The following is a 72,089-nucleotide window of genomic DNA, read 5'->3' on the forward strand; positions in this document are numbered from 1 at the left end:
AACAAAGCATAGGATAGCAAAACAAAACATAGCATAGCATAACAAAACATAGCATAACAAAACATAGCATAACAAAACACAACACATAGCATAACAAAACAGCAAAACACATAACAAAACACAACAAAACATAGCACAGCAAAACAAAACATATAATAGCATAGCAAAACAAAGCATATCAAACACAACAAAGCATAGCATAGCATAACAAAACACAGCATAGCAAAACAAAGCATAAAATAATAAAACACAACAAAATATAGTATAGCATAACAAAACATAGCATAGCATAACAAAGCACAGCATAGCAAAACATAGCATAGCATAGCAAAACATAGCATAGCATAACAAATCACAGCATAGCATAGCATAACAAATCAAAGCATAGGATAGCAAAATATAGCATAGCATAACAAAACAAAACATAGGATAGCAAAACAAAACATAGCATAGCATACAGCATCTCTCCGCACCACCACAGTATCACTCAGGGGCACCACAACATCACTATGCGCTACCACAGCAACACTAAACGCCACAGCATCACTCGTTCGCCATCACAACATCACTCAGCGCCACCACAGCATCAATCTGTGCAACCATTCAACAACATCTGGTTCAAATATGTCCTCTCAATGTTTCAAGCTTTATTACAAATGTAACAAAAAGATGTTAATATTTCACTCCTGTTCTCGGATTATCGTCACAATAAAATACACTGAACATAATCTTCACAAGTTATTTACAAATCTTTAAGCTATTGCCATTATAAATTACAATAACTTTTATTTAAGTATTAATTATTGAAAAAAAATTAAAAGCCATTGATATTTGTAATATCAATACATGTAAGTCACGTTAATACAACACATATTGCATTACAAATGCTATAGGTGTCACATTTGCGAAAGTTAGAACTATTGGCATTGTAAATGACAAAGCTATTAATTTCGCTATTTTCAAAAACAAAATATGAATAAAAAATGTGTCATTTACAATACCAATAGCTCAAACTTTCTTAATGCGAGACCTATAGCATTGCAAATGCTTGTTTTGCCTTCTGATCTCCCCATTTATGTTACTCTTGTTGTCCCTTTGTGCCTCTTATATTTAGTTGCCTTTAAATCTCCAAAACATGTTTTCGTGTTTCTGATCTTGTTTTTATATTGCATACTTTCAGTGTGATATCTTACATCTGTTTTGTACTCCTTTTTCATTTTTCATCCTGCCAGTCTTTGATTTAATTGCAACCCTAGCCATCAAGTCTAGCTGCCTTTCATTATCATCTGCTGTTAATATTGGCTTTGTGGGCAAGCTACTCTTTGACAGTGTCGAGTCTTTAGGTCGAGCCTAGGCAGCGCACATGCACTATCTGGAAGACCTGCTGTAATCCCTGTACGGAGTGGAGTCCTGCCTGCTGCTTGCCATTGGTTCCCTCCTGCATTGCTCTTCTTTCCTCACTCCTTCTTGGTGGGTGCTCCCAATACATAATTTCCATTTTATGCCGAGCGGCACATGCCAACTACAGTTTACTTACGCAGTGGGTAGTTAAATGTTCCTTTAGGGACAACTTCTTTTATTTCCTGTCAATAATTCACTGTAGCTCCTCCTTCACGGGCTGCCGCATGCATACGTTTTTTGTACCCATACACCTCATTTTGTTATAGCAGAGCACCCACTTTCATGTGGGCTGCCATGCACATAACTTTTATATAGATTGACGCTGTGCTTTATTTCAGCATTGCGCCCGCTTTCATGTTTGCAACACAGGCCGCGCTTTGTTTCAGCATGGTGCCCACTTTAAGTTTACAATCCCAATAACTCTAAGTCTCACAAATGCGAGAGATATTGCATTGCAAATGCTTGTTGCTTTTTATGTGGGGAAAGAGCTTACTGAATCTGGCTCTGAGTAACATTTCACTGTAAATGTTCAACAGTGAAATAATGAGTGTGTTAAAGTGTTTTTCTACCTTTTCTTTTGTTCAGAACCTGATGAAAATATGTTAACATAAAAACATGCTACTACTAATGCTGTACAGAAACTTAGCAATGATCAATGTGTTATTTTTTCAGGATCACGAAGGTCAAAATGATATAATAGCTTCTGAAGGTTGTATCTGTTTTCCTATCCACAAACCTCTTTTGATATATTAAAAATTATTTGCAGAATGTCAAGCAGGGCGCTCTTAAAAGTTATGAACATCAAAGGCTGAAACATCTTTTTTTTAAAAAAAATATTTGTAGTCCTCATGCATGCCACCAGAACAGATAATCTCTAGATGGGGTCCCTATGCACCTTCCACACAAACATATTCAATAGCCACCCCGTATATCTGTGCCGGGCAGACAGAGTTCGCCCAGAGGTAAGGCTGTCGCCTGGTCCCACTCCCGTTCACCAGACCACAAGTTACTAGGGAGGACCGGACAACAATCCTCTGGCATAATCATAGGACCGGTGTTAGTTCTTCGTCCAGGTCTCTAAAGCTGTCCAGATCTTATTGACACTAGATTCATCGCAGGCCATATCTGACTGGCTAGTCATAATGATGTTTTTAAGACAATTGCAAATGTGGGTTGAGCCTCAAATTTCCATGCCCTATAAATTTCCCTTCTGGCAATAACTGTTACGTAAAATATAAATTTTGAAGCAGGGGTACTCATACAGTAGTCCGACAGTAGACCAAAGAAAACTAATTGAGTGCTAACTTCAATTGATCTTAATAGAACCTCCTCCAAGAAGCCACATACCTCAGACCAATATGGAGCAATCTTTGGGCAACCCATGAACATATGTTGGTCGTCTGCAGCCTTGTGCTTATATCTGGGGCAGTAGTATATCCTTGTGGTCACCTAGGATAGTTTACCCGGAGTCCAGTACACGCTATAAGCAGTATAGAGATGGTTCCTCCTAAGATTCGCTGGTTTTACCACTGTCTGGGACGTAATAAAGGAGTCACACCAGATTTTCCGTACCTCTTCTCGGTTGTCTGAAAGAGCATTACCCCAAAGATTCTCCAACTCGGAGTCCAAGAAGTCCACTGCTCCAATGAGGCCCCTGTACCTGAAAGAAACCTCACGTTTCTATAGGCCCGCTCTGGAAATAGAATCAACCAACATACTATCTTCTTCATTACCCCAGGATTGTGCTGCGCACCAAGCCAAGAGCTGGTAAAACTTAAATCTTGTTAGAGTCCCATTTGTCAGATTAGAGAGGGACTCCCAGTTCATGAGCTGTGAGTTTTGACAGAGGTCACCCCACACAGCAATACCAGCTAATTTGAGCGGCTGACACAATTGATCCAGGAAGCAGTCAGGAGTGCCAGCGGAGTCCCAAATTGGAGCCTGTGAAGTGTAACACGATATCCCCAGAACTCTCCTGATATATCCCCAGTTCTTAAGAGCAGCCAGCAAGATCTTAAGGCGGACTTTTCTGTAAAATTTGGGGTCACCAAAAAGGAAGAATTCCTGTCCCTGCGGCACATCGTGTAGCATTGCCCGAAATAAGAGACCCTGCGAGGAAGAATCTAATTTATTGGCTAATATTCTAAAATTCTTAAAATGGAAGGCATGACAGTAAGAAAGTAAATCAGGTAAGGCCAAACCTCCAATCTTCAACCCTCTCCTTAATTTCTTCCAGGCTATTCTGGGGTTTTTTGTAGCCCATATGAAGGAACCGATCTTCCCTTGGAGACTAGCAATATCCTTAGAATTAAAAGGTAGTGGGATTGTATTGAACAGAAAGGTTATTTTGGGCAAAATCGTAATTTTTACGAGATTAACTCTCCCATAAATATTCAGCGGTAGACTCCCCCATCTCAGTAATAACTTGCAGACCTCCTTATATACCTTCTCCCAGCTGATCTTAGGCATATCTATCAATTTCTGGATTAAATGAATCCCTAGGTATCTCATCTGCTCCCTTGCCCCCTGTATAGGGCCTGAACTGTTCCACCCGATTAATTCGTTTTTTTCTCTGTTGATCTTTTAAGCAGAGATTTTACCAAATTCCTCAGCCAGTTCGAATAACCGGGGAATTGCATCAATATGATTTGAGGTGTATAGAAGAAGGTCATCTGCATATAGAGTGGTCTTAAGCTCCAAATCCGCAATTTTAAAGGGTATGATGATATGATGCATTCTAAGTGCACATACAAAGGGTTCAATATATACATTAAATAATAGGGGGGACAGGGGACAACCCTACCTGGTGTCTCTGAGAATACTAAACCACTCCGTTAGGGCACCATTAACTAGAACTTTTGCCCTAGGATTCAAATATAGAGATCTAACAGCTCCAGTGAAATTAAGTGGGAAACCAAACTTATTCATAGTCTCCCAAAGATACTCCCAGTTAACCTGATCAAACGCCTTAGCGGCATCAATTGCGACGATGGTAAGTGGCAACTTTTTTTCCTCCGCAAAGTCGATTGCTCCAATTACCTGAAAAGTAAGCTCATTGAGCTGCCTCCCTGGTATAAACCCTCTCTGATCATGTTGTATGGTTGTTTTAATAATTCTGGCCATCCTGGTGGCCAATATCCCTGAGAAAATCTTTAAATCAGAGTTTAATAACGAAATTGGTCTGTACGTTTCGATTTTTTGAAGATCTTTATTTTGTTTAGGAATCAATGATACAGTCGCTTCAGAACAAGATGGGGGATACATTCACCGTGTATGAATATTTTATTAAAAAGTACTTTTAATACCGCCACAACCCTCTCTAGAAGGCCTAAATAGACTTCAATTGGTAATCCGTCGGGGCCAGCGGCTTTGCCCCGACTCATTTTCCTCATTTGTTCTCTAATTTCCCCCTACGAGATGCCAGTAGCTAGATATTCCTTATCAGATTCAGACAATTGAGGTAGATCCCTAAGGTCCAACCAAGCCCTAACTTCGTCTGGTCCGTAAGTAATATCCTCTTGATATAGGCCCTGCATTAATGACCTAGCCTCCTCTCTGATTTTTTTCATCATCTTCTAGTAACAGGACCCCTGACCCCCTTTGTATCAAACTCTTAATATTGTTTCTCACCCTTTCTGTTCTTTATTTCCACGCCAGGAGGGAGCCACATTTTTCGCCATAGGCGAAGTTCTGTAGTTTGCTGGCATCCCACCTATCCTTCATAATTTTATCCATTCTAGCATTAAAATCAGCTTGTAGACTCACCAATTCCTTCTCCAACTGAGGGATAAGTCCCCTAGCCGTCAGGGCTGCTTGTTGCAACTCCAACTCTTTCTCCTTAATACTCTTAAGGCCCGCTATTTCTCTTTCTTTACTAGTTTTCCTCTTATGGGTTATAAGAGAACTCAGAAGCCCCCTCAGATATGCTTTAAGGGTCTGATTTCTTTCCTAGTTGCAGTGTCCAGGTATCATAAGCATAGAACCTGAGCAAGAGAAGCGGCTTTAACTTGTAAAGAAATTACACAGGCTGGGAGAAGTTTCATGATTTCATCAACGCGGCTTGTGCAGGTAAGAGTGGTAGGGTGGGGAGGATGGGTGGTGGGGGATTTCGACGGTCGTCTGTCGAATCCCCCCCGCCCCCAACTCGGTACCACCGCTCTTACCTGCACGTGCCACGGCTATCAAAGAAAGGTGGTGGGTCAGAGAGGACATTCCAGGATTTGACAAGATTTGTTGCAACTGGTGTATGTCTAAATGAGGAGGCAATGATTGAAAAAAAAGTTGACCTTTGGCAGGCAATTTCAACTGTATATCTTATTAGTTGTCAGTTCTGCAGACAGATATAGTGCTTCAACTATAAGAGACCTAGGGCCATATGTACAATAAGACTGGCTAGAAATTGTGAAGTGACTTTGTATGCCCGTTCTTGAATTTTGTGAAGTGTCTTTTGTGCTGATTGGTCATCAAAATCTGTCTTGGTAGGGGATCCCACAGTGACCTGCTTAATGATTATTAATGAGGAAGCAGGTCGCTATTTGTGACCCTTCGTCATTAGCAGCAAACACAGAGATGGTGGTCTGCAAGAAACAGAAGACCGATACCATCCCCAACAAGCATTTGCAATGCAATCGGTCTCGCATTTGTCAAAGTATGAGCTATTGGTGTTGTAAATAATATTGGATTTTTTTTTGGAGTGCTTTATACTGAGAGTCCAAGTCATTTACAAACTTTCACTATGACTACAAATTATTCCAGGCGTATGCCTCACATTTTAGGTTTATGTGTCATATGAATACAAAATAAAAGCTGCAGACCAGTTTAGTTAAGGTTTGAACTCCGACCGTATACGTAGGGGCTTAACCCCTTCCATGCTCATGACGAGGTCAGCTCATCATGCAGCACAGTGCTTGTGTGCTTATGACGAGCTGAGCTCGTCATGAACAAGGGGATTCAAGGGGGTTCAGCATCCAGGGAGAATTGCTGTAGCATTGAAGGTGTTAAGACCAGGAGTCCGGTTGAATGGAAAAGAATAGTCCTCTGAAAGTGATGGCATCGGAGCAGTGACATATTCAAAGCTAGAGTACTGTCCGGGTGGCTGAAGTCAGTTTTATGCACCAAACACTATTCAACTGTTTGCTAGAGCCAGGTTGAAAGCACCCGGCCTGAAATCTAGAATAAATCTGGTGCTGCGCCACGCTGAACATCTCTGAAATGCTTAAAAAATAAATGTAACCACGCAAAGTGTGTGAAAGTTTAAATAAAGAAAAATAACAGTGTACAATGCTTGTGCAGAACACACAATGACTACTGAGCTTCCCCAAAATGTTTTAAAACTTTTTTAATGTGTCCCTCTCTAAAGAACTACACAGTGTCCCTCACTTAAGCACTGCATGGAGAGGGTCTCACTAAAGCACTGCACAGTGTCCCCCACTGAACCACTGCACACTGTTGCAAGGTGTCCCTTAGTAAAGCACCACGCAGTGACCCTCACTAAAGTTCTGCTCACTGTCCCTAGTTAAAGCACTGCACGCTAAATCACTGCACGGACTGTCTCTCATTAAAGTACTGCATAAGAGGCTCTCACTAAAGCACAAGCACTTCACAGAGTCCCCTTACTAAAGCACTGCACAACGTCCCTCACTAAATGACTACACGGTGTCCTCAATAACTTGATAAGTCAGTTTCATGCACCAAACACTGTTCAATAGAAGGGTGGCTCGCTAGAGCCCCATTCAAAGCACCCGCCTGGAACCTGGAATAAATTTGGTATGCACTAAGCATCTCCAAAATTAAAAAAATAAACTAAAAGTAACATTGCTTGTAGTGTGGAAAAGTGTCAGTAGGGAAAAATTACATCTCGCGACGCGTGCGCAGAACCCGCGTCAGCCGTGAAGTGCAAGCACTGGTAAATGATTTGGCCGGGAACCTTTTAGCCTGAGTGAAATTAAAATAACACGCAGAGGCAGGACAACAGAAAGAAAAGAGTGCTCCCAAAGTATCATAAATGAATATGAAGAGTAAGAGCACATGTAATAGGGCAGTCCTCTTGGGAGGTTACAAAAGTAGAAAAGGAGGGGCTACTACGCATATAAACCAATGAAAAACAGGCATTTAGGAAGGACAGTAATATGAGCCAATTAAAAAAAATTGATGGTGCTTAAAGCCCATACTGTAGATACAGGATGTCTCAAAGAGACAGCGCGTGTGCTGCCTAGGCAAGTCATAAAGAGAAACCTTTTTAAAAAAATGTTTTTTAAAAAAAGCAGAAGAGTTTTTTAAAGGAATGGGTGCTGCTTTAAAAGACATATTCTTGCTTGGAGAGCAACAGACAGATATGTGTGTCCTCGACTACTGCATACTCCCCTGAGTGCTGACATAATTCCTAAAGGGATCCCAAAAGTGTCAGTAACTAATCAATGATTTGCAACCACAATTGCGCTCACAATCCATTGATACATAGAAGGCTGGACCTGAATTAGGAAAGAATGTCTTCTTCATGCCCCTTCCTAACTGCGATTCGGTAAAGATAGCTAAACTCATTTTGCGAAATGTGGATTTAGAACATTGTAAAAGGCCATTTGCATTTGGAAACCCTGTGAATTTGAGAATTGAAGGGTTTGCTAACAAAAATGGTTTGGAGCATCTGACCCCTAGCATGGTAATAAGGCACAGTGATGTAGCTCAAGATTGCTCACTCCAGAACTTGTTAATGCACAATATTTTGTGCTGTGCTATACCATGACATGGCATCTTATGCAGCAGTATGGTATTATATGCTGGCATGGAAAGTGTAATATAGGATGATATGGTTTGGTATGTTAAGCTATATTATACTATGTTATGCTGTGCTTTGCTATACAATGCTATGTGTTAGATTATGCTCTGTTAGCCTATACTGCTATGTTATGTAATGGCAGGTGACACATCTCACTTTCCCGTCCGTTTTTTAACAGCAATGTTTGTTAACAGTGTGAGTAAAAGTACTAGCAAAATTACTTGTTGCTGTTCTTGGCTACTCACTCATTGAAGAAACAAGAACTGAAGACTCACAGAGCAACCATTTAATGAGGACAATTGCCTTAGGATCTTACTGTTTGCATTTTTGACTGGATTTAGAATGATAAACCACATATAATGGTGTAATATTTGGAAAATAATTTTGGAATTATGCAAAAAAAATCTGTAAATTCTATTATTTAATTGCAAAACATCATAGAACACAGTCACCTCGAAAAGATGAGCACGGCTCAATGCATGGTGTCTCCCTTTACTTCCGCATTGTCCTTTGGCATACCAAAAACAGGCATCAGATGGGGAAGCATATTCCGTCTTTAAATGAGCTTGTATTTTTATCTATTTATTTAATTTTATGCGTTTTTATATAGCGCAGACTTTACCCGAAGGTGTCAGAGCGCTTTACAATAGGAACAGTAGTGAAACATGAGGAGAAAATTGCAAGTGAGCACGTTACAAAAGCAAACGTTCCGTTGAATGAGGCGATAGTGACAATTGTGCATGTATCAAGAGCATGCAGAGTCTGTGGAATCAGGGAGCTCGTGGCCCCTGAGTGGGCTTGCTAAAGATATCACCTGTCCACGTTCTGCGGCCTCACATCTGGGCTGCCGTCTCCCTTCGCTTTAGAGGTCAATTGATGGGGTCAGAATACTTCAATCTGGGAGGACTCAGACTCTCCCTAATTAACCTCCCGACGTAAACAAGTGTGAAGTCCCTCCTACGCTCCAGCTGCTTCTTTGATAGCACCATTTGCATTATTTTTTGTTATTCATCTGTATTGTTTCGCATTAGATTGGAGCCTAACCTATGCGGTGAAGTGATCTGCATTGATTGAGTTCTTGAGATCCCATAGTATCATTTCCTTCCCCTTCTTGTATACATATATCCTTGGGACATCTTAACCCTCCCCCGCCGGGTCGGGTTTCTCAATGGTAAACCGGAAGCACTTGATTGAAGTGTTCCTGTGTGTCAGTGGGGTCGTATTACCACATGAATGGTTTCCTAATGTCGAAAGAGTCTGTGGCTACGTTTCTCCTCAATTTCCTTCCTTGTGTTGTTCACCCTGCTCCCTTTCTTCCTTCGTTCTTTGGCTCCATCCTTTCTTCCTTCTTCCTTGTCCTTAGATAATTCGCTGAGCCAGCGCCATACTGGTTATTTAAATCAGTATGTATAACCACACATGTATTTCCACACTCTTTTCGGGTCTCTTGCACCACCTATCACTTTTGAGAATCCAATTATTGTATTAAAAGCATAATCAAGTTGGCTACATAATGGAGTACACGCCCACAGTTACTTCCAACACTTTGCACTGGCACTTCTTGGGCTGCCTTGTCCTACAGCTAATTTCGAACTGTCCTGAACTAGAGTCTCATAATTTTCACAATTTTGCAGTAAAACGATCAAAGAGGTACTAACTTAATTTCGACATCATTGTTGAAGTGCAGCTTATCTTGTACCTCGTACATCTCTCCAGAGATGTGGCCTAACGACCAGAGCTGCCAATTTAGGAACTTGGGAAGCAGGTTTAGATCCCGGCATCAGCTCAACATCCTGTGATTAATTAATCTTTCTGTGGCTTATTTTTTTTCCCCTTTTTGTCAAGTAATCTACTGCTTTTGTAAAGCACTTTAATGCTCTTGGGCCATGTTTGCACTATATAAAAAATGTAACAAAGAAACCCCATGCACTAGATTAGTAAGAAGGCAGCCCGTCTGCTTCTTTGTCGCCTCACATCTCTGAGCACCTGAATTCTCCTCACCGATTACTGGTGCATAAGCATATAATCTTCAAACTGTATGTACATTGTACAAAGATTTGGACAACAGCGTCATAGTACCTGTTTTTAGGTCTCGCCTGTCGATGCGCATGCGCATCGAGCAAGGCGAGAGTATTGCGAGTTATCCACTCTTTATCCACACTGCAAGGAATCGTGGCGATTCCTTGCAGTGCCCGTGACTTTTAAGGTCAATGCGCATGCGCATTAAGCTTATGCGCATGCGCATTGACCTTAAAAGTCACGGGCGCGTGCATGTCCGTCTTTGTTTACCCGCTCCGCCCCCTCCCGCCGTGTCGCCTTGCCTACTCTCTTCCACAGCCTCCCCCAGCTCCGCCCCCTCACTACTTGATTGCACGGCCGCTAGGCCGTGCCTCCCCTACTCTCCTCCCCCCTCCTCCTCTCCTCCCTTGTTGACTTTCCTGGATGAGAAACCGAGCCGCAGTCTCCACGCCTATGTCTTGTGCTTTTCAACTTCCTGTTCTCATTGTTATCGCACAATGAGGCACCCTGAGCCGTGAGCACCGCTTCTACATCAGAACCCTTACACGCTGCTCCAAACTTCGCTCTCTTGAACATAAGCCACAACCCCGAATGTTAATAAGGATGTATGACTGTGAGACACGCAGCCTCCCCCAGCTCCGCCCCCTCACTACTTGATTGCACGGCCGCTAGGCCGTGCCTCCCCTACTCTCCTCCCCCCTCCTCCTCTCCTCCCTTGTTGACTTTCCTGTATGAGAAACCGAGCCGCAGTCTCCACGCCTATGTCTTGTGCTTTTCAACTTCCTGTTCTCATTGTTATCGCACAATGAGGCACCCTGAGCCGTGAGCACCGCTTCTACATCAGAACCCTTACACGCTGCTCCAAACTTCGCTCTCTTGAACATAAGCCACAACCCCGAATGTTAATAAGGATGTATGACTGTGAGACACGCAGCCTCCCCCAGCTCCGCCCCCTCACTACTTGATTGCACGGCCGCTAGGCCGTGCCTCCCCTACTCTCCTCCCCCCTCCTCCTCTCCTCCCTTGTTGACTTTCCTGTATGAGAAACCGAGCCGCAGTCTCCACGCCTATGTCTTGTGCTTTTCAACTTCCTGTTCTCATTGTTATCGCACAATGAGGCACCCTGAGCCGTGAGCACCGCTTCTACATCAGAACCCTTACACGCTGCTCCAAACTTCGCTCTCTTGAACATAAGCCACAACCCCGAATGTTAATAAGGATGTATGACTGTGAGACACGTCAATAATAAAACACAGATAAACGCCACAGAACAAACGCATACAAATAGGGTAGACCATCTGTGCCTCCTTAACTGTGTAGCATGCTTCCCTCTCCTGGTTACAAATATTGCTTTTATCCTCCCCCTACTCTGGCCATTTGTGTCTTCTATTCCATGTGTGCCAAGTGAAAGTGCTCCAAAGCTGCCATCTGGCTACATTTCTGGTACTATGTACATTTCCTAAAAATAAGCGGTGGGCATAGGATCCTTCTACACTCTCCACCCCTTTCGAATTCTGGAGCTTGGCATTCAACACTTCTGTCTTTACAGTATGTTTAGCATACTGTAAAGACAGATTTGTAATGCCAAGGATTAAGGTATTGTATAGTGTAAAGATGTGACTGGTGGTCTGGTCTGCCTCCTGTTGTTGAGTGTCCTTTGTCTCTGTCAGTGGCGGCCATGACGCTGCTCTTGGAATGTGTGTTGCTCCCAGTGTTCTGTGCCACCATGTTGGACCAGTCCGTGTAACTCTTGCTGAGCTCTGAAGACACCTTTGTTCCTGGTGAAGTGTCACTGGGTCTTTTCCATGTGTCTGTACCTTGAAAATACATTAGTATATTAAGCTGACAGGACAAGATTCGCCAATTGTGTTTATCACCTTAATTATTTCCGAACACAGTTTTGACTAGTTCTGGCTATATGGACTAAGCCGTGATTGAGTATGGCTCAACCCAAAAAAAGCAGTTAAATTGATTACTAGTGAATGGTTCTACAATCGTATATATTTGTTGAGGAAAAAGGTATTCTGTTATAGCTACTAGTAGGACAGCCATATTGTTTCACAGGTTATTTGGAATCAGTCAAGTAATGTCGCTGCAAAAAAGAGTAATGTCCAAAACTTGTCAATAAAATGTAGACTGTGCCTTAAAACTTCTTCCCATTAACTTATTATTTTACTGTAATGTATTAATAGATATAGGAATATATGTTATTATCATTGGAAGACCTACATAGTGAAATTAGGAACAATTTAGGAATTGTGTATTGGGATCTACATCTTATATGGTTTACAAAAATCGTTTTCCTGTATTTAGAAATAGATAATGTAACGCTGTGGTTACTCGTAGGTCAGGTATCACAGTGCAGCTCTCTAGAGGCCTATTGTTACCAATTTTTTTTACATAGGCACTTAAAGGCCTTTTGCTCACCTCAGAGCAGCATTACCCACTCACCCTCAACCCCTCACCCTCACCCTCACTCACCCTCACTCACCCTCACCCACCCTCACTCACCCTCAACCCCTCACCCTCACCCTCACTCACCCTCACTCACCCTCACTCACCCTCACTCACCCTCACTCACCCTCACTCACCCTCACTCACCCTCAACCCCTCACTCACCCTCACTCTCACTCATCCTCACTCACCCTCAACCCCTCACCCTCACTCACCCTCAACCCCTCACCCTAACTCACCCTCACCCTCACTCACCCTCAACCCCTCACTCACCCTCTCACCCTCAACCCCTCAACATCAACCCCTCACCCTCACTCACCCTCACCCTCACTCACCCTCACTCACCCTCACCCTCACCCACCCTCACTCACCCTCACTCACCCTCACCCTCACTCACCCTCACCCACCCTCACCCTCACCCTCACTCACCCTCACTCACCCTCACCCTCACTCACCCTCACCCTCACTCACCCTCACCCTCACTCACCCTCACTCTCACTCACCCTCACTCACCCTCACTCACCCTCACTCACCCTCACTCACTCTCACTCACCCTCAACCCCTCACCCTCACTCACCCTCAACCCCTCACTCACCCTCACTCACCCTCACCCACCCTCACCCTCACTCACCCTCACTCACCCTCAACCCCTCACCCTCACACAGTGCAATAGGTCTCGGAGCATTTGAGTTAGAGCTTTTAGAAATGTTTATGGCTTTTTTTTTTAATTCTTTAGCATTGGCTACAGGAAACAAAAATGCTAAAGATTTACAAAAAAACCCATAAACAATTCTAAAAGCACTAACTCTAATGCTGCGAGACCTATTGCATTTCCAATGCTTGTTTCTCAAACTGCAGTTTACATGGCAACACATTTTCTAATATCTTTTCTACCACCCTTTCAGTGCTATATTCTATCCGTTTGGTGAGACTACAGGGGCATTATTTTTATTTACCTGCTAAACAATGGAATATGGTCCTCTCTTTCTAAAAGCCACTTTTACTCGTCTTGTCTTTCCAAGAACCATAATGGCATTTCTCTTTAGATCTTGTTTGCTCGGTATAAATGCTGGTAATGGTGAACAACACTTACAACGCAACTTTTACATCGCAGAGCCTTTACAATGCAACCATTGCAACGCAAACTATTACAACGCATTGCTCTGGGGGGCGCTCTAGGATAGGGAATAGGTTAATTTACTATCCAATAACCTTCCCTAGTGTCCACGGGGACTGGAGTTGGAATAGTAAATTAAACTATTCACTATCCAGTGCCCCAAAGCACTATGCGTTGTAATGGACTGCGTTGTAATAATTGCGTTGTAAAGGCATGCAATGTAAATGCATGCGTTGTAACGTCAGACATCCGCTGGTAATTGATTGACTCCTTCATAATTTATGGTTGTCATCTGCTGTAAAATGGCGCCACACACCCTTTTAGCACTACCCAAAAATATCAATGCCTGACACTCCATGCCTTCAGTTCTCCAGGACCTATAGGTGATCCATCTACATTTCGACCCTCTAATTTGTGTAAGAGTGAAACGAGTGGAAATGTCCTGTTAAGTAATAGTCATGTACATTTTTCAGAACTTGCGTCTATTTTAATAGGTCATTTTTGGGCTGTTTGAATAGATTACACAGTTCCCTGTGAAATATTGATGCAATATTTATTCTTCTGCTATCTGTACAATTTTCACTGATATGAGCACTACCTGGAAAATACGAAAAGTATGTTTTGCAATGAAGGGCAGTGAGTCCATATGTCTGTGTAACTTTGCCACGATGAATTCCATGTAATCTATAAATGCTGGTGCAGAATAACAACAGTGCAATCCGTTTAATGTAGCAATGATGTGTTTGTATATTTCATGGTAATTCATTTCTGCCAGTGACTCCGGTGCAGCACTAGTTTTAGTGAGTATACTTACTGGTTCATGAGTTCATAACGCATAGTCTGCTGGGCAAAGAATCTCTTTGGGGTATTTATTTATTTTAAAAGACCAATGGCCATATTTAGAGGCGCTGCCCTTCAAATGGCACAATATGCTATCAGAAAAATTCGAATTAATATAAAATCTATGTTTTGGCTTTTAGACTGATCCTTTTTATTTTAAAACTTTTTCTGTAATCCTCATGTCAGTCAGTCAGTCAAAAGTACTTCATTCGGTTAATATTAAAACCATAAAAGCATACTAAACATTACATACAATTAAGTTATAAAAGCCATAAATGACATAAAAAATGTACAAACATTGGGTACATTCAATACAAATAATCAATTCATTTTGAGTAATTTCTTAAAAACCGCGTTTCCAAATTGGAACATCATTAAATTTAGTTAATTCAAACTAGTGCATGAGAATGAGTTACACTTATCTTATTTTTCCTCTTTAGTCTGACCGCTGCGGTGAGAAAGCTAGCTATACTGAAGGTCTCCTACACAGTCAATAGTAGCTGCAAATAAAGGAGGGCTGGCTTGACTTGCAAGAAACCTTTGTTTTTTTAAAATTGGGAGAATAAAACGCTTCCGGATTTGAAGAAAGTGCTCACAAAAAAAGATAAAGTGCATTGTATCCTGGGCAGAAAAATCGTCACAGGAACATGCCCCCAAATCTTCCACCCTTTTGCAAACCTGGTGGTTCAGCGAGGAGGAAATGAAGTTGATTCAACCTGAATCTAACCAATAAAAAACAGTGTTTGGGGTTTGTGACAATATTCAGGTATGGTTCAATTGCACAAGATGTTTTTAACAATTGGTGAGCTCTTACAGTCGGCTTAACTAACTCCCTTTCTTTTCTAGCCATATCAACCATTAACAAATAGGAGTCCTTTACTCAATTTATATCCCCTTTCACCAACTTTTCATGCGAGTTATATAACTCAGGTCGGCCCAATTTCACTGTCAACTTATGGACATAACTCAGCAAGGGGATACGTGTGGTATCTCTGGTTCTGTCTTTCTACACTCTCCTCTGTCTCTATTGTTTAGAATGCCCCCTCTAGGTTCCTTGCTTAGTGTTCTACCTTTGTCAGTTACTGCCTGGTTCCTGTACAGAGCTGACGTTGCTTCGTGTCTGCTGTGAAGGTTACTGAATAAAGAACCTATACTTAACCAGCTTCATTCCTGCCTATTATTGGAATTCTGGACTTAACATTTGGCGACGTTTGGGATTTCTTCCTGAATCCTTCACATCCTCAGCACCCACTGAAGCACTGGGAGGCCTACTCGACCATCGGAAGGCGCAAGATCATCTTCATCAAGTAACGCGCTTCCTCTTCAAAAGGTCGTATGTAACTTTTAAATTTTTGGCTGTTCTTACCGGTCCTGCGCCACCTTCATTTCGTCTGCGCACCTCTTTACCCTCGAGCGAGCCTGCCTCGAGCGCCATAGACTCTACGTTCCCTTCCTCGAGCGGGCTTCAGCTTGAGGATTCCACTCGAACGTACCTGACTGAGTCTTCTACTCCGGCCATCTTCGTCCCTCCTCCCAGTCAGCCTCCGCGCACGTCACAGTTCTCCGCCTGGTCCGTGACGGAGTGACGCGCCTCACGTTGTTTCACCCTACGTGACTCCTACGTGACTCCATCTTGGTGAAGGTCACGCAAGTCTTCTTTCCTCATTTGCATGCGCAATCAGTTTCATGCGCTCGTTTCTTCAAACTCATCGCATTTTTTTGTCACGGTGAGCTACGCATTCGTCATCATATTTACAGCGTTCTTTTCATTTTTATCCTATTTTTCATTACGCTGTCCTGGATTTCAAGCAACTTATTCGATTTCAGGTTTGGTTTTCGTCTGTTCAAGTCTTTGGTTCTGCTTCTACCACAGCACATCTCCTTGATTTCTACTCGATGATGTGCACATCTTACCAAGTACTTTAACCTTAATCGACTGACACTGTTTTTCTTTCGTTTTTGTGTTTTTCTTGTTTTGGTTGTTTTATTGTGTTCTCTGCGCACATTGTTGCCTTGACATGTCTCAAAATATTGTCACACCTCCTTATTTTCTTCCTGATCCTGGTGTACCTAAAACTAAATGGAAACAATGGTTCAAGGGTTTTGGCAGTTACATTATTGCTTTAAGATGGTCAGAAAAATGAACCAGACAGGAAATTAGCCTTACTCTATAACAGTCTTGGAGCAGAAGGTCAACGCATTTTTGACCATTTACCTGTTTCGCCTCAACCTCATGAAACTGAGTGGGATTGTTTTCAAGAAGCTGTTTCTAGGTTAGCCAAATATTTCATTGACGAAACTAGTGTTGTGGTAGAGCGTCACAAATTCTATACCAGACATCAATTTGAGTATGAGTCAATTGATACTTTCTTGACAGAACTTAGAGTTTTGATAGCAACTTGTGAATTCGATGGTAATATTGATTCTTACCTCAGAGATCAGATAGTAGTTAACTGTTATAACAAAAAGGTCCAAGAGAGATTGCTTTGTTGTAGGGATCCATCTCTCAACGAAACTCTTGAACTTGCGAGAGGAATCGAGAGATCTGTCTCTTCTCAAAGGGTTTTGAACAAAAATAAAGGTGATACGATAACTGAAGCTGTCAATGCTCTAAACATCAAACCTAAACCTTCCCAATTTAAAAACAAAGATTCTAGAGAACCTAAAAAAAGCTTTGCATGTTTCAGATGTGGTTCTTCTTCACATCTTGCCAATTTCAAAGGTTGTCCAGCTCTGAGTAAAACTTGTCTCAATTGTAAACGTACTGGTCACTTTACCAGAGTATGTAACAGAAATCCTGTGAAAGTTAATGCGATTGAAAATGTTGAGTGTTCTGAACCTGAGAATGTATGTACAGTTGTTTCTTCTAAAAAGATTGTTTTGTACATTGATGCTGAGTTGGATGACGGTGGTCCCATCTGCGATATCACCATTGGTAGCACAATAATCCAAGTGACGGTGGATTCTGGTTCTCCGATCACCTTTGTCACTGACATTTTGTATAATTTACACTGGAATTCTTCCCAATTATTCCCTCCTGATATTCACACCATTTCCTTTGGTGGGCATTCCATTGACATGCTGGGATTCTTCAATGATACCATAAAATTTGAGGACAGGTCCATTGCTACAAAATATATGTTGCTAAAAATGGGTACAACATTTTGGGTTGGAAAGATCAGGGCAAATTCGGCATGGTTTTAAGACCAGGCACTTCTTGTCCCATTTCCTTAGTTGATGTTTGTTCCTCCTCCAATCTTGACCTACACCAACTTTTAGCCAAACATAGTGCTCTGTTCATGGACAAGCTGGGTCTTGTTCATGACTTTGAGCATCGCATTGTTCTCAAAAAGGATGCCATTCCTGTGGTCCATAAAGTCAGGAATGTTCCCCTATCTGTTAGGTCCCAACTCAAATTACACTTAGAGCAGCTATGCCTTGACAAAGTTATTGAGCCTATAAATTCTTCAGAATGGGTCGCCCCCATCGTTATCGCGAAGAAAAAGGGTAGCAAAGACATAAGACTATGCATCGATCTAAGGTCCTTAAACAAAAACATTTTAATAGATTGCTTTCCCCTACCCAAAATCCAAGACATGTTGGCTCAACTTGGTGATTCTAAAGTTTTTTCGTGTTTGGACTTAAGGTCTGCCTATCACCAGGTTGAACTCAGTGAAGACTCCCGTGATTTGACTTCCTTTAATACACCTTTTGGTCCCTACAGGTTCTTACGCATGCCTTTTGGGCTTGCGTCTGCTGCCTCTGTCTTCCAGAAGCTCATGTATAAAATGTTTGGCAATTGAAGCAATGTGTTGGCTTACCAAGATGACATCCTCATTTATTCTAAGTGTGATGATGACCATTTAAAGAAACTGTCTGAGGTGTTGAACATTTTGGAAACCAATGGTTTTACTGTAAAGAAAGAAAAGTGCAAGTTCATGGTTGATAGCATTGATTATCTTGGCCATCACATCTCTAGCAGTGGCATTTCTCCCAAACAAGACCTTATCAAAGCCATTGTCGACAGTCCCAGTCCGGAAAACAAAGACCAACTTAGATCTTTCCTCGGTGTTTGCGAGTATTATTCAAGATTTGTGGATTGTTTTGCCTTGCAAACTGAACCCTTAAGGAAATTGCTCAGAAAAGGTGAAAAGTTTGTTTGGGATGATTCTCTTAACAAGACTTTTGTGCACTTAAAGAACCTTATTGTTCAAGCCCCCTCTCTTCATTCTTTCAGAGATGATATTCAATCTATTGTCACGGTGGATGCAAGTGGCATTGGTTTAGGGGCTGTCTTGTCTCAGTTGGTTGACGGTGTGGAACAGACAGTTGGCTTTGCTTCCAGATCCCTTTCTCCTGCAGAGCGCAGATACAGCACCATTGAGAGGGAAGCTCTGGCCTGTCTTTGGGCAACCAAACATTTCGAGACTTACCTCTGGGGTAGTAGATTTATTTTGGTGACCGACCACAAACCCTTGGTGTTCCTTTTGTCTAACAAAGACCACAGTAATCTCAGTCCTCGTTTAGTCAGGTTACTCTCAAGGATGTACGATTTTAATTTCTCCATCTCTCATATCCCTGGTGGTAAAAATACCCGTGCTGATTTCCTCTCTAGGTGTCCCCTTAAAGATTGTGAAAACTCTTCTTCCCTTTGTGAGGACTCCGAATGTGTTGTAGGTATGGTTGATGGGTTGTTGTTCTCTGAGAATATCATCAGCAAGGATGAGTGGTTGGATTGTGTTAAATTAGACAAGGTCCAAAATGTACTCAAGGGTCATGTCATCAAGGGCTGGCCCGATGACAGGAATCTTGATTCTGGTTTACGTTTATTTGCCAAAGTCAAAGATGAACTTACTGTTGAGGATGATTTTTTGATGAGGGGCTCTTTGTTAATTCCTCCCAACAAACTCAAACTTAAATTGTTGAATTTGGCTCATCTGGGTCATCTAGGGATCACCGGCACCAAGAAAAGGCTACGACTCTACTACTGGTGGCCCAATCTTGATATTGATGTTGAAAATTTTGTGGGTAGGTGTTCCTGTTGTTTTGAAGCTGACAAGTCTCTCAAGCTGCGGAATACTCCCCTTATTCCTGTTCCTTATCCCCAGGGCCCCTGGGAGAAACTGGGCATTGATTTTATTGGTCCCATGTACAACTTGAAGCCTCATTTGAGATTCGCCTTAGTCTTGGTGGATTATTTTTCCAAGTGGGTTGAGTGCAGGTTCATGCCTGATCCTTCCACGGTTGGTGTCATTGATTTTCTGGATGACCTCTTTCACAGAGAAGGTATCCCTAAGTTTCTAGTCTCTGACAATGGTGTCCAGTTCAAGTCCCAGGTCACTCAAAAGTTCTTATCCAATCTTGACATCAAACACTTGACTGTTGCCCTTTACAGTCCACAAGGAAATGGCATGGTTGAAAGGGTTAACAAAATGCTAAAAGACACTATCCAATTAGCCTGCATGCAAAATCTGGATGTTTCCAAAGCTGTTAAAGAAAGGTTATGGAGCTATCACAACACACCCCATTCCACAACTGGAATTACCCCTTTTGTCTTATTAAAGAAACGTTTTGGCTCTTCCAAGCTTAGCCCCCCCTGGGTCCTTGACAAAACAAAGGTTGATGGCAAATTACCTAATGTTGATCAGGTTCGCAACAGGGTTGTTTCTATGCAAAACAAGATGAAAATTGCTTATGATGACAAATTCAAAACTAAAGTGATTACTTTCAATGTGGGTGATTCCGTCAAAGTCAAAAGACCTCTGAAAAACAGTAATCATTCCTCAAAATTCTATCCTGCTTCTAAAGTCGTCAGAGTCTCCAAGAATGCTGTGTTACTTTCTAATGGGAAGTGGTGGAGTAAGAGAAATGTTGTTATTGTTAATCCTTTTGTTTCCAAGGACTTAAAAGACCAGGAGGACAGCAACTTTCCTGTTTCCTCATCTTTGGATTTTCAGCCCTCCACGTCTTCTCTTCAAAGAGACTCTTCCGTCATTCCTGGTATTGATGATCTGGATCTTCCTGGTCCTTCTTCCTTGCTGTTGGACCAATGTTCTCCTTCTGACGTCATCAATGATGTTTGTGGCTCTAATGTTCATCCTGTTGGTTCTGATTCTCCCTCCAATGTCATTCCTGCTCAATTCAATCTTCCTCCTGCTCTCAGGCGGAGTTCTCGTAACACTTCTGTTCCTGCCTACCTAAAGGACTATCATCTTTAATCTGTTTCTTTTCTCTCTTTTCTTTCCTTCTTCCTTTTCTTTGTTTTTTATTTTTCCTTTGGGGAAGGGAGATGTGTGGTATCTATGGTTCTGTCTTTCTACACTCTCCTCTGTCTCTATTGTTTAGAATGCCCCCTCTAGGTTCCTTGCTTAGTGTTCTACCTTTGTCAGTTACTGCCTGGTTCCTGTACAGAGCTGACGTTGCTTCGTGTCTGCTGTGAAGGTTACTGAATAAAGAACCTATACTTAACCAGCTTCATTCCTGCCTATTATTGGAATTCTGGACTTAACAATACGATTCACATAATCAAGAGCTAGACAATCTCTTAGAATTTCACGGTTCAACTCTAATTCAGGGTTTAACCAAGTGGAAATCCACTTTAAGAGAGGTGCAATGGCTATTAAATCCTCCACAAAACCAGCTCCACACTCTTGATAGACAATATAGCCAGATGTGGATTGTGGGACAGATAAAAGGTCTGTGGAATCATCAGGGAGCACGTGGCCCCTGGGGGGGGGGCTGGCTAAGGATATCACCTGTCCACGTTCTGTGGCCTCACATCTGGACTGCCGTCTCCTTTAGCTTTGGAGGTCAACTGATGGGGTCAGAATACTCCAGTCTGGGAGGACTCAGACGCTCCCTAATTAACCCCCCGACGTAAACAAGTGTGACACCCCTCCTACGCTCCAGCTGCTTCTTTAATAGCACCATTTCATTGCATTACCTCGTTCGTTTTTGTTATTCATTTGTATTGTTTCGCATTAGATTGGAGCCTAATGTATGCGGTGAAGTGATATGTATTGATTGCGTTCTTGAGATCTCATAGTATAATTTCCTTCCCCTTTATATATCTCTCTCTCTCTCTCTCTCTCTCTCTCTGTCTCTCTCTCTCTCTCTCTCTCTCTCTCTCTCTCTCTCTTTCTCTCTCTCTCTCTATCCTTGGGACATCTTAACCCTCTCCCCGCGGGTCGGGTTTCTCAATGGTAAACCGGAAGCACTTGATTGAAGTGTTCCTGTGTGTCAGTGGGGTCGTATTACCACATGAATGGTTTCCTAATGTCGAAAGAGTCTGTGGCTACGTTTCTCCTCAATTTCCTTCCTTGTGTTGTTCACCCTGCTCCCTTTCTTCCTTCGTTCTTTGGCTCCATCCTTTCTTCCTTCTTCCTTGTCCTTAGATAATTCGCTGAGCCAGCGCCATACTCGTTATTTAAATCAGTATGTATAACCACACATGTATTTCCACACTCTTTTCGGGTCTCTTGCACCACCTATCACTTTTGAGAATCCAATTATTGTATTAAAAGCATAATCAAGTTGGCTACATAATGGAGTACACGCCCACAGTTACTTCCAACACTTTGCACTGGCACTTCTTGGGTTGCCTTGTCCTACAGCTAATTTCGAACTGTCCTGAACTAGAGTCTCATAATTTTCACAATTTTGCAGTAAAACGATCAAAGAGGTACTATGTTAATTTCGACATCATTGTTGAAGTGCAGCTTATCTTGTACCTCGTACATCTCTCCAGAGATGTGGCCTAACGACCAGAGCTGCCAATTTAGGAACTTGGGAAGCAGGTTTAGATCCCGGCATCAGCTCAACATCCTGTGATTAATTAATCTTTCTGTGGCTTATTTTTTTTCCCCTTTTTGTCAAGTAATCTACTGCTTTTGTAAAGCACTTTAATGCTCTTGGGCCATGTTTGCACTATATAAAAAATGTAACAAAGAAACCCCATGCACTAGATTAGTAAGAAGGCAGCCCGTCTGCTTCTTTGTCGCCTCACATCTCTGAGCACCTGAACTCTCCTCACCGATTACTGGTGCATAAGCATATAATCTTAAAACTGTATGTACATTGTACAAAGATTTGGACAACAGCATCCTAGTACCTCTTTTTTCTCAATCTGCATTTTACATGGCAACACATTTTCTAATATCTTTTCTGCCACCCTTTCAGTGCTATATTCTTTCCTTTTGGTGAGACTACAGGGGCATTTTTTTATTTATCTGCTAAACAATGGAATATGGTCCTCTCTTTTCTAAAAGCCACTTTTACTCGTCTTGTCTTTCCAAGAACCATAATGACATTTCTCTTTAGATCTTGTTTGCTCGTTATAAATGCTGGTAATTGATTGACTCCTTCATAATTTATGGTTGTCGTCTGCTGTAAAATGGTGCCACACCCCCTTTTAGCACTACCCAAAAATATCAATGCCTGACACTCCATGCCTTCAGTTCTCCAGGACCTATAGGTGATCCATCTAAATTTCGACCCTCTAATTTGTGTAAGAGTGAAACGAGTGGAAATGTCCTGTTCATTAATAGTCATGTACATTTTTCAGAACTTGTGTCTATTTTAATGAGTCATTGATAGGTCATTTTTGGGCTGTTTGAATAGATTACACAGTTCCCTGTGAAATATTGATGTAATATTTATTCTTCTGCTATCTGTACAATTTTTCACTGACATGACACTATCTGGAAAATACAAAAAGTATGTTTTGCAATGAAGGGCAGTGAGTCCAAATGTCTGTGTAACTTTGCCACGATGAATTCCATGTGATCTATAAATGCTGGTGCAGAATAACAACAGTGCTATCCGTTTAATGTAGCAATGATGTGAGTGTATATTTCATGGTAATTCATTTCTGCCAGTGATTCTGGTGCAGCTGCAATGAGACAGTTATCCCCGTGCCCAGTCCCATCTGTGCTTCTCAACTTTACACAGTAACTGCACATTCGAGCAATTTGCTAATGCTTTGCGTTACTTTAATGTATTATCTTTTTATGTGATTTATGTTGTTTTTATGCTGTTTCAAAGATGTAAAGTTTTATCCCATGGTGGTAAGACCCACCCTTTTATGATTTTCACAAATCAAATAAAGTATTACTTACTAGTTTTAGTGAGTATACTTACTGGTTCATGAGTTTATAACGCATAGTCTGCTGGGCAAATCATCTCTTTGGGGTATTTATTTATTTTGAAAGACCAATGGCCATATTTAGAGGCGCTGCCCTTCAAATGGCATTATATGCTATCAATAAAATTCTAATTAATATAAAATCTATGTTTTGGCTTTTAGACTGATCCTTTTTATTTTAAAACTTTTTCTGTAATCCTCATGTCAGTCAGTCAAAAGTACTTTATCCGGTTAATATTAAAACCATAAAAGCATACTCAACATTATATACAATTGAGTTGTAAAAGCCATAAATGATATAAAAAATTTACAAACATTGGGTGCATTCAATACAAATAATCAATTCATTTTGAGTAATTTCTTAAAAACCACGTTTCCAAATTGGAACATCATTAAATTTAGTTAATTCAAACTAGTGCATGAGAATGAGTTACACTTATCTTATTTTTCCTCTTTAGTCTGACCGCTGCAGTGAGAAAGCTAGCTATATTGAAGGTCTCCCACACATTCAATAGTAGCTGCAAATAAAGGAGGACAGGCTTGACTGGCAAGAAACCTTTGTTTTTTAAAATTGGGAGAATAAAACGCTTCCGGATTTGAAGAAAATCCTCACAAAAAAAGATAAAGTGCATTGTATCCTGGGCAGAAAAATCGTCACAGGAACATACTCCCAAATCTTCCACCCTTTTCCAACCTGGTGGTTCAGCGAGGAGGAAATTAAGTTGATTCAACCTGAATCTAACCAATAAAAAACAGTGTTTGGGGTTTGTGACAATATTCAGGTATGGTTCAATTGCACAAGATGTTTTTAACAATTGGTGAGCTCTTACAGTCGGCTTAACTAACTCCCTTTCTTTTCTAGCCATAGAAACCATTAACAAATAGGAATCCTTTACCCAATTTATATCCCCTTTCACCAACTTTTCATGCGAGTTATATAACTTAGGTCGGCCCAATTTCACTGTCAACTTATGGACATAACTCCGCCAGGGGATACGATTCACATAATCAAGAGCTAGACAATCTCTTAGAATTTCACGGTTCAACTCTAATTCAGGGTTTAACCAAGTGGAAATCCACTTTAAGAGAGGTGCAATGGCTATTAAATCCTCCACAAAACAAGCTCCACACTCCTGATGGACAATATAGCCAGATGTGGATTGTGGGACAGATAAAAGGTTTCTAAAAAACATATTCTCAACTACTTGAATTGCCTTCGCATTCCTAATACCCCAGATGTGCGCGCCGTACATCGCGAGGGAGATACATTTTGCTCCATATATTTTTAGGAGGGCTTGCATTGGTCTGGCCCCCAGTTTACGTGCAAAGCCCAAGAACGCTGATGTAGATCTGGCCAGGACATTTCTTTTCGCTTGTATTTGTGGTGTCCATGTACCTTGATCGTCAAAAATAATACCTAAGTAGGTAAAGGTAGAGACCCTGGACAACACATTCCCCTCGCAATGGAAAGTTTTAACCCCTTTCACATTACAGCCAGTTATCATAATGTGGGATTTAGAGAAATTGACACTGAGGTCTAAAGATTTCATAAAGGCAGCAAAGGGATTTAAGAGAAATGCAACCCTACCGCCGTTCGTGCTAAAACGGCGGCATCATCCGCGTAGAGAAGTGCTGGGATCAGGTGTTCCCCTACACGCGGGATGTCTTTACAAGCTTCAACTAAAACTGAGTCCAGATTATTGATATAAAGGGTGAAAAGTAGAGGGGCCAAGATGCACCCCTGCCTAACACCATGGGCAATACGTATTCCTCCAGTGCGATTGCCCATTTGGTCATATCTCACAGTGGCAGATGAATCCCTATGCAGATCAGCAAGGAAATGCACAATATGTTTGTCTACACCTAGTTTGAGGAGCATAACCCATAGTTTAGACCTATTCACTCAGTCATAGGCCGAGAAAAGGTCCATAAACGCCAGAGAGAGTGTACCCTTCTTGGCAACTGTATACTTCCCAATCAAAAGGTGTAAATTGAGGCATTGATCAATTGTGCCCCTGCCTTTCCTGAATCCAAATTGCACATCTGAGAGGGTTTTAGTTTCGGCTAGCCATCCCGTGAGTTTACTAAGTACCACCCTACCAAGCACCTTAACTGCAGAATCAATAAGGGAAATGGGTCGATAACAGCTGGGATCCCCTCTGTTTCCCTTATTAAAGATAGATACTATTACTGACTCAGACCACGTACTGGGTAGCCCCGATTTACAGGCCTTATTAAAAACATTATACAAAATTTTGGACCACGTCTTTACATCAGATTTAAAGAGATCGGCTGGAACGCACGTTATCTGATTTATGGCCTCTGTTACTTCTAGCTCTGTAAAAGATAAAGTATAAGCCTCAATCTTAAATGTGGTATTAGCGCAACATTGGGTATCTTCACCTTCATACACTGATTTAAAATGATTACACCAGGCCTGCTCCTGGATACCACAGTCAAGGGGATTATTAAAGGAGTCTTGGAAAAAGGGTTTATTGACCACTTCCCAAAATTTGGCGCTGTTTTTGGTAACGTCAATAGATAATAACTCATTCCAAGCATCATTTCTAATCTCCTTTTTCCGGTTTGTTAGATCCACTTTGTAGGTTTTCCTTAGTAAAGCTATAATGGACTTATCCGGTGGATTTAATTTCAAAGCAGCCAGCAGCTTCCGATGGGCTCTGAACAATTGTGGTCAAACCATCTCTCCCCTGTTGATACCTGCACCCTACATGGCCGTATGAGATCAGAGGCTATCTGGGCACAAATTTTAGTATAAGCCACAAGAATATCCTCATCCCCAGCACTTTCATTCAAACAAATAGACATCTCACAACCTGCCTTAATCAGTAGATTGGCATGGAAATCCTGTGGCACCACCAGGCACCATTTAATTCTGCGGCCCTGGTCTGTGGGCCTTATATCTAATTTACCCACAGTTCTATTAATTTTCTCGGGTTTCTTAAGATCATCCACCAAAGTCAAAATGACCGGATTATGGTCGCTAAAAGTAGACCAGATTACAGTGTAGCCACTAACCCTGGTGATCAGCCCTGCACTGATAAAGATATAATCAATAATTGAACGGATATCCTTACCCTTAAAAGTTGGAACAGCTATGCCCCTGTTAAATATGTTTGGATGAATAAGACCATTTTCTGCCACCAATTCCTCCAAATAAACTCCCTGCGGCGAGTGTTCAAAGTGAGTTTCTCCTTGATCTGCTGGGCCAAGGCTATCCCAAACATAGCAGTTTTCATTACAACAATGTACATTAAAATCGCCTAAAACAATAACCGAATAGGAATTAGGGTTTTTCTCATTATATAGTTCAAGAAAATAATGCAAAGTGATCAAATGTTCATTTATAAAAGCTCTATCAAAAGAGTTATAAAAATTAACAACAAGGAGAGTTAGAGCATTGTGCAACCTGCACTGCCAAACAATAGGGTGAGCCTGTTTCCAATTTGGTGTGAATACCTGCAATTTTCAAGGAAATCAGGGTCAATAACCCACCCTTTGTCCTCCCCATAGTGGAGGCTATCGCTGGTGTCGAGTAAGTGGTATAGCCATCCAAGCAAAAAAGATTATTGGTATCCCATGTTTCCTGTAACCCAATAATGTCATACTCACTTAGTAAATTATTTTTTAGCCCCGCAATATTCCAGTTAAGTATCTTCGTACCCTCATGAATTTCAGTGAGTATTACCCCATCCCTGTTGGAGGTGCCTGAAGCTAGGGTTTCCTCGGTTTAAACCGACCTACTATGTATGAAATTTTTGGTTAATGCTGATGGGCCCAGTCAATCTATCTCCTCCAGATTTGTGAATGTCTCAAATCTATTATGGGTAGGTACGGTATACTCGTAAATTCCCTGTGCTTGTGTTTTGTCCATCCATTGGCTGATGCTATCCCCACTTTAGTGCCTGGTTCCAGCCCTATCTAAAAGTAGTTGTACAATCTGCGGAGACCCAAAATTCAATACTACGCAATCACCTCTACTGATTTTAACGGAATTCCCTATCCAGGCAATCCTACGGGTCATTTTAAATTCTTTGAATAAACGACTACCCAGCCCTGTTAAGATATTTAAATGGTGAAGAGCCTTATTCCTAAGAGAAACCCAATGTTCCTCCACTCCAGTTTGCAAGGGGGGTACGTTTGAAAAAATCACAGTATATGGCGTGGCATCAGGAGCTAAGTTTAGCTGGTCGGCTCTGTTTTGACAATAATGGTCTCCCTGGTCCAATCCTTTATTTGGGCCCCCACATGGGTCATTCCTCAGCCTCTCATTAGCTTGTGAAACAGGCCTATGACCTGAAATTACTGAGGGAGCTTGAGCAACAATAGTGGAGCCTGCGCCATCCACAATTGGAGGCTAGTTTGACACAACAGCTGATTCCCCAGTCAAGGCAGTGGAGCCACTAGTCCTTCCACTAGTTGGGGTAGGTTGATGAGAAAGAAGCTAATGCTCTATTTTACTCAATCTAGAATCTATGTCAGAGAGTTTAGAAGAAATAGGTTTAAGCATTGGCAATAGTTTTTCTTCGAATTTAGCTAACATTCGATCTTCCAGGTCACATGGCACCTTCCTAGAACAGGCCTGTGAACTAATGCCTGTTGGGCTTGGTGTACTTGGGACGGCTACCTCATGCGCACAACCTTTCTTACCCCGGGTAGTCTCTCTAGTTTTTGGCACTTTGCTGACCTGATGTGTGGTAGCTGGCATGCCACCCGCTTTCCTTTTTTTAGCTATAGCTGTAACAATACTCTCCCCTTCCTGTGCATAAGTTAGCTGTTGCTGGCGGGTCAGAATTTTAGAGGGGGAGGGGCAGGTAGGGGCAGAGACCCGACTATATACGATGCATCATTTAATAGTGCATCCGATGATAGAGTTGCCGGTTGCCGCATCGATTCAACATGGACATCCGATGTTTCTACTATTTCTACTGTTTTTGGTATCAACAGGGGGCCAGTTAGGGAAGCACCAGCAGAGACACGACGGGGATCTAACGAGAGTCTCCTTTGGGTCAGCTCTATCTCATGATTAAGTACCGATTCTGCCCTTATAAGGAAAGCATCAAGAGTTCCTACCACCCCTGATCCCCCTGCACCCTTACAACTGCCCTTGCTCATGATTAACAGTTACTGATGTACACAATTGTTAAAATAAACAAATAACAAAAAAGTACAGTGCAACTTAGAGTTCAAAGTCACTAACCAAGTCTTTGGATACACAAAAATGCCGATGTAAAGGGGGTGGCCCAGCCCTGCCTCCTCCTGGCTTCGACGGGCTCTAGGTGATTTTAAGTGCCTCCTGGCGCTTCTGTGACGTAGTTTGTGGGCGCAAGCAGAGACTGCTGGGAAATGCAGTCCTTCACCTCGGCTGCGCGTGTCTAAACCCGCGAGGCGGCGTCAATACAGCGGCGATGGAGTCAGCGCTGTGGGCCCCCCAGCAAAGCAGCAGGCAGTCCAAGGACCAGCACAGGGAAGCCAAAGAACAACAGGTAGAATCCTCATGTCACTTTTTTACCTTCCTGGAAACCATCAACTCTATTTTCTATTTGTTAAGGGAAAAATTAACTTTTCTTTGATTAACGTATAATATCAGTTAAAGGTGTTTGATCTTTTTAACACTTATAATTATAACAAGTGAGGCGGCTGTCATTAAAATGCCCTTCAATTAGTGTCCTTACCTTCCATTTAAATCTGCAAAATCATTAAGCATTCTTCAGTCTTGTGCTTTAAAATGTATTTCATCAGTTTAGGGGTGCTCTCCCGCAGCTTAGTTTCGCATGCATTATCATGCAACTGAATTTTTCTCAGGTGTTGCATGAAAAACACAATAACAGCATATCAGTTGTTTACTTTAAGGCATGCCTCTTTGACTAAACTGCACAAAATAGTGTTTTCCCTGTTTGCGTGCAACATCTCTCATTTCACCTTTGTGAGCACCCTTGGTTGAGAGTGGCATGTGAGATATGTTTATATTGCGCACTCTAGGCACTCCCCATTCATTAAAAGTATGAGGCAAAGGTGAATATTCCCACTTCAGGATCCCTAATGGAATTCCAAGTTTGGATAATCAGAGAGCTGGTTCCAGCAAGGAAGAGCAGGCACTTATTTTTCATCTTTTCCAACCCTGCAGTTGAGAACAACTCTTCAAGGCGATAGTGCATTTTTTATCTTTCTATGTAGATTCTCCAGGGCCTCAGGCATGGACAAAACTTACCGTCATAGTTGAGAGACTAACTTTTGCTATGTTGATGTATAGAAAACAGCTGCTGCTCTTTCTTTTATGGAGAGGAAAGCCTATCATCTGCAATCTTCATAGACCTAGCAAATTAAAGTCCCCTTCACTATGTCTATGGTGCAAATACAAGTTAGAATTCCTACCTGCGCTCTAGACTTAAAGTTAGTACCATTCCATTATATTTACAGTGTTTCTGTGGCTGATACTTATACACATCTCAATGTCTTTTATTGCTTTGGGTAGTACCAACCTTTTGATTTCTCACTGTTTAGAACAAAATATGTATATTGATATTAGAACAATTTCTAGTACAACAATATATTTGTGTAACATCATCTAAACCTATGGGGAATGTTGAAGCCATTTAACTCTACCCACCACTCTGGGACACCTAATTCCAAATACGCAGAGAAATCAACAGACAAACTATTTGGCCTTAAAGCAGCTGTTCTCAAAACCTGGGTGGCAACATATTGAGGACCCAGCATATGCTCTCCTGCCACAGAAGCCTGTTTTGGTTTCTAAAAATAATTGAATTACATTGACAGAGTCTTTTTTTGTGTAGTCCTCCATTTTCTCTCGATACTTGACATTGCCACCACAAGACTTTCTATATTAGTACAGAACTATAGGATTTGGAAGTGATTGAAAATCACATTTGTTCTGGGTCAAACAAATATGACTACCAAGTTGAAGAGAAATTATTCTGTAAGTCACATTACAACTTACTTCCTTCCCTACGTAACTTTGGTCGAAAATAAGATAATCTCGAAAGTGTTGAAGGACAAGATAGAAATGTTGGGCAATTGAATAAGAGAATAGTTGACAACTGAAGACACCGGATTCCACTATAAATGTTTTACTAGGAATCCTCGGTCGACTAGACCTTTATTACCTGCTGAGAGGTGTAAAGGGGAGAAACGATGCATCCATGACAAACAAGTATGAACCAAATAAGTAAAACTCGGAAAGGATCACAGACTCCGAATTACGATTTAGGGGTTGTATTACAAAGCCAAAAATAACTGTACATACAAGCACCTCATGATGAGGTTGTAAAAATACATAGGCACTAATACAAAGTTCATCCTAAGAATCAGTTTATTCCAGTGCAGCAAAAAAAGAACGAACAACTCCAAAAATACTAAACAGGCAATAACTGCCCCAACATCTATGTTAGTCTTCATTAGTGGCTGAAAAGAAATCCATTAATCTATCCCTACACTATCCCTAATGTGGCATCCCTACTTAGCATTTCCCAGGAAAGATCAAGAAAAGGTGTCAGCTCATGAAGAGTTCCTAAGAAGTACACTCACATTGTAAGGGTCAGTAGCCAAAACTACAGAGTTAGTTCTAAGACTGCCTTCTAAGAACTGATCCCTTCCATCTACCCCTCTAACTGCTCTCTTCTAACTCATCCCTCGGGGCACTGTCCCTAATACAAAATGCACAATTGATAGAACACCCCCCTGAAACACCTCCTCTGGCCAAGCACCTCTCGTCGGTAATTTTCCACCAAAACTTGTACTCTGTCCAACAACTGTTTGATGTGTCCTTGGGTCTCAGGCTTCTTCAGCGAGAAAGAATATCGGCTCCCAATTATCGGCATTCCTGAATACTTTGTAACAGATCTCCTCCATACTTAACTCCTAAAACAAAAGGCGTTGGTCTAACTAACAAGGAAGACGTCCTTGCACCTGCAACAGAAACATGAGAACAGAACAACCTTGCACGCACATGAATTTCGCTGACTACCTCCAAATGAGAGCTTTACCAGGGGAAAATGCATTTCAGGCCTATACAAACCAGCTAACATATGAAATACGAATAGGCCTTTCATAGCATGAAAGAGTAAATACTCCATCTAGGCCTTTGACATCAAATTAAACACACATTTATAAATGTTGCATCTGTAAGCACTACTTTTCATCACATTTAAGGCACAATTAATCATCTCTACTTGTGCAGACTTTCATATGGTGCATGTTTAAATCTAATGCATTACATTACATATGAGCTACTTTGTTAAGCATTTGCAATGAACATCGAGAATTACATGATTCCATCTAAATGCCATTTTACTGTCTTGATTGGCACAACTCATTCTAACACTTCATTTACCATCGATTATTACAACACAATTTACTAGCTAAAATTAACACACATAAGGATGTATGTGGGTACGGACTATTTGTGAATATAATGTACCCCTACAATTTACCGAATATCACTGCGCTCTATCACAACTAAGATTCAGAACGTAATACAAATTGTTAAAAAAACAATAAGAATGATGTGGCACAATAAAATTCAGAGTCATAAAACAGGTCCAAATCTCTTGGATCATTTGTTGAAGGAATAAAGTACAGTAACGTGGTAGGAAATAAACCCACATAAACAAAACATCTTGCAACAAGAAGATCAATGGCAAATTCATATCAACGGTGGAAAGATCCTAACAGAATTTTCCTTTACTTCATGATAAGTTTAACATTGTGTTCACTGAATGGGTTGGAGTCTATCAACTGATAATTAGCTAATGCAGCTGCTGTAAGAGTCCTGTTCACCTGGGGCAGTGTAAACAAACTCAGAAGGACTAATGATTGGCTTCAGAGGGTCCATTGCTGCCCCTGGTGTGGGATATCAAATAAGGTCCTGGACCCCTGCCCGAGTGGGTAAAGCCAAATATCCTTTGTGAGATAATTGTAATTGGATAGAGAAAGTCGGTGACTGCAGTTCATGCATCCACTCATATTGTTATTTTAAATTGAGAATATTATAAATATACTAATAATTCTTTTCTTTGCTTTATATGCCTGCTTTTTGTATCCAGTTTCCTGACAGTGTAAGGAACTGGTTAATGTGCATTTGGTCTTGTTGAAGAGTAGCACAACCTTTTTGTGTTTTGTGTTAATGCTAAATCACTTGGCAGTAGGTCCTGTCCTCCAAGACTCTCTCCTGTTCTTGCCTGCTCCAGCAGGTGCACACCTGGATCTTGACGTATGGTTGAACCTGTGCCAGAAAAGACGTGTCTGTTCTAAAAGTAAAATGTGCAGACCTTTCCCATTTTGGAAATGTAAGAATACAAAATTTAAGGTTACGAACTCGATATAAATTGAGAAGTATCTTCCTAAAAAACGGATACAGTTTTAAAATCCATGGAACCTCGGTGGAAAACAAGCAAAGCAGTGTAATTATAACACAATTATATGTCTTTTTTTACAACTCTGGCTTGTCTCTTTATCCTTTATACGCTTTGAGGTTATTGGTTGCAGGATCAGTCCAGTGCCTTCCACCCTCCGAGGTAAAATGTATGAGGTGCTGAGAGTCAGGGTGTCAAATGGAATCCTAAGTTTTGGGGCAGGGTTTAATATGATCAACCCTTTTGTGTGTGTTTTGGACTTATATGTCCTCTAAATTACTGTCTGACCCTACGCTGTGGCTGAGTTTTCAGTGGGGTGGTTCTGAAATTATTTTCAACCCTTGCTCTGATTGCTTTGAAGAATTTGGAGAATACGTTGAAATCTGTTTACTTGTATGTTGCAAGCCAGTGAATGGGTAAAAATTGGGTTGTTAGTCCTTGTCAGGGGCGACCACTAAAGTCACTAAATTAACCTGAGCTTCACCTCCTTCTATCTGTGGCACAGTCTTATCTTAGAGGAAATGTGTAAAATATTTATGAAGCAAACACAAGGAGATGATGGACGCAGTGCTGAAACTTTTCTGACACTCACCCCCTGTAACATATCTGGGTTGAATCCATCATTGTTCTTTAGCTCACTTCGCTACCCCAGTTCGGGCACAGCTATATGCACATTAGTCTTAACCCTGTGCCTCATGGGAACAGTACAGACCGAACTGCCAAGCCATGTCTTTCCACAGTTTCGGGCTAACAGCCCTCATCAGCCAGGCTACCTTGAATCCAGTGGCAAAGTAAGCAAGTGACCCATGTCTGGGCATACCCTGCCAACTTAGGGCGAACAAAGCAAACACAAGGAGATGACGGACGGAGCGCTGAAACTTTTCAGACATTCACCCCCAGTCACAGATCTGGGTTGAATCCATCATCGTTCTTTAGCTCACTTCGCCACCCCAGTTCAGACACAGCTATGTGCAAATCAGTCTTGACCCTGTGCCTCATGAGAACAGTCCAGACCAAACTGTCAAGCCATGTCTTCCCTGGATCGGAAACAAGCATCCTGGGACCTGTTTCGGGCTAACAGCTCTCATCAGCCGGCTAGCTTGAATCTAGTGGTAAAGTGAGCAAGGGACCCAAGTCTGGGCATACCCTGCCAACTTAGGGCGAACAAAGCAAACACAAGGAGATGATGGACGGAGCGCTAAAACAGACACAGCCATATGCAAATCAGTCTTGACCCTGTTCCTCGTGGGATCAGTCCAGACCAAACTGCAAGCCATGTCTTCCCTTTACTACAGGTTAGCATGGGTAAAGTGCACAGAGCTCTACAGCCAGCAAAAACAGAGCAGGCAAAAATGTGGCGGTGCACCATTCTAAAGTTTGCTATTTTTCTGTAGCGAGTCTTTGAAGTTCAGAATGAAATACTAAGACCTATTGGGGTTCAGGCATAGCCTTACCAATTGATTTTGAATTCACTGGAGTATATTGATGGATGGATTTCTTTCTTCAGGCCCCCAGCGCATTTTGCATTGGAGAAGTCCAGCTAGGATAGGAGTTCCACCGCTCATATAAGGGAATAGTCATTCTCAGCATCAGGAGACAGAGCTTTGTGTTTTTTTGTCACTGTTGAGATTCAGCGCACAAGGGACAACCCTGAATCAAACTGTACTCCTAGACCTTTACCAGAGGGAAGAGCATCCAACAGTGGAAAGTCACAGGGGACCTGCTGTTAACTGTATTTAGTCCTCTGAGCCCTTTAGGTACAGACACCTGTTTAATCCAAAGTATATGTTTATCAAACAGATCCTGAATTTGAGCAGATAATTTTGATCACTTAGACTATGGTACTCATGTAGATGTGGAATTAGCGGGGATCTTTCAGTGTTGCCAACAACATAGCAGTTCATATTCTGTTGCCACTAGTCTGATGGGATAATTGGCCTCATTGTACAGCAGCATTCATGATCGCAGCCCATTTTTCCAGCTGTTCCAGTGGAAGTTCTAGATAATGTTATATGCTGCTGAGAGGATGTCAATGATTTCTGCTTGTCCAAAACAAGCGAGGATGGGAGATCTCCCTTGTTAACAGGGTAGTTTCTCTAACCCACAATGATCTAAAGCCTGAATGGTTGTTGGGTAGGATGCTATTACCTTCTGTGTGCTTTTAAAATATTTGGGTGACTTTGTCCATCCTGGCAGTGGACGAGTGATAAAAGTGTTCTTAAATAGAGATGGGCCAGCTGGGACCATATTAATCTATAGATAAAAGAAAGGGAAAACAACATCTGGCATGCTACACTTCTGGGGAACCATCCAGCAGAACATTACATAGTTAAAATCAAAGGGAGAAAACATGTGAAACAATTAAAAGAAGGCATTGGCTTCAATTGTGGGGTGGTAAAGTTAGTGCAACAATATGGTAAAGCTATATACCTGCATGGAATATAAGTGCTTAATTTCATCTCCAGGTATGCACCCCCTTTTCAATTGTTCACCACACATTTGACCACAAATGGGGTCATGTCAAACAGTATTATCTCCCTACGTCTCTTTACGTCTAAGGATACCCTGCCACACTTATGGCGGCCAAAAGCAGTACAAAAGGGGGTGGTGATGGACGGGTATGCTCAGACGTGAGTCCCTTGCTCACTTTGCCACTGGATTCAAACAAGCCGGGCTGAAGACGGCTGGAATGCCAGAAACTGGTCCTCAGAAGCTTGTTTCCAGTCCAGGAAAGACATGGCTTGGCAGTTCGGGCTGGACTGTTCCCATGAGGTACAGGGTCAGACTGATTTGCATATAGCCATGTCTGAACTGGGGTGGCAGAGTGGGCTAAAGAACGGTGATGGATTAAACCCAGATCTTTTGACTGGGTGTGAGTGTTTGATTGATTCAGATGCTCCGTCCATCACCACCCTCTTTTGTACCGCTTTTGGCCACCATAAGTGTGGCAGGGTATTCTCAGACGTGAGTCCCTTGCTCACTTTGCCACTGGATTCAAGCACGCCGGGCTGAAGACGGCTGGAATGCCAGAAACCGGTCCTCGGAAGCTTGTTTCCGGTCCAGGGAAGACATGGCTTGGCAGTTCGGGCTGGACTGTTCCCATGAGGCACAGGGTAAGACTGGTTTGCATATAGCCATGTCTGAACTGGGGTGGCAGAGTGGGCTAAAGAACGGTGATGGATTAAACCCAGATCTTTTGACTGGGTGTGAGTGTTTGATTGATTCAGATGCTCCGTCCATCACCACCCCCTTTTGTACCGCATAATGCTAAAGTTCTGCATCCTAGATGGATTCACTGGGCAACATCCATAAGAGCTGTTGATGTGGACTTTGTTTTTGACCTTTCTTTGTAGACGCAAGAATTTTTACAGTATGAGCATGTTTACCTTTTGCCATCTACTGTTCTGCCTCTTGATCTACTAATATTATTTACACTGATGGTTCAGCTCAGCCTGCTATAAGTTCTAAACAGCAAACGTCAGACTCATACGCCATCATTATTGGTGTTATGTTGGATGGCATTTTCCAACCTCAACATGTTTGCACACAGTCTTTAAGAGACTGCACTGTGCAGTTGGCTGAACTAAAGTCTTGCTTCTTGCAATTGAAAACATTTATCCCAAATTCCCCACTCTTATTGTGTGTGATTCGTATTACTGTGTACAGTCTTTTAATGACAATCTACATTATTTGTAACAAAATGGATTCAGGTATTCAAAGGATAGCACAATCAAGCATTAACTGATTTGGGTGAAAGTGGCACATCTTAAGAATATGTTACCACAAACTCATGTAATACATACACAGAGGCATCGACGTGTAGGAGCACATGCTGAAGGGGATTGACTGGCTGATGAAACAGCCAAATCTGCCGTCGCAACAGCTACAGTAGCAGCAGTTACACACTCTAAAACCTTTATAGATAACAATATCTTGGCTGATGTAAATGCACTGAAAAACGGCACCCGTTTGCCAAAGGGCTTTCCTTCTAAATAATCATCATTTAAATGACCAGAATGCTCCTTTTGTTACAACTCCTGGGATTGGCGATCGTTTAATTCCCAACCAAGACCGCAGACTTGCTTTGGTTGTACCTGCACATGAAGGTGTTGCTTCGTAAATGCATGAGTGGTGGATACAATTTTGCTGCTGCAGCAACATTACTGGTGGTTAAGAAAAAACGAATAGTTAAGAAAAAACCTAGGCATGTGACAATTTACACATATGTGCAGGCATAATATATAAACAACAGGCAATTTAATTCCAACACATCAAATAACACGCATGACTGCTTATGTTATGGTTGTCATATTATTTTAATTTTTTTTAAATGATCACATTTAAAAAGATAATGAATAGTCTTCTATATAAAAACACAATAGTTTTCTGCAGTGTCCTATATTATGGTGAATACAATAGGTTATGCATGTTTTGTTATACAATTATTATTTTTTTCCATTTCTTGTATTTAGATATGCATTACACATTAATTAATCAAATTGTGACACAATAAGAGAGGGATTCCCAATGTGAATGGCTAAGAAAGAAGGCTGGTGGTATGTTGACACACTATGCGCGCTTAGGCAGAGATACCTTCATCAGGAAGTTGTCACATCATTCACTACATAGGACACAAAAGAGTACAGAAATGCTAAATGTATAGGTCCGCAATTGTTATGTTTTAATAACGTCTTACTTAAAGATTTTCTTTACCTTAATATATAGTAGGTAGGTCGAAACTCATGTGGCCTTACTTTAATTTGTTTAGTGTTGAAAAAAGAATTAAGTGCAAATACAACAAAGTGCCCTTAGCAACACAAACATGGAATAGGGGATACAATACCCAAATTTGTGAAAACAAAACAATAATGTGAGTACCTAACAAGAACCACAAACATTAGCAACATTATTGGTGACAAGGTTTATACCAGCAGGCCAAAAAATATGTTCTCTGTTGTGACATTTGTCAACAAATTAAATCCTCCACCGTGGCTCATCCACCACAAACACACCTATTAATTTGAAACAAGCCTTTTTGGCTGTATCTATTTGGATCACTGTGGCCCACTGATTTCGCACACAGTATTCAAATTTTTTTTGGTTGCAGTTGATTCTTGCTCTAGAGTCTTCTGGGTTTGGCCACAGTGCTTGGCTGATGCTTAAACTGGTATTAAAGACCTGCATGTCTTTATCGGGACACATGCATGCCATGCATTCCATCCGGACCATAGTCCGGCTTTTACATCCAAAGCATACCAGATTTCATTTACATCCAAAGGTGTACAAGTACATTCTTCTTCTTCATATCAGCCAGAGGGCAATTCTGTTGTGGAAAGAATGAACTGTGACTTAAAGAAGTCCTTAACGGCTAAAGTGTTAGGTCCTGAGCATGGTTGGGTCAACAATCACTGCAGAGTTCAACGAGCTCTCAATAACCTCCCTAAAAATCGCAGGGTGGGAAGACCCCATAAGAAGTACAATCGGGCATCAAGATGTATGTTCCAGACGTTGACGGTCCAGACATTGTATCGGCTTCCGCAACTTTTGACGCAGATAACCATTGTGTTGTCTTAGAGGTCCTACAAACATTTTGTGAAGCTCAATCAAGCAAACAGTTGCACATGTCTGTATCTCCGGCTGCAGACACAAAACCGGAAGTTTCCGGCTAGATTCCAAAAGTTGGAGATCTTGTTTGAGGAAAGGTGGCGATTTAGAAGGAGTTCGGCCCATCCTACTGTGCTCTGGTGTCTTTCTTTGGGTCCAATGTACGAGAACTGTAATCCTGCCACTGGTTCTAGGGACAATGATATGTCTCCGTCAAACATGTCAAATTACACCACGTAGCCGATATGAATAGTAAGTCATGGGTGTTCGTGCTCCTCCATGAGACATTCCTTTGCAGCCGGAGAGCACTACTGACACTGCTACTCCCCGGCTGCGGGGGGAGGGGCGGCATTGAGTCCTCATCTGAAAATAAGATCAAAATGATAACGGTTTCCACTACTGCATCTTCTACCGCATGTGTTATTTATACTGATCCACCATTGGTGGATCTACCTTTATTGGATTTTTCGAGTCCTACTATTGAACCCAGGCCTCCGTTTTTTCAACCAAGTACCTCCAAGTATTACATGGATCAAGATGATTTTTCTTCCAGACTTCTGTTTTGCATCCGCTTCCAGCACGGATTTGTGTTTTATTTCTTGGTTAAAATACACTTATCTAGTCCCACCTTCGAAATATGTCTGGATCCTACTCTCCTTGGTTTTCCTGTTCAGGTGGATTGGATTTGTGACTTGTCATGTGTTGCAACAACATCCTATTCCCCCCATGCATGTGATTGTAGATAGTTTGTTGTGGCCTTCCATTCCAACTTTGAAGGCAGATTTCAACAAGCTAAGCAGACTCATAGCACAACTGTTTCACAAAGAGGTTGCTCTCCCATCTTTTCACAAAATGTGGCTAGAACTTCTAGTGAAATACAGTCATTGTTAAACACCTATCTTCCTCTGCATTTAGGGGAATCAGTGCATCAAATTTTTAATGCCTCTAACATGTCCGGTCTTGCACACTTTTTTTAAGTTCTCGGTTCCACCCTCATCAGTTCCTTCCAGAAGATTTTTGGAATATTAAGGGCTTTTATTCCATTTTTTCAATTGTATTGTAAGGATTTCCGCTGCTATTATTCCTCATTTGCAGCATTCTCATCCTATTTCTGCATCTCCGCAGTGGATTTTCCTTTGCAAGCCCTGTGGAACTACAACTGCTCCAACACTATTGTGAGTGCATGCTTCAGATTTTTGGGATATTTTTACTACAAGTGCTGGTCCTTAACATTCCGGCCTGCCTGGTTTACCTGCGTACAACACATGTTCCACTGCCTCTGCTGCCTTTTTGAATGGCCACTGGATATTTTTCTTGTTACGCAGACACCCACCACCATGTACATTGAACTGCTAATGAGTCCCTTAGCGACCCATTTTGAGGACTGACCCCTAGATTTGCAGCTTCTCCACAATGCAAGGTTTGAGCCACTCTCCTTCGAAGAAATATGTGCCTCGGCACATGGATCATGGAATACAGGCTCTACTAACATGGATGCAGATTGTCCGGTAACTATGTCAGCACCAGCTGAGACAGAGGATCATGTCTGTTCTTTGGAACTCGTGTCTTGGCTGTTAACCATTCATCATTTGTGGAGTCGGACTCCTTGTCTTTGAATTTGCAACTTACACAAAGGGTTCCTCTGAAGCACCATAGTTTGACTATTTTTACTAAATTCACAACCGACTGGCAGATGCATCAACGTAGCCTTTTGCTGTTCCTAAATAGTGATTTTTAAGGAATTGCTATTTAGGAATAGCAAAAGCCTATGCATGTAGGAATCGCTATTAAAATAGCGATCCCTAAACATTCCTTAATTGCTACTCGCAAATTGCTAGTCACGATTAAGGAATGCTGTACCATTCATTCCTATGGGCCTAGAGGCCCATAGGAATGAATTGGAGATTGCATGAGCAATTTGCGAGTACCAGTAGGTACTCGCAAATTGCTCATGCAATTTCAAGGGTGCAAGGGTGTCAAAATGACACCCTGTTGCACCCCCTGAAATTGATCTCTGCATATCTGTTGCACAAACACGTCCTAAGGGCATGTGTGTGCGCAACTTGAAACTTTGAAAAATGCACAAAAGTGCTTTTTTCAAAGTTTTAGCAAATTACCATGAAGTTCAACTTCATGGTAATTTGCTACTCCTATTAGCGAATTCGCAATTTGTTTGACTTTCATGCACTGCATTTAAGGAATCACAATTTGGGATTCCTTAAATGCAATCGCAATTTAAGGAATCTCAATTTAGAGATTCCTTAAATTGTGATTTTTGCATTTGGGATGATGCATCCCAAATGCAAAAATACCGATCGCAAAGGGGCAGATTCTGAGAATCTGCTCATTTACGACCGGTATTTACTTTGATGCATATGCCTGCTAGTTCTTAAATCTTTTAAGTACAGTTTTTTGGATCCAGCTTTGAGTTTGTTTGTCTTTCGATTGCATTTATTTAATTTTTGGCTTTTTCATGCTATTATCCTTTGTGTTCTGGGTGCCAAAACGCTTGACTCTCTAGAAGGATTAGTAGGGCTAATGAGGCACTATAGCTAGTCAGACTCAGGCTATGGACACTGATATGTTATGGTGACTCAGCCCCCTACATACTGATGTTCTATGGTCCCAAGCATAGTTCTGTTCCTGAGCAGAATAAATGCAACAGTGTAACCCAATCTTTTCATCCTGTAAATTGTGCAATGTGATAAGGAATGGTAATGGATTTTGTAAAAGTCCCCTGAATGTTAAATGCTCCTTGTCTCATACGTATGGATATTTTTTTTATATTTCTGTTCGTATTAAGTTTTTAAGACCCTTATTTTTAAAATATCAAACATATCAAAGACAGGAGGCGATGGAACTGTTATTATTTAGAAATGGCAGTGGGAACTGCACATTTTATACTGACAGTCAAAAAGAGTTCTAAGGATGGGTGTGATGTTTCGGGGTGAGGGCGGGTTTACAAGGCAATTTTAGAATGCACGGTTGTTGTATTGTTTTAGAATGTTTTCTGGATAATTGTCCTATTAAACTTTTTAAATGAATGGCGTGTGTATATACTGTATTTACACTGGAGAAGTTTTAGTGGATTGGAAATCTGACCGTCGTGATTTGTCTTTCATTTTATGAACAGGTTTGAAATAAGTACACTTTTACATATCAGAGCCACCTTTCCTTTTCTAATTTATAGTTATAGACTGTGGTTTGTGTCGCAGGCATGAACAGATTCTGTAGCTTTGTTTTTGGCTTGCTTGGAATTTTATGTTATTTATTTAAATATTGTGAGCACACCGCTATCTTGATGCTAAACTGCATAGTCCTACGGCTGGATGCTTTTGAGTGGTAGAAAGGGAAGTTTTAATGATTTTATACCGTGGAGGTCTTGCTTCTAGGAAGCACTATATGAATGCCATGACATATTTATGACTCTCTGTAACCACAGGAAAACTCGATGCAGTGATAAAGAGCATAAGCAGAACGCACAGCCATTTTCAAATTGATCCATTCTAAGAGAACCTTCTTGACATGCATACGCTGGAGGCTGTCCAAGAACAGATGCAACATTTGCATGCAGCTGCTTGCTTAGGTGCTCCAATGAGCTGCAGAAAAATCTGACCAATGTGCTGCAGACACACAAAAAAAGGTTTTGTAAGGATACATAAATAGGAAAGATTATGCATGATACACTACCTGTTTCTTATCTTCCATGCGCTATCTCTATCTTAAATGGCGGTGGGACACCCAAAATGGAAAACCTCTAGAATATAGAAAACCTATACAAACTATATAAAAATACACTATAAAGATCCCTAGAATCTTGTAGTATAGAATCCCCTAGAATCCTTTCATTGTGAGCCATACTTGGCAAGGGTGAACATGAAAAGCTACACCTAAAACTGTAACTAGGTGAATCCCAAAACTAGATAGAATGTTCAAGGAGGTGAATCCCAAAACTAGATAGAATGTTCAAGGCTCAAAGGACTCTGTATCACTTTTTATCGAATAATGATTTTAAGAAAGTTAACTCATGCTTTTGTGCGAATCCCCCTCGATACATTCCAGAAGGAAGTAAATATAATTTGATAAAGACAAAGTCAAAATCATTTCGGAACAGACTAATCATAGTTTCCAATGACCGGAGTACCACTTAGGGAAATAAACTGTTCACCCAAAAGGGAACACTGTAGGAGCCAGATATGAAAAAATGATGCTTTGTTAAGGAATCTGGTTGACGGTTACACCTGATTTCCATCCCAATAAAGGGGCTGCTCCTTCTTTTCAAGACACAGAGTACTTTACCCTGCCTATAGTACTGCCCCCATCATAATAAGGCTCTGACTGAAGAACCTCTAGGGCATTTTGTACGTATATATCGGACACATTTTGAGAACCATCCTAGAATATATTGCACGATAGCCAGGGACAGATGGACCGAGTGTGACAATTTCAGAAAGGAGCTCAAGCTAAATAACTATAATGGAAGTCCATACAAATTCGTTATCAGCAAATTAGTATTCCTCTCTGCCAATACAAGGCTTCATGGCAATGTAATATTGTCTGAGCTTTAGGTGTAACTATATTTGCAATATTTGATATAGTTCACATTGAGTTGAGTACAGGATTGTGTTTAGACACATGTGCACATGGGGAGATAGACCAGATTACCTAGGGGCATATCATCAAGGGAAGAGATAAAATTATGCTGCTTTAGCGTCCGTTTCCGGGCGAAAAGCAGCGATAATTTTATCGCACTATCAGCAAGAACATGCTAGCACGTGTTTCTATGCCCCTGCGCCCTTTCCCTTAACGCCCATCTTTGCATCTCTAATGATATTCAAAGTGGGCGTTCCTCACCAAAATAACTTGAGAAATGTTGCTAACAGACATTTCTCCTATCAGCAAGCTGCACACTAACCTGCATAGCGATTTTAAAAGTAGAACTGACAGCGTCTATCGCAGGTTTTATTACGCCTGCTTTTCAACTGACTAAACCATAAAAGCTTATGGGGTGATGGATTATAAGGCTGAGACCACCCAGCCCTATCTACAAGGTTTTGTCTATCGCTGTGCGATTATCACACTTTTTGCAACTATCGCTGGATTATATATCGCATTGGAGATAAGTGTTGCTGATAGCACGCTTTCTCAGCTATATAATCTAGCGATAATTATCCTTGTGCTAAGCGCGCTTAGTGATAAATATCGCCGGCTGTTGCTGATATGCCCCTATTCACTAGCGGCACATTTCAGACCGCCTCGAGAACTGAGATGTAGACACTTTTGGGGCGTTCAACACAGCATAATCAAATTGGTAAAATATGTAAGCAAAACAACTGAAGTAACAGGTCCCGCATCTGGAGGTCAATTTATTAATTACTGAAGTAAATTCAGAACCTCTTGTGCTTCAAGAAGCACCTGGAAACAGCATTTTTCAGGCAAGCCTTTGGAGCATGGAGTAAATAGTGGGACCACCCAACTGGACCTATGCATTTGCCCTAGACCCACACTTAACCCATAGGTTTACTAGCAACATCTGCATGCTGCCCACTACTTTATTAGGTTTCCCTTGAAGAACTTTGCACTTTGCTCAGAATTAACATATTTTATAGTGACCAACGAAAAATCTAAATCCCAAAACTTCTCACTAGGGCACATTTTCTTAGCATTCCACAGAACAATTCCATAAATACGTACATAATCAAAACATAAGGCATAGAGGGATGCACTAAGAAGAAAAAAATCCAATTCAGTGTCAATCAGCGGCAGCCCCTCCGCTAAGGCAGAGGCGCGTCGCCCCACTGCTCTGCGAGAAGAAGTTAAAGGAAAACTAAAATGATAATAGCCAGCGTTATTATCATTTTATTTTCCGTTTCCTGTTGTGGAGTGCGGCTGGACTGCCAGAGCAGGGGCCAGGAGGAGGAGTGATTGCTCCACTCTAAAGTGTGCATAACTGTTTGGCTAGCTCTCTCTGGCAGACCAAAAAAGTCATGCGCACTTCGAATGTTCTGCAACCAGGCTGCATTACAGCCTGGGTGCAGAACATGCCAAGGCCCCCATTCAATGTCTGTGCTCCGAACCATGGCTCTCAGTTCAATCAGAATGCTGCATTGCAGTGTTGTGATTGGCTAGGGGTGTCAGGAGCCTGGGTGCTTTGGGGTTCCTACTTCTGAGGAGCGAGACGTAGCGGCGAGTGGACTGAAGGTGTGAATGTAAGTGCTTATTTTTATTATTTATTTTCATTTACAACCCCCCCCCCCCTCGCCTTCCCCGGCCCCGCCACCCTGGGTAAATAGCAGGTGCCACTGGTGTCAACTGTCCGTGATGTTTGAAGAAACCTTCACATTCTTCTTCCATTCATAAAGAAGAATCACAACACAATTGCTAATAAGAATTGTCACATTTTATTCTGTAATGTTTTTGTTGTTTTCTTTATAAAAACTTCTCTTGAAGATTGAGCCAGCCCAGCCAACCTGTCAACCACTGTTAAAACCAGTTAAGTATGAAGAATGGTTAGTTGCTATGATGCAAACGGCTCTTCATGAACGCACAATTTACAATCTTCAGGATCAAGCTGCCATCTTTCTTCAAACCTGGTCCCCATTTCTGGAAGCTACGGTAGATGATGATTCTGCACATACTTCAACACATGCTTTATCTACTTAACTTATTTCCTTCAGTGTCTACTTTTATATTACTTTGCTCTGGTTATTTTTCCCTCCTTGCCCTTACTCCTTTCCCCCTTCTGTTACTCTGGTATTTTTTTTACTTTCTTTCTTACTTTCTTTTTTCTTTTCTTTTTCTTTTTGCTCTATATTTTCTTTTCTTTTCATTTACTCTAATCTTAGATACCAAGCTATGTCCACACCTTTTCTAACATTACTTTGTATTTGGTCATGGAATATATGCTGATACATTTTTCTTTTTCTCATTTTGATCTACTTTGCATAAAATTTACTATTACTTGTATTTTCTCTTTTTCCTATGATATTTTATTGTTTTGTTGCTATTTCTGTATTTTATTGAATAACCCAATAAAAAATTTCAACACGGAAAAAAAAAACAAAAAAAAAAACAGTTTAGTATGAGCCGGTTTGCTGCTGGTTTGAACCGTACGTGCAGTGTTCTTTTACTTTCAAGATACAGATTTTTCGCTGATACAGGATAGTGGATATTAGAAGATTTGTATGGATGATGATTTGTTAATGATATTCTGCTGGAATTTAGCCCCTAGTGAAGTCCTAGTAATGGACAAAACGCATTTGCTGGGTTGACTCGGGCTTTGACCATGATTGTGAAGGTTTCTTCAAACTCAACGGACAGTTGTCATGTCATTGAATATGTTTTGTTTTGTGCACTTTTGTGTTAATATGAAGTTATTTGGCATTGGAACCTCAGGCGGTTACGTACCTTACATCGATACTTTGTAGTGAATATGACCAGTGTGGTGGGATAGGACCACCGCTACAACTAATCGTATACTCAGTAATTTTCAATATATGCTATTTAAAAAGATTTTACAAAACCAAGCTCCTATCCACAAAATTATACTGTGTGTGTTATGGGCAAGCAGTAATATGTATGCAGCATTCTTAATTGCTATGGTATCTGTGCCAGCTACTACCTCAACATACCCACATTTTGCAAGTGATGTACATTATTATGCAGATGAGTGCATTTGATGCACTGTGCCTGCAGCACACTCTGTCTTTGGGAATGGGCAAACATGTTGCGGGCAGATATAAATACATTATAAACATACCACGAATACATTTTGCAGACAAGAGTTTAAAATAAACAAGTGATCTAAGAGATACATTGTGCACATATGTTATTCATAAGGAATACATTTGGAAAATTGAAATACGGTTTGCAAAAAACAGATTAAAGATAATTGTCACATAATGTACCTGATATGGTATTTGAAATATACGGAAAATACTATCCTGAAGCACCAGTTCTCACAGATAAAGTACAGTTTTACAGATTAAAACAACCATGGCCCTCTCTTCTAACATCAAAAACATCCGCGGAATGATCACGTTTTTTGTGTTGCCGGAAATACAGGTACAAAACACTAGTGTAGTAGGGTGGCCAGTTGTCCCGGATTTCCCTGGACAGTCCTGGTTTTTGGAGCAGTGTCCCGGTGTCCCGACACTATCCCCCAAATTAAGAAAATGTCCTGGTTTTTGTGTAATACCCGGCTGAAGCAGAGAAATGTCCCATTTTTTGGGGTTTAGTGTCTGGATAATTGAGCATACCATTGGAGCCCTTGTTGCAGAAGGATAAGTGTAGGTGAAGAGACATTCATTAAAGAGACACATTTTCTCTCTGCATTTCCCTTCTCTTTCTACAAAGGCTAGCCACTAGTGTGACCCTGCTCTGCTCTTTAAAGGGAGCGAGCCTTGAATGTGTGCGCATGTGTGTGTGTGTGTGTGTGTCTATATTTATATATATATAAAAAAAAAAAAAAAAAACAATATATATATATATATATATATGTATATATTTATTCATTGAACAAAAATATGATCATTCACATCTTAAAATACAGTACATAATCAATAAAACAATAAAAAATGCGGCAGTATAAAAACATTACAAAGAGATTCATACAATACAATAAAACAAGCTTCTAAATCTTTCATAGTTAATAAGCCTGCGTCTATAAGAGAATACCACTAAGCCTGGTTAAAATGACATTAACAGTATTTTTGACACAGGAACAAGTTTGCCCATTTGTAACCTCTTTCACCATGCAAAGATTAAAAACCTCGAGACAGCAAATACTAACCAGCTTGTGGTATCTGATTTAAATATACGCAAGGCTTCCAATGGACAATTAAAAGATAAAGTATGACATACAGGGGCCAACCAAGTTTTCCTAAGTTCAGCGTAAGAGGAACAACAGAAAAAAAAAGTGCTCAATGGTTTCAGGGAAGATATGGCATAAAGGACACAGTGGATTGACAGACAGGTTTCCCCATGAGCTCTTCATTGCATTCAAAGGAAGGGTTCCGTATCTGAACTGAACATACAAAGCTCGAGCCTGAGGCGAGTCAATATCACCCAGAAACCCTTCAAAAGCAAATACTCCTTTAATATTTAAAAAACCTGCAGTCAAAGTGCCATGTGCAAACCAGTCAACCCTTTCTGAGACCATTAGTTCCCAAAACCTTTTTTTAACTAGAGGGATCGCATGTTTAGTCATAGATCCTGGGTCCTCCCAGAGCTGCACCATCCCAATTTTTATAAACCAGACCTTGATCTTACTAAACCACTTGATGCGGCCTGTTTTATTATGCAGAGCAATCAACTCCACCATTGCCTCCCTCAGGGGCACCTGTGTTTTGCTTATCCACACCCTGATCCAAAACAGGATTGACCTCAGAATGGCATAATGGTCTATAGATTTTAGGCCAAGATCTAATCTAGGTGGTAAGAGTGGTGTATTCACTGGGAGGTTCATAATGGCTCTGATGAATTTATTTTCAGCATGAGTTAAGTCTGTCAGATTTTCCAACCCCCACAATCCGGCCCTATACAGGGCCGCACCTAGTCCCTTAGCCCTATGAATTTCAATTATGGGGGATATTGGCTGATAAGGCGAAGCTCTAGCCCTTTGAACTATAGCACAATCAACATGCTGGAGGGTCGCAATACCTTTTTCTATCTGCGGTGTCCATGCCAGACTGTTGTTGATAAGGACACCCAGGTAGTCAAACGAACCAACCTGCTCCAAACTATGCATGCCCAGGGTAAGTTTCATCTTGTTTGATTTATATGGATTAAAAGCCATATATTTGGTCTTTAGTCCATTTATTTCTAGACCCTTATCTTTACAAACTAGGGCACAATAATTTAAAAGATTTTGAATGCCATGGGGTGTTCTGACAATAAGCAGTGTATCGTCTGCAAAAAGCAGACAGGGCACTACCTTGCCAGCCAATTTTGGGGGATCGCCACCACAATTAAAAAGTTTTCCCATTTATGTAGAAGATAAACAATGTGGGCGCAAGAACACATCCTTGACGAACGCCCTTCTGAACAGCTATGGCGTTAGTCAGGGAGCCTTCAGTATTCCGCCTGACCCTGGCGAAAGTGTCCTGATGTAACCTGACAAGAAGTCTGAGCAAATAAGCTGGTAATCCCAATTAGCTCAGTGCTAGCCAAAGTTGGGACCGGTCGATGGAATCGAAGGCGGTCTTCAAATCCACGAACACTACATCTAGGTGACCTCCTCTGACTGTAACTTCTTTCCAGATTAACAAGAGGAACCTAAAGACTTGGTCCGTGGTACTATTTGTGACCCTAAATCCTGCCTGAAGGTTTGACAGAACATTGTTGTCTTCTATCCAGTTTTGAATTCTGGTCAAGAGGATTTTGCAGAAGATTTTTTGCGTTACATCAATAAGACTGATGGGCCCGTCGACCCTTTATCGCCCTTTTTATGAATAGGAATACTTTCGGCACCCAGCCAGGTCTCCGGAATTGCACCCCCCTTCAAGATAGTGGGGCATATTACCAACAAGTAGCGATATTTATCGCTAAATAGGCTTAGCAACGATTTTTTTATTGCTGCCTATTGCTGGATATGTTAGCGGAGAAAACATGCTATTAGCAACGTTTTTCTCCATTGTGCTAAAATATCCAGCGATAGCGGCGAAATGCGTGAATATCGCTGAGAATACAGCGATATTCACGCATTAGCGACGAAATGCTCTTAGCCATGTTATCCACCTCCCATTGGATAACATGGCTAAGAGCTGGTCTGGGCAGGTGTTAGTATTTGGAGATATTTGCGATTAGCGCTAATATTTCCAATGCTACGCCTGCCTTGCTAATAGCCGAGAGCGACGTTAGCGACTGCTTTCAGTCGCTAACTGGTTGGGTACGCCCACTTTGCATGTCATTAGCGATAAACATCGCTGACATGCAAAGTGGGTTCCAAACCGCTCGCTATCGCCTAAAAGCTGTCGCTAACATCAGTTAGCGACAGCTTGCTAATAGGGCGATAGAATTATCGCCGCTTAGCGGCCAAAAACGGCCCCTAAATCAGCGATAATTGCCTATCGCCCCCTTGGTAATATGCCCCAGTATTATAAACGCTTTGGAGCAGCGGACCCTAGACAATCGGTTCAGCCTTAAACAGGTCTCCTGGAAGCTTATCAAGACCCAATGATTTACCACTCTGCAGGAACTTAATGGCCACAATTGTTTCTGCAAGAGTGATATTTTCAACATTGACTACTGCCTGGTCACAAGGATTCAAGCTTAAGGCTGAATCGGACAACGGCCCTGGGTCTGCAAACAATGCCTCAAAGTATTCTTCCCATATGTGGGGCTGAATGTGGTAATCTGTTTGTGCTACCAGATTTGGTAATCCCTTTGCCAATAGGTGCCAAAAATATTGACTATTCTTGTTTTTAGCAGCTTCTAAAAGCAATATCCAATTTTCACACTCCCAGTCCCTTTTTGCTTTATTTTGGGATAGTTTATATAACCTCCTACCATTAACGATTTCTACATGGGATTTCGTTTTTACCATCACCATTTGCTCGTTCTTAGCCGTTTTACATGCATTGTTGAACCAGGGTGCCATTTGCTGCTTAACTCTGTTACTTTGTTTATAAAAAAAGGTTTTTAATTCCTGAAAGATACTCATGACAGCCCCTAACCCAATAGTAGGGATACTTAGATCTTTAAGAGACCGCTCCACCACAGAATATATTTGGGGGAGAGAATTTGAGTCGGCTAAAATCATTGGCTTTTTAACTCTCCTATTGTTCTTATTAGTGATGACCTGTGCAGACTCAGGCCTGAGGTGCCTACACTGGGTAACTAGTCCCGACATTGTAAGCGCCAAAGCATTATGATCACCAGCTTCCCTGGGAATAATGACCATATCCTTGACTAAGGGCCACAGATCTAGGTCAATAAGGATATAATCAATCCGTGTTTTCGATGCTCCCCTCTTAAAAGTATGACCTGCTGCTCTATCAGAGTCGGTTCGACATTGCAGGCTCTAAAACCATGGGCGATAGTAAACGATAGCACTTGTTGCCCCACCCTTGTAGTTTTCTTGATGGGTGGAATCTGGAGTTTTGCAATCCCCCTAGCTTTATCCCCCTCAAAGATAAGATGCTGTATGTAATTCACCGGTTCAAAAGTTGTACTAAGATCTCCGGCAACAATCAACCGGTCGAATCAAGATAGTTAGCCAACTATGTTATTGTCCCTGAGAGTCTATGTGGGCTGTCAAACCAATTATATATTTTAGAAAGTATAATTTTTGCGTACCCCTTACCTAAGGACAATTCCAAACCAAGTAGTTCAGGACAACCAAGATGCAAGACCTTTACTTTATAGATCAGTGAATTTCTAACCCATATCCAGAGGCCACCCAGTGGCGACCAACTGGAGGCTGTATTGCTTCGATACCATATGTGGTGAAGCCAACCCTATGGTCACACCCTACTGCCCAAGTTTCCTGTAGTATACAGAAGTGAAAGGTGTCCAAAAATTTACCCCAATCTGGGTCAATTATCTTCGAGTTTAGGCCCGCAACATTCCAGGATAAAAACATTAGACCGCAGCAACCAGAAACGTTTTCCTGTGGGTGCCCTACTAAAATTTTGGGCCCCTCAGGATCACAAAGAGGGGGAAGGAGCACGGTATTGGTAACTTGGTCGCGAGAACCTGAGTTACCATAGATGTGTGATGCTGAAATAGTACCGGAGGCAACAGCAAATTCCATAGCAGATCCAACCTCATGTGACTGTGATATAGAGGGGGGTACACTACCTAGGCAATCCTGGGAATCTAGAACACTTAGGTGATAATACCTATTACTCAATTCCAGAGGTAGTACCTCAGTGGGTAAACGGAGCATAGCGCTATCCGTTTTGGTGGCATAAAAATTACTCCCTCTATTATCGCAATGTCTATAGAAGAAACCTAGCTGTAAAATAGTTATCGCTTTATCCAACCTCCGATTAGGAGAAAAAGTCCCCCACCCCAACAATCGACCTGTGATATGTGGAGATCTACAGTTAATAACAATGCAATCGCCATTGTGCGACTTCCAAAGAGGACCCACCCAGTCGAGTCTTCTCATAAATAAAATGTCACCAAAATCTGACTTAAAAATGTTTTTATTCTGGGAGAGCCAATAGCAAACTTTGTTTTTTAACTCTGACTGGGAATCAACTTGCACATTAGTCAAGGGAGGAACATTCATGAGGATTGCTACATAAGGACCGCACTCTGGTGGAAGATGTAACATCACCTTATCATCTCAAGTATTAAACACTTTTCTATTTGGGGACAACAGTGGGAATGCTTGCTCATTTAATCCCTTTTTGTTCCCATTAGTACCGTTAATATCTTTAGAAAACAGGACCTTGCCTGCTAACACTAGTCGGTCGATTCATGTTAGCCAGGTGGCTAGAGAATTCAGGCCTATTGTGCTTCTGCAGAACTTCACTAGCATGGCTTCTATTGACACCATTCCTTGCTAAGCTAAGCGGTTCAGCATGGGGGTTAGTTGATGGCCTCTCATTTAATTCTCAGTGCCCACTACAAGCTGAGCACCGACTAAATCTTTAGATTTTACCCCAGAGCATGAAATCGTGTCCCCAACCATAGTACACATGGATGCCACAGTAGATTCTAATTGATCAAGTCTTTGCAATATTGGGAGGAAGTTGTTATTTGTTATATCTTCTGGGGGAGATGTCACCACCACATTAACGTCATTAGTGGGTGTATTAATCAGATCCTCAAGCCTGGATAACTAATCCTCAATCAAACGTAGGTTATTACAAATAGGGTCAAGCAATACAGAGATTAACAGCTCCAATCTACTCCACTGATCATTATTACATTCACCAGTCTGTTGATTGGAGACTGAACTCGAACACATCATAGGCTCAGTTGACCCTTGGTTTTTATCCGTCACCATGGTGTCATGTGGGAGTGTCTTGGGGGTATACTTCTTTGCTCTGGACTTTGATTGCGACTTAGAATTTATATATACACACACACACACATTTACAAGTCTACTGTATTACTGCATATAGGTACATATTAAGAAGGATTCCCAATAACCGGAACAGGCCAGATATAGAAGTAAGACTAAAGGTTTAGTCCGACTTTTATTTCTAGCCTGTCCCAGTTTTTGGTCCTCAAAATCTGGTCACCCTATAGTCTAGAAGTGTGTCCTTGCAGGAAACAATACTTAATTTGGCAATTTTGGAAAGGGCACTTAACTGAAAAGGTTAAATTGAGTCAATGTTGCTGCTACCGCTGCTCAAAATAAATAGATCTGCGAGAAGTAGACTTTACTGGCATGACATAACATGTCAAAAGATAAGAGATTGTAGGAAAGTGTGCCATATTACTTGACTCAGCAAGTAAGTCATTGTAAATTGTAATTGCATTTGTATAGCGCTTACTACCCCTGATGAGGCATTGAAGCGCTTTTCGACAAGTAGCAAACTACTACGGAATCCAAAAAGGATTAGTGGTGAATTCGCATAGGGAGATATGACATTCATTTGAGTGGTGGACATGTGAGTTTGTGGAGGGATAGAAGAGGGAAGGGTTTGCATTTATATAGCGCTTGGTAACAATAAAGATGCCTTGAAGCACTTTTCGTCGAGTAGCATTGCTTTCTCTCATCTTTCAAATTGTGTTACCTTCCAGCCCTCATGGGCAGAGGACAGACATATTGTTTGACTCACAGACTCCTGTAAGGCTTCAGGCTTCACATCTCAGACTCATTTCCTCAAGGAAGGAAGGCAGGTGCAGTTTTCCCCAACAGACTGAAAAGTCACTGGCATGAATATTTCTCCTACTATATGCATACTGCTCGCCACAAAACCAGTGCATTACCACTGAACATTATGAGTGATTATGAGCCCATTTTACCTGATGCACCTACCTGAGGAACCTGTCTGCCTGATTTCTAATGCGTCTCATTCGCTTGCCTCTTCTTTTGACACAAACAGTTCTCTTGCCTCACTATACTGTGGCATGCTGACATTTGTCGATAATTGTTTTCTGTATACATTGAGAGCCTATGTATTTGAGTCCCCAATATCAGTGTCTATTAGTATAACTCTGTTACTCTGGATCAATACAAATGTATATGTATACTAATCATATGTTAACGTGATGAAATTGGAAAATCAAGTATTTTTACTGTGTTCTGTACATGCATAATAATTAAACAACCTGTTTTTTCATCCTTATATTCTTACTCCCATGTGTATCTAATTTTCTATCTCTGATGCATGCATGCTAATTGATCCCCTTCTTTGTGTACTTGACATGCTCTTAAAATCACATTAAATTACCCTTTATTCCTACTCGAACCACTCTGACATCAATCCCCGCCCGCACCCCACTCTTCCTATACCATTTTCTTTTTTTTACCTCCTCATCGTTTCCCTTCCCAACTTTTCTTCTCTTTTCCTTTCCGTCCCCCTCATGGTGACTGCTTATCGTATTTTCCAGCATCTTACTTGCACGTCACCCCATTCTCTTTGGACCTCCACTTGTCATTTGACCTTATTTGACAATATGCTTATTGACTATTTACCAGCTATTCCATCTCACTGCTGTTCTTGTTGATGTATCTGTGCTCACCTCTTTAATCAGCCTTGAAAAAGCCCTTGGCCTGCTGGTCTTTAGGGGGAAACACGTTGGTTGTTGTTGTGTTCACCCGCATTTGAATAAAGAAGAATATACTACAAAAACACAGTATTCTACTTCCTATATCCACAATGCCAATCCAGAATTGGGGATTCTCTTACCCTAGGATGTTATGTACTTTCTTTTGGCACAAATCTATCACATTTTCGGAATACTCATTTTACACTACGTAGTCCCTGAGTGAAACCACCTGATAGGTACGTGCTATACCAATGATTGGATCCTGCCACATTGTATCAGGTATGTGCTATACCAATGATTGGGTCCTGCCAAATTGTATGTGAACCCTGGTAGCACCCACTACCTGAATGCGCTAACCTCTAGAGGAAACCTAACTGGGTAATTTGTAATATGGTTGTTCCGCCAGCCTGCCTGGTCGGTGGATACTGTAGCCTCTGCTACGCCGGTGTTTGACCACCGGCCATATGAGAAGATGGCCACCTTCCTGGCAAGGACCTTCTGCTTTCTGTGAATCCACCGGTGCGGCTTTTGCTCAGAAGGCAAACAAGTTTGTCAAGTGTGTACCAAGATGTTTTGGTCCCTCTTGGCAAAAGATTTAGTTTTTTATAAACTAGCCCCCAAATCAGGTTTGTTTCTGGAAAAGAAAATACTAATTGCCCTGACTCTCTGGGAGTTTTTCTCACATAGGGGGTTATTTGTGGGGGGGGGGGGCGTTCCTGTTCAGGACTGCCAGGCTTTTCCTTATAATAAAAACATGTACGCCGGAAGGACCACCCTAGACAGTGCAGTCCTTCTAGTTTACATTGACTGGTGACCCAGTGGGCATCAGTGGAGCAGCTCAGACTCTGCCATCGGGGAGCCTGGTGTTTTGCCCACCTTTGAATGAGGCTGGTGAACCTCTAAATGTGACTGTTGAAGTAAAAATCCTCCAACCTCTAAATAATGCCCTAAATAGCAAGAATTCTCTACCAGATGCTGCTTGTTTCCAGGATGTTTGCTATCTGAAAATTGACACAGACAATCACAACAGTGTACCTGGATCTAGCAGCTAAAGCTGGGTTGCATGTAGGAAAACTTACTACAAATCAATGTTTCTGACAGAAAGGGAAAAAAGAGATAGAAAAAGCAAGCCTTATTTGGATGAGAGCCCACCCTCGCGTGGCATGCTTCATCTTAGGTTCACTCCTCACTCCATGGCTTGTTGTGGTGTGAGCTACAACTACTGAGAGAGGAAGAGCTCTTGGATGTTTAACTACAATATGAGAATCTAAGGTGTTAGTAAGGTAAGTTGTTACACCCAGGTACAATGTTGTGATTGTCTCTGTTTAGGGGAATTTTATCCTACAGGTTTTAAAATACTCCCCGGACCTTTTTAGGTTATTTGAAAATTTAACACCTTCTTTCACAATATTTCACGGGAAAATAAAGATAAATATATATTTGGAAATTAACCCTTAGGTCTTAGTTTTTTAGTATCACCACCACCAAACGTACTGCTAACAGTGGTGGAGAGGACCAGAAGCGGAGGAGTGATACCGCACCATCTTCTGCCCAAGCAAAAGTAGCAGCAATGTCTCTTGTTACATCTGTTGGCAGCAGATTTAGAGCTGCGCTGGCAGCGGTGGCTGGTTGGGAATGGTGGTGGGAGGCATGGGGGTGGGAGAAAATAAAAAAAGAAAGAATAAAGCAAATTTACCTGCTGGTCGTGTCCCAGCTGCAGCCTCTCCGCCACCTCTCCTCGTAGGAAACACCTGGGCTCCCCGGCTCCCTAAGCCAATGACAACACTGCAATGAGGTGTTGTGATTAGTTCCCATAAGACAATCACAACGCTGCATTGCAGCTTTGTGGTTGGTCTGGCGCTGTGGTTTGGCACTCAGACGGGACGGGGAGCCTGTGCATGTTCCCCATCAGGCTGTATAATGCTGCCTGGTGGGGAACATTTTATGTGACGCCAAGCAACATGCTAAAATGACTCTTTCTACTATATGTTTTGTCTCTGTTATATATGTTGTATGTCCAGGTATGCTTGAGAAGGGAACCCCCCTCTCACACCTAGAACACCTTAGTGAGTGTAACACATAGTCTTTAAATACGCTCCACTTAATGTTTTTTAACTTGCACCAGCACTTTTTTTACGGTCCTGAGGAAAGCCAGTATATTAAAGGCACTGGCTGAAACATGTCAACCAACATTGGATGTAGGAGGTCTTAATTTGCCACCATAACATCCACTTGCCTTGTTTTTTAACTGCTGACAGAGGCCTAGTTATTACAATTTAATTTACCCTCGGGTACTGGGACCCCTGCCAAGCCGTTTTAACTTCACTACACATTTCCCCACACTGCACTCTCAGAAAAATACCAGCTCCGCTGTAACCAGGCGTTGAAGCACACCCGGGACACATTAGGTGTCAGTAGGTGGGCCCGATGATGAAGCATGCCACCAACTAGGTTGGTGGGTGAGGGTGCCATCTGACAAAACAAGTCAAGAGTTGTATAAATAAGTCACATGTAGCAAGTCCTTGTTGATAAACATATAAACCTCTGGGGATACGGACTAGCTACCTAGTCCTCTCTCTCTCTCTTGATACGCTCATATATAGGCAGGGCACAGCTTCGAGAGACCTCTCCTACAGAGACCATGGCGGAAAACCATGGACTCACTTTCAGCGAAGATGACGTGAGCGAAATACTCGCTGACCCCGCATTCCTGGCTGACTTTAACATCTCAAACTCAATAGTACAGACCACTGACTGGGAGACCCTCACCGAAAAAAAGCGCAACAGAATAAGAACAATTCTCCATGGAGTAATCCTGACCCAATACCTAAGAACTAACACAGCCCCCAGAGGCTTATTGGTGACCAATGCCCCAAGGATATTTTTAGATGATGCCACCTTCCGAAAAGACTGGGCTCAGATCGCATAGCACTGTACGAGGGATTGGATGGTGCGGATCATCAAGACAGCCAAACGTTTATCGGACGCCATAATAATTGACATTCAGGCCACTAAAAGCCATTTCAAGACAACAATAACATCATATAAGAAAAAACTTGATGACCAGAACAAAGAAATGAACGAGTATAAGGAATACCTCACACAAGCCAAGATAAACAAGTTTCAAAAGGACTTGAAAAAATTCAGTTACTCGAAGGTATACCCCTACTCTGATGATAATTACACCCCACCACCCAAAATGGATAACACCAATGAATCATCAGATGACAGCTCGGCCTCCAGTGACTCAAGCACCGGATCTAACAGAAGACACGGCAGAGGACGCCATGGCCAACAATGGCCCAACGCATGGCATGGACCCCCAACACGGACAACTTTATGGGGCCCGCCCAAACTTTGGTCATATGCAGTATCCCTACTATGGCTACACACCAAAGTACCCACTGGGCCCTATGCCACTCTTCGCAGGCAATCCCGGATCGCACATTCCTTTTATAGGACAGGGCCGCAGGTCACGCGGCAGAAGAAGAAAAAACCAACAATACCCACAAGTACCCTGGGCTGAAGAAGAGAACCCAGTGAGCTCCAACACCTGCCAGAAAACCAAAAAACTTCCGGGCACGAGCAAACAGTGACACAAGAGCAACAGGCATCCTTAGTGTTTAACTTATCAAGCACCAACCTCACCATGAGGGAACAGTCAGTTCTGGAAAAAGGGCTCTCATTCGTACCAACGTCAAGACTTGACAAGTTTAAACTACATGTGGAACTTGAAGAATTTGTCCGCAAGTTGAAACTAAAGGCCTTCTTCGAGAAACCAACCTTTGATGAGAACATAACCAATGAAAACCCTAATGTGACGGGCCTCAGACCTAAATCCACCTTCACCCCTCCGCCTGCCTCCATCCCCCAGAGATTGCAACATTTGAACAGGCTGTGTTCACTGACATTGAGAATCTGAATCCCACTAATTACATCAACAACCTGTCCAAAGAAGACAGGGACACCATTCAATGTCTCCAGAATAACCCATCCCTTGTCATCAAACCAGCTGGTGGCATCGTCTTGATGGACAAAGAATGCCGAAGACTCCTGAGCGATACCCGCAATTACAAGATACTTCAGCGAGGTCCAACACCTGAACTACAGACAACCATCCAAACCTTAGCGAAAAGAGCAACCGATGCGGAACACATCTCCAAACAGGAGGCGGAATACCTTTTCCCAAAGAAAGTTAAAGTACCTTACTTCTACACGGTACCTAAGGTACACAAAGGCACCATACCCCCTCCGGGGAGACCCATAGTGTCTGGTATTACCTCTCTTCTAGAGCCACTAGCACTATACTGTGATTACTTTCTCAACCCCCTAGTCCAACAGACACCCACTTACATGAAGGACACAAAACACCTACTCAACGTTTTCAACAATGAACCCTTCGATGTCAACACCCAACTATTGGTAGGGCTTGACATTGAGAGCCTGTATACAAGCCTCCCACAGGACGCCACCCTCCAGGTCCTCAGAGACATCCTCATGCAAACACCCTGCACACGCCACACCCCCAGAGACTTCATCCTGGAGTGTGCAACCCTAGCTCTCAAGGACAATTACTTTGAGTACGAAGGCACCTACTACCTACAGACCAACGGCACCTCTATGGGCAGCGTTTTCGCCCCCAGTGTGGCGGGGCTGTACGTCCATCATTTTGAACACACACATATCGCGCCCAGCACTAACCCTTTCGCTAGTGATCCAGCGTCACTATAGAAATTCTGTCTCATATGCGTCACCATTCACTACCTAATACTCACCAAACTAATCAATAACCAGGCCCATGTACTATGACAGAAAATCCTGAAGCTGAATCATGTGGCCTAATTCACTACACTATTAAACACATTTGTACATATTTACAACTGCAGTATAACATTTTTATTCATGAATTATTAAAGTAACTTTTATATAGACCACTGAGGCCAACGGATTTAAACTAATGGTAACAACTCAAAAATCAAGACCAGCTCGACATTTTAAGTCTTTTATTTTTAAATTCTCAAATTTTATAAACTTTATTAGCTTATTTATTAATACCAAGCATTTAATTTATTGATTCAGTTTTATTCATTTAATCATTAGCTCAAAAGGTCCGACACTTCAACATTGCATAGAATAATGAATTAAGAAAACATCAACCCTAATCCCTAAATTAGCTTTCTGACCTGAAAAAGAAAACAAATATTATCAAACAAGCATGCCTTACGTGTCCATAGGAAAACGGACAGCACTTCGCCCTCAGGAAACAGTCAGCCCCGCTCCCCTCAAGAGTCCCAATTTTTATACCTTTCTTGCTCGCTAATCTAACTAAATGATATGTTTTAATAAACTGCAGCACCCTGATTGGTTGCTGTCTGTCAGACCACCAAAACCACCTCTTCCAGAGTGACAACGTCATAATATCATTGTTCATTGACATGAGGCGACACCGGCTTCCGAAGATTTGTTACAATTTTAAAAGTTGTTTCACTGATTTCCTCCAGAGCTCGGCAAAATCATCTCTGTCACTTCCTTGGACTTGTAGAAATAACATCCAGAGCACATTAGCACACAAGTCTCTTTTGTTTAAGCCAGAGTTCATTCAAAAGAATAACTATCCATGAAAAGTTCCAATACGACTGTGCTTGGCTCTGCTCATGTACAGGCTAACCAACATTCTCCAGTACTAGGCCTCAAGCCTCTCTCTCGGGCTAGTATTTAAACAAACACAAAAAAGGTGATTAATTCAAGTAAAATAAACCCTTCTGTTACCCACCCAACCGTTGCTAATAATTAACCCATTAATAAATGACATCTAGCAGAAGCAAACAAATAAAGCAGCACATTAAATATCTACCATACTTCATATTGTCCAGCTGAAGTCTTTATGTTTCTGAAAGAGTAAAAAGATAATAAAATAATACACAGACAGACAATCACAACATAGGACAAACATATAAGCACATATAATGAAAGCACATGCTACAAATGATCAGCCGCATATTAATAGTGACAAAGACAATAGGACAAACAGGACAAACAAAACAATATTAATCATGTGTTACAAGACAAACTCGCAAATGCAACAAGAGCACATATCATTAATCCTGCGTGTCTGAGTGTGTGCAATCTTATTCTAAGTTGAATTAGTTAAATAAATCATGCAACAATTCATTAATAGATTAATTCATGTTACAGAGAATAAACTTCACGAGTCAGAATAAAATAATTTCTGAAGCTCGCTCCATCACTAGCAACATCAAAAAATGTCGCCTATACATTCACGACATCCTTGTTATCTGGCAGGGCGCTCACCAGATACTTGATCAATTCCTCACATGGCTCAACAGCAGAGACCCCTACCTCAAATTCACCGGTACTGCAAGCACCAACAGACTAGCCTTCCTAGACCTCGACATCTCAGCCAAACAAGGGCCGCTCATCACCACGACATACTATAAACCCACCTCTAGGAATTCCCTACTCCACTTCGAGAGTTTCCACCCTCGACCACTGAGGGAAAACTTCCCGTATGGCCAATTCCTGCATATACGCAGAAATTGTAGCCAAGTGGCAGATTACAAAAAACAATCCTCTAATCTTACACAGAAACTCCTGGGATGTGGCTACCCACAAGCCATCATTTCCAAAACCAATAAAAGAGCCTGCAACCAAAACAGGGATGCCCTTCTTGAAACAACCGTGAAAGAGCCACAAGACCAGCCCATCACCTGTGTAACAGCCTACAACACGGCCTCAAACCAAGTTGCGAAAGTCATCCGTAAACACTGGAAAATTATCAACTCAGGCCACAGGGAGTGGGACCCACAGTGTTTTGCATACAAAAGATCCAATAACCTCAAGGACCAACTGGTGTCCACACGTCCCAAAACCCAAATCAGAACGGAACCAAACACCATTCTCAACACCTGGGGACCCACACAAATTGCAACTCATGCAATGTAGTATACCTCCTGACATGTCCCTGTGGTCTGCGATACGTCGGTATGACCACACGCAAAGTACGCACCAGGGTGACGGAACATAGAAGCACCATCAGATGCAAGAAAAACATCAGCAAACTTACTAACCACTTCTTAACTCATGACAACACCCCCAATGACCTTAACTGGACCGTGATTGAACAATTTCCCGACAGTGGGGATGACAATGAGAGAAGACTGCTTAACAAGGAACAGCGATGGATCTAACGCCTCTCTCTCCAAAAGGATGGGCTCAATGATGCCATTCCCTGGAACTCCCTCAACCCTTAACCAACCCTATAACACATGAACCCCGTCTGGGACTGTTTCCCACACACAAAGCATTGACATTGCCTGCCCAGTACCCTAGAGGTACTATATCCGCAAACTATAACTGCCCACTACCACGTTTGCCCAGTACCCAAGAGGTACCTTATCCACCACTATAACTGCCTGCCACCACGCTTGCCTAAAGTCATGCCCCTTTTCTAACATGACCTGTACACACGCTGGCACTTACTACCACTTTTCACCATTTCTTGACATGTGCAACATATTCGGGTCTGACATTTACACACCCAACCTCATTGCGGCATGCTCCGCACTTATATCTTTTGTTGCACGCTTTCCATACGGTGCAAAAGAATTCCGCCTATGACATGCATCAATTCAACCGCGCATGCGCCAAATAACGATAGCACTGTGCCTGACTCGTCTATGACAATGCACAACCACGCATGCGCCACATAACTATAGAACTGTTCCAGTCTGGCGCATGCGCCCAACAAACCTACCACAATGCGGGTAGTCTTTCCACCATTTCCCCTGCTTCCAGGTGCCGGCAATTAACGCACAAAATAGAAGCAGAATCGCCGCCCTCACTCAAGCTCCGAAGTGTGAGGACGGCACAACAGGTACCCCGCAGGCTTTGACCAAGACCTCTGTGAGTATGATGACCCTGGATACATCCACCGGGGTAAGCGCTTTTTCTCCCTACAGGTTTCCTAACCCCCAGTGGTCCCCCATTTCTCTTTACAGGGTCAAATCCCTTGGCGATTCACTCCAGGAAGCATCGGCTGCAAATCGCTAGCGTGAGAACTTAACCCTTACGCTCGTACCACATAGTGTGTGTGTGTGCTGCCCGTGTTCTAGCCTCACCACGCCTATGTTATTACCCGTTAATCACTATTAACAGTACCACCAGTACTGTTACACTTTTGCCGCTCTAGCCTTCCCACAATGCACTTTAGAACCGGCAACAGTGTATTTTATGTGACCTCAAGCAACAGGCTAAAATGACTCTTTCTCCTATATGTTTTGTCTCTGTTATATATGTTGTATGTCCAGGTATGCTTGAGAAGGGAATCCCCCTCTCACACCTAGAACACCTTAGTGAGTGTAACACATAGTCTGTAAATACATTCCACTTAATGTTTTTTCACTTGCACCAGCACTTTTTTAACGGTCCTGAGGAAAGCCAGCATATTAAAGGCACTGGCTGAAACATTTCGACCAACATTGGATGTAGGAGGTCTTAACTTGCCACCATAACATCCACTTGCCTTGTTTTTTAACCGCTGACGGAGGCCCAGTTATTAAAATGTAATTTACCCTCGGGTACTGGGACCCCTGCCAAGCCGTTTTAACTTCCCCATCTCCCCACACTGCACTCTCAGAAAAATATCAGTTTCGCCGGGCATTGAAGCACACCCGGGACACATTAGGTGTCACTGGGTGGGCCCGACGATGAAGCATGCCACCAACTAGGTTGGTGGGTGAGGGCTTCATGAACACACCCAACAGGTGCCATCTGACAAAACAAGTCAGAGTCGTATAAATAAGTCACATGTAGCTAGTCCTTGTTGATAAACATACAAACATGCAAAGTGCGCATGAATGTTTGGCCGAACCAAGACGGCCGGTCAAACATTTGTTGGAGCACACTGGAATTCGGAGCCTGTGATCTTTTGAGTCATAGTTATCATTGATTGTTAAATTGACTGAAATGAGTTGTCTCTCTCATTTACACTTCTCAGCAGGTAATAAAGGCCCAGGGTTCCTAGTTAAATTTGGTAGCAGAACCCCGACCATATCACATTCATGTGGACTTTGAGTGTGCTCGCCATCGCTCCTCTCCGGGCCCCTGCTCTGGCCAGCCCCACCCCTCCCCACACCTAGGAGGGAAAAATAAAATGACGATAATGCTTCCTTCTTATCACTTTATTTTTCCTCTGCACTCCTCATAAAGCAGTAGGGCGGCGCTCCACCGCTAAGCCGCCAATGTGCGCTGGTAGAATCTTGTTAGGTTCGACCTAGATTTTTTTTATGCATTTCACTAAGCATTTTGCTCTGCCAAAATATCAAAAAATGCTGCATCATTTCCAGAAATAGACCAATCAGCTTTGCTTCAGAGTTGACCTAAGACCCAGTGCTTTCAGTATGAAGGATAGATACATCTTTTTTGCAGCACGTGCTCCTCAGCAGACCCTAGTGGGGGCCATTCACTCTTTTTTTTTTTTTTACCAAAGCAGGTCTTGGGCGCTGGCAATTGCTTCTACGTAAACATTACTTTAGCCCCACAGGGTGGTGGAGACAGCGCAGGCCCAGGGGTTAGGCTGCCCTGTCTGGCGGCCCGCAGGCCATGGCACCGGAGTTCACGGGCTTCTGACACATTCTTCTCCGCATATCTTCATCCGGACGGTCAGACACCGGGGCTTTAGGTGCATTCCGTCCAGCAGGGAGCCCCGGGTCAGCGCGGGAGCGGAGCCCGCGCTGGCGTCAGATTGATTAAGTCTGCGCACGTGTCTGCAGAAAGGAGTCGTCAGGATGCGCCGCCCGGCTCCCGCTCGTCTTTCTTTCCCGCGCTCGGCCTCTTGTGAGGAGCCACGCTGAGGGCCTGGCGGGAGCTCGCCCGCAGGGCCCTCTGGGAGACAAAGGAGCGGACTTTTAATCTTCTGCAAACATGTTATCACTGACAGCGGCCATGGCTGCTAATAAATGTCGGGGGACATGAAAGGAAGACGTGAATGGAAGTTGCTGAGCTGTATCCGTGGAGAATTACCACGGGCGTACAATGAATGCGGTTAATAACTGCTTAATAACCGCTTGGTGGTGGCCTGTCACAGCGCGGGTGTCGGAGACTCTTCAAGGGTTTATTAAAGAAGGCGCAATAACTCGACGGTATGGTGCTCTGCACAGAGATGTGCAAGTCTTAAAAAACACAAAAGTAACTCTGCATTGTTTGAAACTCCTTCATTTCGTCAAGTTATGAAGAGTTGTGCCTCGTGTTCCTATTTTATTTATTTTATAATTCAAAATTAATTTCGACACGATATGCTGCAAAAATGTAATTTACCTGTAGTTATTGGCACAAATAGAAATTTTTATATAAGCAGAACTATTTTGTAAAAAATGTGCGTTTTTTCCCAAATCTATTCAAGTTATTAGAGGAGTTCTAAGTAATCAAGCTCACATATTTTTTGATAATAAGAAAATTGGTTTGGTGTCTGAAACACATTTTTAATCTTATAAGCTTGTTTAGGAGTTCTAAAAAAGGCTGGGACTTCTAATCACTTACTGGTGAAAGAAAACGCTCACGTTGTGCCAGCAGATAAATGTGATACAAAAGCCTGCCAGTTCTAAATACCATCCTTTGCTTTAGATTTTTTTCCTGCCAAATGATTCGCCTTGCAGTGTCTACTATACAGAAACGTAACATTAGTCAGAAAGTCACCTAAACATGGGTTTGAAGATTTGTAAATTTTTTTGCAGTTTTCTATAGCGCGAACTCGACCTGAAAGTATAGGAGCTCTTAACCCTTTCGATGCTGATGATGAGCTCAGCTCGTCATCACCCACGGGTGTCGTGTCTTGATGACGAGCTGAGCTCGTCATAGTGCCAGCAAAATTGCAATTTGCAGCACAGCGCAAAAATCACCGCAGCAGCGATGCGGTTAACCTAAGCAACATTTGCATTTCACTAGCAGTTTTTTAGGCACGGCAGTATTGGGTGATTTGCCCAGAATCATAGGATGTTGAGCCGATGCCGAGACTGGAAGCTGGTTCTCCAGTTCCAAAGTCGGTGGCCCTGGCCGTTACGCCACCTCCTCTTTTCATGAGAGTGATATTTTATATATTTTAATTCGCACCCTTTTAAAAAAAATATACAGTGAACTTGCATCCATATTTTTTTTTTTGGTAGTAAGAATTTCCATGGTTTTGTTGTTTCTTTTTTCTGACGCGTTACTAGCCAATAGGTAGTACTAAATATGTTGATCTTGGAAATACGGAAGAATGTATTGTCCCTGCCTGAACTGCTTAATAGGCGGGCCTGTTTCGCGAGCTGCGTTACATATAACAGAATGTACCCAAAAAGAACAAATTCCAGTCTTTAAGCAGCTGAATGAGTGCGGACAGACTCCATCTGAGCCACCATTAGCTGTTTATTTACATTAGGAGGCAGCAAAATGGGTCTCCTTTGTATTAACCCGCTGGGTTTACAGCGAAATCTCATCAACTCCTCAAGTCTCCCCTTCTGTGCAGCGATTCGGAAATAACCCAAAACTTGTTCGCTACTTCTGTGTTTGTGGACACTTCCCTCACTTTACATCCACCTCCACCTCCACCCCCTCACCCTATCACGACCACCTTTGCCCCCCACATCAGTTTTACTTGACCTATGATATATAACCTGCCAACCTATGTGAAGGTAATTAGGCGTTGTTCTAATCCAGTGGTATTACCTGTTTCATGTAAAGTGCTAAATCACCACTAAGGTGGCTACAGCGGTGCAACACATGCGTATCCCTTGCACACCTGGATCCTGAGCTGGCCCCCAGGACTGTGAGGACTGACTTTGACACAAAGTCCAATGAGTCCAGAGGGCAATCTTCTTCCAGAGCTAAGGAAATGCCTTCAGCAACCAAACCGGAACTGCCAGACTCCGGGCTCATTGTAATTGGAAAAGTATTATTCTGTTTGGTTCCCGAGATATTTGCCTCCCTTGGTTCAGAAACCCGCCAATGCTAACCCAAGAATAAGCCAGACCTTCTAGTGAGCTTGAGAAATTGGAAATTTCAAACTGATGCCAGTGGAGCAAAGCAAAGCACACAAACTTTGACCCAAACAGCAAGGTTCCACGTGATTCTAGCGTCCTTTACTACATCATTGATTGCTTATCCTTGGAGGTATGGTAAATTAACTTTTAGTCAGATTTTTTATACATTTTTGAACTGTTTTTTATTTCAAGAAATGCTTAGAAAAGAAGCATAGACAATTGGGAAGAGAACGAGTGGCATAAAAAACAGACCCTGATTGTGTCATCAGCGTCGGTCTTACCATTGTAATAACTTGTTCTACAAACACAAATGGGCAGCTAGGATAGAGATGCCAGAAGGGACAGCCATGGGGGAAATCCAAAGATTTTAGAGTAGACTCCTCACCCACTTAATAGTGGGATGCTTCATCATCAACGCCTATGCACACCGTGGTATGATAGTACAACCAAGGTGGACGCAACCAAAAAAGGGATGGGAGTTCTTATATAAATCGTAGATGGATATGAGGCAGGGATCCAAGAATATAAGAGGTAAAAACCTCTCAGGGTAAACCCAGGGAAATTTCCTTTAATACGTGGGTACCTTAGATATAATTAAAAACGGAGTTTGGTTCATGTAGTTGAGTAGCAATGTCTCAAAAGGGCCCTAGTGAAGCCAACATGTTTCGTCCCCCCTTAAAAGCCAACATGGGTCTAGCGCCTTCATCAGGGGTAGGGGTGTCTCTGCCTATCTTAGCGGTCATGCCATGCAGAAATTAGGCCTAAGGCTCGCACCTTAACTCAAGAAACCTAAAAACATAATGAGATCACCATAGGGTTAAAAGGTGCAATATAGTACAAAACAGTAGTGACTTCAAGAAGCCATTTAGCTAGTTCGAGGAGTCAGTGGGAACCTCTGAACGGTGAAATAGTCCCTGTAAGCTATCAGTCTTGTTCTTTTTTTTAGAAAAAAAGGGGAATATGTTGCATATATCGTCATGCTCCAATGTGAAGCTATAAAGTAGACCACATCAAACCACTGCAAAACGTCACACATGTGCATACACATAAAATAATAGTGGGAAAACATACAAATAAACATGAAAATACAATACAAATTGCTTGCATACTTCTCGCCGCCTTATATTCAGTTGGTTCAGATATCATGCACATCTGGCGAGAGGGTCCCTCCTGTAGTCACACACCTAATTTGGTAGAGGTATAGCATTATTTAGAAATCTTGGGCTAAGTTGACATAAAACATCTGGCGTTGGGATAGTACCTAGCTTATGTGAAACATGGTATTAGATATAGTATATACTGGTACCCAGGTGTCCTAGGCGGTGTGAGTGCTTTTGGCTTTTTACTAAAAAATCACAGGTGCATCTCACACAGGTCCCTTGTAGGTCCCTTGTAGTGTTATTACGTGTGTGGAGGGGCCAAAGATGCATCACAACAATGGCAAGCTGAGTGTCCAGTATAAACATGGGATGCCTTAGCCAGTCGAATGCCCAACCACCCTCTCGGGATTAAAACTATCATGCCCAGTGGTAATAATTGGTTGCTGGGAGCCACAGCCCATGTGCAGCAATTAGATGCTTATGATTATGAGCGCTAGTCAGAGTAGGCCTCTCAATATTATTGCCATAAAAGTGTAGAAATGGTGCGGTGACGCATATTTGGTAGCCGTGATCAGATTAAGCTGGAATCCCTCGTATATTATATTTAGTGAGAGGGGCACCATGAAGCAGCAGCAGAAAGCATCTGAGGCTTGTGGCCTCGCTCAAAATTTACTTTGTCATGGTAGGTAACCTGTAAGTGCACCTGCCTCATGCTGCATCAGACCGCAGCTGAACGATTGGTATTCAGGTGGCCGGTCTTGATATGCGGGTGGAACGCAACTGATTGGGCTGGCGGGGCACCTATATGCTGATGCGCTCAGTGTCAACAGCCTGGGCTACATGGGAAATGAAGCCCCAGGGGCCTCAAGTAATTACTGAAATCCGGCTTGCCTATGTGCAGAGCTCGTGGGGCCTTTAGGGGCCCAAAAATAAAATGAAATAAAAATAATGAAAAATGATAGGGTGTGAGAGTGTAAAGTACTTAATAGAACAATATGTATTGGAATAAAAAATGGCAGCAACAAGAAGTCAGGAATGAATTCATCAATGTGGCAATGAAATGGACATTCATTTATTCTGGTGCCCCTGAATGTCATAAATGATGTGTGATTCCCTGGGTAAATATTCATATTGCCTAGAATTGTGTGAACATTAGTGTAAAGGATGCACTTGGCAATATGAACCAATTTGAGGTGTTGTTTACCAGCTAGCTGGAGTAACAAGGTGTAGTGACAACATCAAGAGGTTTCCCACATTTTTCCTCAAATTATGTCGGAGGGATCTCGTCATTGAGGCCAGTAGTAGCACTCATAAGTCTTTAGATCCATCGCTGTTTATAGGAGAACAGTTTTTTCCCCTGTGCTTGGGTGGTGGTTTATCAATGACATACCATGTAACATCTTTTTCTGAGTGTTCCATGGACAGAAAATGGCACATCAGTTTCGTAGCTGTTATTTTTATACCTGAAGGTGCTCCTGTGCTTATTGATTCTGATGCAAATCTTTCTGGTGGTCATTCCCATGTATTTTAGGTCACACGGGTAGATGAGAACATAAACACCATTGGTTTTACCACAATTCATGTTTTGTCTTAAAACCCAAGGGATCCGCAGACCTAGGTCTAGTTCCTTAACTGCTTTGGTTTGTTACAATGGCCGCACGGGTAGTGGTCAACTACGGGGGAAGGTGCCAGAGAGACCGAATGGTTGCTTTTTTGCTATTGGGGGTTTTGGTCTGGTGTGTTCCCTCAGAGCTCTGCCCTGTTTGAACGAAAACATTGTTTTTTATTGTGTTATGTGACAAGCGGTCAGGATTTTCCAATGTTTGGTGACCATTCTCCTCATGTGATTGAAGACTGTCTCATTGGTAGTGACACAGATTGAACGTTCATTCCTGGGTTTTTCATATGTTTGTAGTAGAACTGGTCTGGGGATCTTGCAAGCCCGCTTTTTTGCTTTTTGGATAGAGTTTGCAGGGTAGTTGTTGGCCTTTAGTTTTCCACATGACCAGTGTTCAGGACCAAGCGACTGATATCATTAGCAGGTCACAACCCTCCAATATATTGCAAGTATCAGATGTTAGAGCTCTCAAAGTGGCTCAGGAACTGGCTCTGGAGGAAGAGTTTGAAGCAGGAAAAACTCAAGAAAAATTCTCAAACATGGGTATAACAATGAACCAACCATGTATCACCCAGTTTAAACCTCCATCCACGTTCTGTCCACTCATGCCTAAGGATAATATTGATGCTTTCTGTGATATTGTAGTTGAGGATTTAAAAGGACTACAGAGTAATATATCCAGGAAAGCCAAACGAGTGAGGTCCATGGAAAAGCAGTACAGCAAACTCATGAAGAAACTTAGAAGTGACTCTAATCTGACAATCAACAATGCGGATAAGGGGGGCAATACAGTTATCTGGCCACGGACCCTCTATATGGAGGAGGCACAGCGTCATCTTAGTGACGTGACCTGCTACAGGAAAGGAAGTTTTAATGAAATCAGGTGTTTGAAAGACACTATACATAAGGAACTGAATCAATGGAAACGTGAAGGCCTGTTAGGCAAACAAGAACTTGCATTTCTAAAAAATGATTATCCGGTCACGCCTACCTTCTACCTCATCCCTAAGATTCATAAGCTGGTTACTCCTGTACCTGGGCGACCGATCATCTTAGCCCAGGGTAGCTTATTAGAATCAATTTCTAAGTATGTGGACCATTTTCTACACGATCACGTGGAAGCGCTGCCTTCATTCATTAAATGCAAAAACAACAGTTGATGGACAGAATGCAGAACAATGTCATACATTCACCCCAGTACAGAGATCTGGGCCTAAATCCATCGTTTTTTGCACTCCAAACCACCCCAGTTCAGACATGGCCATATGCAAATCAGCCTTGACCCTGTGCTTCATGGGAACAGTCCAGCCCGAACTGCCAAGCCATGTCTTTCCTGGACCGGAATCAAGCATCCTAGGACCGGTTTCTTGCTATCACCCGTCTTCAGCCAGGATAGCTTGACTCCAGTGGTGTGGAGAGCATGGGACTCATGTCTGAGCATACCCATCCCACCCGGCGTGACAAATGCAAAAACAACAGTTGATGGACAGAATGCAGAACAATGTCATACATTCACCCCAGTATAGAGATCTGGGCCTAAATCCATCGTTTTTTTGCACTCCACACCACCCCAGTTCAGACATGGCCATATGCAAATCAGCCTTGACCCTGTCTGAGATCCCACTCAGTCAAAAGATCTGGTCCAGGGAAGGCATGGCTTGGCAGTTCGGGCTGGACTGTTCCCATGAGGCACAGGGTCAGACTGATTTGCATATAGCCATGTCTGAACTGGGGTGGCAGAGTGGGCTAAAGAACGGTGATGGACTAAACCCAGATCTATTGACTGGGTGTGAGTGTTTGATTGATTCAGATGCTCCGTCCATCACGACCCCCTTTTGTACCGCATTTGGCCGCCATAAGTGTGGCAGGGTATGCTCAGACGTGAGTCCCTTGCTCACCTTGCCACTGGATTCAAGCAAGCCGGGCTGAAGACGACTGGAATGCCAGAAACCGGTCCGCGGAAGCTTGTTTCCAGTCCAGGGAAGACATGGCTTGGCAGTTCGGGCTGGACTGTTCCCATGAGGCACAGGGTCAGACTGATTTGCATATAGCCATGTCTGAACTGGGGTGGCAGAGTGGGCTAAGGAACGGTGATGGATTAAACCCAGATCTTTTGACTGGGTGTGAGTGTTTGATTGATTCAGATGCTCCGTCCATCACCACCCCCTTTTGTACCGTTCATTCATTAAAGACACTGGACACTTCCTTTCGAAAATTAATGGCATTGAATGGGAAACTGATTTTGTTCTTATTGCTCTAGAGACATTAGCTCGTTATACACCAGCATCCAACAAACGGATGGGCTCAATGCCGTAAAATATTTCCTGGAGAAACGTAGCATTGCTCATAGTCAACACAATGTTATGTTGCTCAGAATGATAGAACTATGTTTGAACAACAATTATTTCTTGTTTATAGGGAAATATACCAGCAACTGAGAGGGGTGGCAATGGGGGCATGCTTCTCCCCCACCTATGCATGTTTACATGTAGGGTGGTGGGAGGAACATGTCCTCAGAGGGTCACTCAGATCCCTATTCTCTGATAAAATAGTTCACTTTTTGCGTTTTATTGACGACATCTGTATGATTTGGAAAGGCACGCATGATTCATCTATTAATTTTGTTAACATCATCAATGAGAACGATCTCAATCTGCGATTCACATCACAAATTAGTACTAGTCAGATCCAATTTCTTGATGTAGAGATCTACATCAGTGACAATAAGATTCAGACACAGCTCCACAGAAAATCAACAGCAGGCAATGCAATCCTGCACGCCAGCAGTTCTCATCCGGGCCACCTAATCAGGAGCATCCCCTATGGGGAGTTCCTGAGGATGCGAAGGATCTGTAGTTCGGACTTAGATTTAGAGATCTGCCAAAGAGAGGAGTTTAACAGATTTTGTGCCTGT

Source organism: Lissotriton vulgaris, chromosome 1_2, assembly GCF_964263255.1.
Source record: "Lissotriton vulgaris chromosome 1_2, aLisVul1.2, whole genome shotgun sequence".
Classification (NCBI taxonomy): Eukaryota; Metazoa; Chordata; class Amphibia; order Caudata; family Salamandridae; genus Lissotriton; species Lissotriton vulgaris.